Source organism: Coregonus clupeaformis, unplaced genomic scaffold (assembly GCF_020615455.1).
Source record: "Coregonus clupeaformis isolate EN_2021a unplaced genomic scaffold, ASM2061545v1 scaf0746, whole genome shotgun sequence".
In the NCBI taxonomy this organism is placed as follows: domain Eukaryota; kingdom Metazoa; phylum Chordata; class Actinopteri; order Salmoniformes; family Salmonidae; genus Coregonus; species Coregonus clupeaformis.
Genome location: NW_025534201.1, coordinates 1 through 72,089, shown reverse-complemented (window position 1 = coordinate 72,089; position 72,089 = coordinate 1). Strand labels below are relative to the sequence as shown.

General features: G+C 41.5%; 1 protein-coding gene and 1 pseudogene across 1 annotated transcript; both read right to left on the bottom strand.

Annotated features, from left to right (window-relative positions):
* Nucleotides 1–40,604: 40,604 nt before the first annotated feature.
* Nucleotides 40,605–62,764, bottom strand: LOC123485583 (vesicular glutamate transporter 2.1-like). Its single transcript, XM_045216589.1, has 12 exons — nt 62,568–62,764; nt 60,566–60,821; nt 59,899–60,017; nt 57,904–58,018; nt 54,098–54,185; nt 53,871–53,957; nt 53,099–53,241; nt 46,521–46,670; nt 46,210–46,342; nt 44,299–44,409; nt 42,746–42,873; nt 40,605–42,616 (listed from the first exon to the last, which is right to left on the bottom strand). The coding sequence occupies exons 1-12, from the start codon at nt 62,687–62,689 to the stop codon at nt 42,275–42,277; spliced, it is 1,794 nt and encodes a 597-aa protein (XP_045072524.1). The 5' UTR covers nt 62,690–62,764; the 3' UTR covers nt 40,605–42,274.
* Nucleotides 62,765–68,676: 5,912 nt separating this feature from the next.
* LOC123485584 lies at nt 68,677–70,844 on the bottom strand (annotated as a pseudogene).
* Between the last annotated feature and the right edge of the window lie 1,245 nt (nt 70,845–72,089).

The following is a 72,089-nucleotide window of genomic DNA, read 5'->3' as shown; positions in this document are numbered from 1 at the left end:
ATTCCTCTTTTAGTCGGGTGGTCTGTACTGTGTTTGTTATTGTTCGCAACGAAAAATTATGCTGGCATAAACTGTCCATTGTTTTGAATCCGCTGACTGATATCAAGCATTATCCCTGGGAAGGACTTTACAGCTTAAGCCTAAAACCTGCTCCTTGCGGCAGAGGACCAAGAGCACAAAATGGAAATGGCAGTGGTGGAACAGCAAGATAAAATACAGAACTGCGCTTTTGAAGAGCATATCTTTCAGCGCTTCTATGATTCAGTATGTACAAATGCATCTCTACGTAGATTCAGGTCATTGTTTGTATAAAGTAACTCTTGAATAAGAATGTTTTTTTTTCTGTTTGTTTCGAGGTAACAATGGCGATTTGGGTCTTCAGTGATGTTGTTTGCTGGAATAAATGGTATGCTTCATGATTAGAAGAATAAGAGTGATTGCAAGGTGCAGTAAGTACTGTTTGAGAGTAGCAGAGGCAGTTAAAGGCCCAGTGCAGTCAAACATGTGATTTGTCTGTGTTATATATTTCCACACTATGAGGTTGGAATAATACTGTGAAATTGTGAAAATTATGATAATGCCATTTTAGTGTAAGAGCTGTTTGATTAGTTTTCCCCTCCCCACTCAGACCACTCCCAGACAGTCTTAGCAAAATTCTTGCCTGAGAAATTGCTCTTTGCTAAGAAGCTATTTTTGTTTCTTTCTGACCATTTTAATTGATAACAATCACAGTAAGGTACTTAATTGTTACCTGGAAATGATTTGATATTGAAATATAAACGGCTGCTTTGGACCTTTAAGTAACAGTAAGTATTGTATGTTGAAGGACTGGGTTCAATGAAAAATTGTTTTAACCTTCTGGTAACACATTCAAACTTAGAAACAATGACAGACAGTAATTTATAGTTATAAGTGACAGGATTTGGCAGGAATTGAACAGCAGACAACAGTGTTGGACTTGCATTTAATGTATTCTGCCACAAAAACCTTCACATAGCACAATACATTGTAGCAAGTATCAATGCATGGAGTGATTTGGTTTGTGTGAATTGCTGTAAAATGCAGGTTTTTGCACAGCATAGATTCCCAAAGCTTCTGTTAAAGTTAATAATTGAATCCATGTCTTATTCAACAGAACATTTCTGTTACTATTCTTCTGTAAGTGAAAATGGGTGATGTTGAGATTTACATTGAGATAGCAGTAGGGCTGTGAAAAGTCATACTTAATGTTTACATCAGTAACACCACTGGGATGTTGTTTTTTCCAGTCTACCAATCCTTCTCTCCTCTCGTTTGAGGCAGGGGTGTCTGCTCTTGCCCATAGCTGTTCTCTGTATTCTTCCTCAGTAGGGGGGAAACTAGGAATCAGCTTAGGTCTCTTGGAGACAAGACCAAATATGTGGTATCTTGTAAGCAGACAACGTGATGTCCTGTTAAAAGCACCATCTGCATCACTTGAGCATGAAGTATCCTTATTGAGTCGACCACTTTCCTGCAAGTGGGCTGAATTAATTGAGGGAGCTCACCATTTCTTAATTTCAGTGCCACTTTTGCCCCAGGCAACAGGCAGTCTTACTGGCCCTTTGCAGTTTTCTGAGTCCCCTTTGCAATTCATAGAGACAAGGAGAGGTCAAAAGGCCCTCATTTGGGTAACATTGGATTAATGTACTCTGTAAGTGCACAGTTCTCACAGGACTTGAGAGGTATAATAATGATACAAGCACACTTGTGTATTACATAAAGGGTCTGGGATGAAACTCAGGCCATGTTGTGAGTTTGTTTGTGGCAGGTCTAGGTTCAGACAGGCTTTGGAGGCTAGCACTGCGCATGAATTAAGATGTAATTACAGGTAAGATGGAATTTATGTATTTTGTGAGTACAGAGTACTCAAGGAACACTGTTTTGTTACCTACATTTAAAAAAGCACACTCATTGTGACACTTTTTCAGCAGTGTTATGTGGTGAGGTGATGAGCTATAACCTTTCCAGTGAATTAGTATTTGACTGTAGATAAAAACATTGCCTCAAAGTGACTACAAAGTGAAACATCCAAACATTGTTACTACATGTAGCACCACCTCTGACTTGTGTATATTGGTGAGCTCATCCACAGTCTTCTCCTCCAGTTTATATCACCACATACAGTGAGGGAAAAAGTATTTGATCCCCTGCTGATTTTGTACGTTTGCCCACTGACAAAGACATGATCAGTCTATAATTTTAATGGTAGGTTTATTTGAACAGTGAGAGACAGAATAACAACAACAAAATCCAGAATAACGCATGTCAAAAATGTTATAAATTGATTTCCATTTATTGAGGGAAATAAGTATTTGATCCCCTCTCAATCAGAAAGATTTCTGGCTCCCAGGTGTCTTTTATACAGGTAACGAGCTGAGATTAGAAGCACTCTTAACGGGAGTGCTCCTAATCTCAGATTGTTAACTGTATAAAAGACACCTGTCCACAGAAGCAATCAATCAATCAGATTCCAAACTCTCCACCATGGCCAAGACCAAAGAGCTCTCCAAGGATGTCAGGGACAAGATTGTAGACCTACACAAGGCTGGAATGGGCTACAAGACCATCGCCAAGCAGCTTAGGTGAAAGGTGACAACAGTTGGTCCGATTATTCGCCAAATGGAAGAAACACAAAATCTCCTCGGCCTGGGCCTCCATGCAAGATCTCACCTCGTGGAGTTGCAATGATCATGAGAACGGTGAGAATCAGCCCAGAACTACACGGGAGGATCTTGTCAATGATCTCAAGGCAGCTGGGACCATAGTCACCAAGAAAACAATTGGTAACACACTACGGTCAGATGAGACCAAAATGGAGCTCTTTGGCATCAACTCAAATCGCCGTGTTTGGAGGAGGAGGAATGCTGCCTATGACCCCAAGAACACCATCCCCACCGTCAAACATGGAGGTGGAAACATTATGCTTTGGGGGTGTTTTTCTGCTAAGGGACAGGACACACCGCATCAAAGGGACGATGGACGGGGGCCATGTACCGCAAATCTTGGTGAGAACCTCCCTTCCTCAGCCAGGGCATTGAAAATGGGGTGGTGGATTCGTATTCCAGCATGACAATGACCCAAAACACACCGGCCAAGGCAACAAAGGAGTGGCTCAAGAAGAAGCACATTAAGGTCCTGGAGTGGCCTAGCCAATCTCCAGACCTTAATCCCATAGAAAATCTGTGGAGGGAGCTGAAGGTTCGAGTTGCCAAACGTCAGCCTCAAAACCTTAATGACTTAGAGAAGATCTGCAAAGAGGAGTGGGACAGAATCCCTCCTGAGATGTGTGCAAACCTGGTGGCCAACTACAAGAAACATCTGACCTCTGTGATTGCCAACAAGGGTTTTGCCACCAAGTAGTAAGTCATGGTTTGCAGAGGGGTCAAATACTTATTTCCCTCATTAAAATGCAAATCAATTTATAACATTTTTGACATGTGTTTTTCTGGATTTTGTTGTTGTTATTCTGTCTCTCACTGTTCAAATAAACCTACCATAAAAATTATAGACTGATCATTTCTTTGTCAGTGGGCAAACGTACAAAATCAGCAGGGGATCAAATACTTTCTTCCCTTACTGTAAGTACAGGTTTTGTCCCTTAGATCTCCAAACTGGCCAATGGTATTGAATGCATGGATAATTGGTACAAGAAACAGTACATGTATTGCAATTGCGTTGTTTGAATGATAATAAAGGTTTTGTTGCTAATTTGGTTGATAGAGAAAAACCTGGGTAGCATAGCAAGATTGCTGAAAAAGTTGTAAAATGGCCAAGTAAGAAAGAATGAGAGAAGGGATATGCACAATATACAACTTGTATGCAAAAGTGACAGCAAAATGCTTCTCTTATTGGGACTTCTAGTGTTTCATGAGGAACTGGAAAGTGTTCAATGTGAGCAATGTGGGACGCTGTGTACAAATGCCACAATTTCAAGTGGCACCTCTTGAAGTAGCACTGCTATGATTTTCTACAAGTCATTTATACTGGTTAAATCCACTGAGGATGGAGAAAGACGATAAAAATACATTATAGTCTCGCATGAGATCATTATGGTTAATTTATTTTAATGTATTCAAACTTGTGTCCATTTTTTAATCTAATTTATTTTACTGAAATAAAATGTAATTAATATACTATTCTGAAGACTGATGTACTGTATTATTAATGTATTTTAGATGTATAGTCATGTTATGTCATGACAGAAAACACTGAGCTTAGGTAAACCTCTCCCTGTGAACTGCCCATCTGGGCTTACAGTATTTCCCACTCATGGAGAGTATAATCAAATAGGCTATTATGGTTTTTGCAACCACTGCAGTAAAATTATGGTTGGACATATGGCACATTCAGAAAATGTTTTTTATTTTTCAGAGGAATTACATGATTTCACAATAAAAAAATAAAAACATTATCCATCTCAGTTTGCCTTTCATCAGTATGTAGCATATATTCATTCTCCAAACTAATACATCATTTATGAGGTTTTAAAAACAATCCCATGGATGTTGCTCTCATCTCTGTCAGTTAGTGAGCTGACAATGATTTACCTCCAAAATAAATGCTAGACTTAATTTAAGTGGACCTCAATGGATGAATTCCCTGTAATAATATTAGGCTGTGTTTAGACAGGCAGCGTCCAATTCTGATCTTTTTCCCACTAATGGGTCTTTTGACCAATCACAGATCTTTTCAGGTTAGATATTTTTAAGAGCTGGATCTGATTGGTCAAAAAGACCAATTAGTGAAGAAAGATAAGAATTGGCTGCCTGTCTAAACTACAGCCATAGAGGCTAAGAAACCCTGGTCTAAGTGTTGCTTGTACCATCTATTGCTTATGACACTTGCCACCTAGAGGAGAGTTGGGTCTTTTCTGGCTGTGTCTCAGTCATGTGTCTATTCCAGCAACGGAGGAAGAGTCAAGGCTGCGGGGTAGTAGGCTTCAACCATCAGACAACTGACTACAGATAAATTGATAGTTCACATGGGCACGAAAAAAGGCAAACATGAGATGTCATTACATGAGCATGGCATGATATTAAATCAGAGTACAAGACAAACATATTTCATAAATGATCCCTCTACTTCTATATCTTCTTCTCTCAGGGTACTATCAAAATATTTTATTGTACACTAAAATAATTCAGTGATAGAGAAATAGACTGGACAGTCTTGAGATGAGCCCTCATCCAATGTAGTAAAATACAATTATAAACACCATTACCTCTCAGCTATACTAGCCTTTTTCTGAATCAACTTTTTAAAGACTATGGGATAGGTTTTTTACAGGTAAGATAACTTTATCCAAACTAATCTTAAAATAACACCATACCGAGGTATTTTGTTGAATTCCTTTAGATGATAAAATATATACCTTTCTACATACAGTGGGGAAAAAAGTATTTAGTCAGCCACCAATTGTGCAAGTTCTCCCACTTAAAAAGATGAGAGAAGCCTGTAATTTTCATCATAGGTCACACAAAATCAACTATGACAGACAAATTGAGGAAAAAATTTCAGAAAATACATTGTAGGATTTTTAATGAATTTATTTGCTAATTATGGTGGAAAATAAGTATTTGGTCACCTACAAACAAGCAAGATTTCTGGCTCTCCAGACCTGTAACAACTTCTTTAAGAGGCTCCTCTGTCCTCCACTCGTTACCTGTATTAATGGCACCTGTTTGAACTTGTTATCAGTATAAAAGACACCTGTCCACAACCTCAAACAGTCACACTCCAAACTCCACTATGGCCAAGACCAAAGAGCTGTCAAAGGACACCAGAAACAAAATTGTAGACCTGCACCAGGCTGGGGAAGACTGAATCTGCACATAGGTAAGCAGCTTGGTTTGAAGAAATCAACTGTGGGAGCAATTATTAAGAAATGGAAGACATACAAGACCACTGATAATCTCCCTCGATCTGGGGCTCCACGCGCAAGATCTCACCCCCGTGGGGCTCAAAATGATCACAAGAACGGTGAGCAAAAAATCCCAGAACCACACAGGGGGACCTAGTGAATGACCTGCAGAGAGCTGGGACCAAAGTAACAAAGCCTACCATCAGTAACACACTCGCCGCCAGGGACTCAAATCCTGCAGTGCCAGACGTGTCCCCCTGCTTTAAGCCAGTACATGTCAGGCCCGTCTGGTTTGCTAGAGTGCATTTGGATGATCCAGAAGAGGATTGGGAGAATGTCATATGGTCAGCTGAAACCAAAATACTAACTTTTTGGTAAAAACTCAACTAAATCGTGTTTGGAGGACAAAGAATGCTGTGAGTTGCATTCAAAGAACACCATACCTACTGTGAAGCATGGGGTGGAAACATCATGCTTTGGGGCTGTTTTTATTCAAAGGACGACTGACTGCGATCCGTGTAAAGGAAAGAATGAGTGGGCCATGTATCGTGAGATTTTGAGTGAAACCTCCTTCCATCAGCAAGAGGCATTGAAGATGAAACGTTCAGCATGACAATGATCCCAAACACACCGCCGGGCAACGAAGGAGTGAGCTTAAGAAGCATTTCAAGGTCCTGGAGTGGCCTAGCCAGTCTCCAGATCTCAACCCCATAGGAAAATCTTTGGAGGAGTTGAAAGTCCTGTGTTGCCCAGCGACAGCCCCAAAACATCACTGCTCTAGAGGAGATCTGCATGGAGGAATGGGCCAAAATACCAGCAACAGTGTGTGAAAACCTTGTGAAGACTTACAGAAACGTTTGACCTGTGTCATTGCCAACAAAGGAGTATATAACAAAGTATTGAGAAACTTTTGTTATTGACCAAATACTTGGTTCTTCCACCATAATTTGCAAATAAATTCATTAAAATCCTACAATGTGATTTTCTGGATTTTGTTCTCATTTCCCTGTCTGTCATAGTTGACGTGTACCTATGATGAAAATTACGGCCTCTCATCTTTTTAAGTGGGAGAACTTGCACACATTGTGGCTGACTAAAGTACTTTTTTCCCCACTGTACATGTGAGCCTACTAAACCCAATTTACCAGAGATATACCTTTAGTCACTAGGCAATAGCTTTCATTCAAATACATCTCGAAAAAAAACATTGATATGCTCAGCATAACCAGGAAGCTTCCATTGCTAGGTTGTGGTGTCAGTTATCTGTTGGTGGTACATCGTTGAACGATTCATGTTTTTTTTTCTTGGCATGGTAGTGTGCACCCACCAACCATGTAGCTGTCTGATGACAGTGGTGAGAGGTCCTTCATGTTGGGGGACTTGCCTTTGGCCCGACAGGTCCTGACCGGGGTCACCGGTGGACTCGGCAGGGGGTCTGCCAGCTAGGTAACATCCCAAGGTCTCCCAGCCGCCTTGATGCGCACCATCACATGACGCTCATTCAGCATCTGCAGGGAAGAACAAGATTGAGGGGGATAGTCAGAGACAGAGACATTTGAGCAACTTTAACCAATTCAACCATATCACAACAAAAATACTTGTTTGTTGCTCATACATAGCTTGGGTTTTAAATCCCCTTCACCTGTGTCTGATTTCAAGTAGGCCAAGGCATAGTAACCTTGGAAAATGTTAACTTGATCCCCCTCCCCAGACTGAAACTGCTCTTTGAGCCAAGAGAAGATACCATTTCTAATCAAATACGTTTACCAGTTCCTTCTGCCTGTGTAACAGCCCTCATGAAAGTCAAATGATCTCTGAGCCATAGAAAGAGACAGCTTTGTCAAAATCTCATTAAGCCAAATGAAACACTGCCTCATGACGCCAGCTGAAGCACATGCAGTGGACTAATCCCAGACACATGCACGCATCCGGGTTACGCAGGCACGCAGACACTCACTCAGAGTACACAGCATTTGTAAATGGTAATTGGTGCTGAAGTCACCATGTACAGTGTTCCACTTAGAATACCCGTGATAGCAGGCAAACACTCTGAGAGATCAGCACTCTTTAAAACCAAGCCCTCAGACAACTACTGGCAAACACCTTCCTCTACACATCACCCGCTGGTCTAGTATGCAAACCTAGAACCTGCCATGGCAACAGCTCTCAAATAATACAGTCGGATTGTAAGAAAATGAAAGCAGCAAAATAGAGCCTGCTGTCTCTGTACAAAGCTGTAGCTCCACACAGACATCTAGGAATCCCAAGAGGCCTTGCCTGCGCCATCCGTCCTTCTGTCAACACCGGCCCACCTCCTTCCTTATCGCCCATAACCCCTTCATTATGGAGCCATCTAAGAATGTGATAATACAACCAGATTTACACTCCTGCTATACGCCTCCTGTCCTCCACTAACTGCATACTAATGGTGAGATGGATGATGGATGTGTAGTGAATTCACCCACACACAAGCACACCGTACACACAGACAATGCCTGGTAATCCCATTTACCAACCTAAGGAGCCCCTGAGACGTGATCTGCCTCAGCTGTCCACCGGCAGATTAAAATGTTATCGCTGACAGCGGGGTCAAGTTTGACATAACACACGAACACAAGGGTAAGAGAGAGGGAGTGGGAGGGGGAGCAGTGGAGGGAAACACCTATTTAGGTTTTTTCCCATTCATCAACTTAGGTTAGAGCTGTCCATACAAATGTGGGATACAAAAATACTGTAGGCTATAAGGATTTGTCTTTTTCAATAGTCTCCCTGAAGCTACCACATTTCAAGAGCTTTATGAGGGAAAATATATTATCTGGTTTACTGTATTTATTTAATTGCGATGTAGACAGAACACTAGTCAACTCAGAACACTAGTCAAAAATACGTTGCCCATGACCGCTATAACTCTCAAAACTAAAAATATTCACATAGTAAAATTATGCAGTAGACTTTCTCAGCAATTCTGCACAAACCCCCTGCGGCAGACATTTTCTTCTCTCTATATATAATCACATTCATTCTAACAGCCACTGCCCCCATTCACATGTGCCTTGACTACAGCCCCATAAGCTGACTGCTGGATTCCCCTGTGTCCTCCTTCCCTGGCAGCTCTATTGATTCTCTTTCCTCTCGTTTATTGTTGAAAGATTCATGAGAACGCTAATGAAGGAAGAGGCCTTCACCATCATCCACTAGGGGCCAGGCTTTCAGCCATTCCCTTCTGAGGAAATACTATTGTGATTGCATTGGTCATTACACTGAGAGGATGGAGTAATTGTATTGTATCATCTTATTTCGTGGGTATCATGACTTGGATAATGTATTCTACAAAAATAGAAAATTCAAAGTATCTCACTCTGGTGGGAGGATCTTGTCACGATGCAAAAAGGGCAGGGACTTCAATATAACCCTAACCACTGTCTCCTACCTATTCTTAAATGAAACAACTTTTTTTCCTTTTAGGTAATCCCATACGAACTTCAATGATTGCTTAATGGAGATATGTCTTCTTTTATAGCTGTCAGACCACTGGTAAAATATAAAGCAAACCAAACAAAGCTCCCTGTGTTCTGATGGAAATAGGAAGTCATGAAGTGAGATGTATTACGAGAGGTTTTAATTTCTCCCTTCTCTTCAGTGCCAGACAGACAGTTACCATCCCTGCTATAAAGCCTGGTGCTTAGTTGGGCTCAGGAGAAGAAAAGCCTTCCTTTCTTCAACAGCTGAGAATTCTGCATGGAACCCTGCAGGGCTAGCATACTGAAACATCTCCAGTGGAGAGAGGGGGTGTCATACCAGGCCAGGCTTCAATGAGCTGTCTGATTAAATCACACCACTAATGACTTGGTCTTAGTAATCAATAGATTCTGCTCTTTAAAAAGCCAAGCAAACATCACAGGACTCATACAGCCAGACAGACAGACAGACAGACAGGGGTTATCAGGGCCTGGTTAATTGGCCATTAATGGGCATCACTCCACACATACACACGGGTAACATCTTTACAGAGGAGTGGAATGGACTGTAGTCGCTCTATTCATACAGAGAAGAGAAGCGTGTTTTTTCAGTGATTGAGAGAAAGGACTGTGTACCCTGCAGGTAGTGCTGTACAGCAGCGGTCTTCAACCTTTTTCTTGCCCAGGGATCCCCCTCCTAGGCAACCAGCGACCCAGGGACCCCCATCATACAGTTAGTTGACATTAGAAAGAAAAATAAGATATCCTCTTTTCTGGTGTGGATGACAATAAAATGTATATATTTGTTCTTTTTTCACAATGCGATTTATTCTGTTGTTGCTAGCGATATTCGTAAACATTGAAATAATAAAATAAATGAATAATCACTTTTTTATTGTATTTATCTTTTTGCAGACCCCCTGCAGTACATGGGCCGTGGACCCCTGTTGAATACTCTCTGCTGTACAGTAATAACAGTTAGAATGGAGATGTTGGGCACACAGACAATCTAAAGTGAAAAAGGTAAGCTTAGCCTGGAAAAAGGTAATGTAGTCCATGTTGCTGTAATTAATTACATCTGTAATTAGCAGTTATGCTCAGGAAACCCCAGAAGACTAAAATATGCCAAAGTGTGTTTAGGGGGGGCATCCGGAATATCAGGAAAAATACAGAGCTTCAACAGACAAGCAGTTCACATGCAACCAAACCCCAGTCATATGACCTTGGTTGCCGAGAAACACTGAAGGATGAAAGAAAGGAAAACTACAATACCCTGACCATGAAACCTTCAGGGTAACGCATATTTCTCCATTTTGTAAATGTTTCATCCTAAACATACAGCCTCACTGAACTTGGCCATAAACCAACAACCTCCCCTTGGCTATCCAGCTTTTTATGACCTCCATTTTCTTTGATGTGGTGTAAGAGCATGTTTTCCCATGTTAGACATTTGACTATTTCTGAGAAACAGGTGTTCAGTGAGTCTAAGGCGGCCATTATATCTAAATGGGCAGTAAAAATAATGTGTCTGTTGCTCAGGGAAGAAAAATAGGAATGGAGTTGTAACTCAGCGTGTCAGCTTATTGACAAAGACAGCTAAATCACATCACCGTTAGTGAGTAACATATTCTAAGCCAATGGATTTCAATAAGATTAACTGAGCATTAAACGGTCTGCTGTTGGTGACCAATTGTCCCCAAAAGATGAGAAACAACATATCGGTTTGTTCTGTCTGCTCAGTGTGGACAGAAGGCAGACAATGCTACACTGTCAGTCAAGGCCATATAGGGAAAGCTTCCACTGAGGGACAATTGATACATTTCTGGTTCATTAAGCCCATAGAGTGCGACCCCATCCAATTGTTAGTAAATTTTCTGTGGAATTGAATAGTCCATTTCAGAATATATTAGACATGGAGCAACTAAAGGCAAAATACACATTTCACTCAATCAAGTATTACATTTTAATTTCACATTATAGCTAAAGATTTCACTTTTTGTTTAACAAAATAATATAGAATAACATATTTGTAAGACACATTCAATACATATTTATGACATATCAGGTAATACAAACCTGGGCTGTTTTAATAAGACTTTTTCCCATTAGAAGGTGTGAACTCAGTCTACCCTTGCCAAGCAACCCTGTATCCCATGCGACTTTGCCTGGAACAAGTCTTCTCTACAGAACCCCCACTTATTGCAGCTTAGTGCAGCAAACATGCCCTCATTGCTCAATATTCTGAATATATGTCAAATCAACATTCTTAAATATCACTTGATTAAAAACAACCACATAAGGAAATGTAAGGAATGTAATATGTTGGTAGTAAGTCAATACCAACTAATTAAATTCCTTATTTCCTTATGTGGTTGTTGGTTCTTAAATTAATGTTTTATGTCCGTACAGTATGTGTCCTATACATTATGTTGTCACTCACTGCTGTATAGCAAAATATAAATCTAATCTACTCTGTTTATTCCTTTGAGGAAGGGGTGTAGACATACCCTATTAGAGGACCTTCTCCCACACGGTAGCGGCTTTAGATGCTTCTCCTCAGGACTTGGTGGGGGCAGCTGCAGTGAGCCGTTCTTGATGATTTCCTCACTGAACACAAAACATCTCCTCAATAAGCAAGCAAAACAAACCTCCTCCTACCCTATTTTACGCATTATCAACGCTAAATGTTTGATAAACGCTTGGGGAGGAAGTCTCTGTGCTAGACTAGATCAATACTTAAGATCTTTCCTACGATACAGTCAGTGGGGCTAAATCCCTATTCTTGCATTTCTCATTTTGAGGTTAATTCATGGTTATTTTAGGCTATTTGAGTACCTACAATGTCATCCACAGTTCATGTGTTACATTTTTCGATGATTTGCTTGGATGATTGTGAGGGAGGGGGTGAGGGTTGGGATGGAATGACGGCAGTGATGGAGGATGTGAAGGAGGTGGTGGAGGGGGGACAGGGGTTTCTGTACGGCTCAGGGCTGAGATAGGATCTGTGGTTGGTGTTGTGGGAGGGTTCTGATGGAGGTTGTACGTGGTACGATGGGTTTGAGTGAGTATTTGTGGTTATGAGATGAGATGGAAGTTGGAGGAGTGGGTCTATTGCGTTGGACTGGGTGGTGGGGTTACAGAAGCAGGGGGTGCAGGGGGTGCAGGGGTGCAGGGGGGGTAGAGCACGGAGCAGCGGTAAGATTAAGGGAGACTTGTGGGTGGGGGGGGGGGGGAGAGGCCAGAGGTGATGATTGGGATAGAGACCCTGCCTCCTCCCTCTCTATCTCCCTCTCTATCTCCCTCTCCCTTCACCAACCCTGGGGACTCCACACCATCTAGGGGGCGAGTCGTGTACACCCTTTAACAGTTTAAGAAAGATTCCATGAACTGGGGAAAGTGTTTCTCCTATTAATCTATTCTCTTTATGTAAAAGCTGAGGACATGAGCGGAGGGCTGGGAAAATACACAACACAATACCAAGTCAGTTCAATCTCAATTCAGCTCAATACACTAACAGTCTCAATTCTCAGGGCATGACTCTACAAGTGTCGATCTTTCCACAGAGATGCTGGCCCATGTTACTGTAATGCTTCCCACGTTGTGTCAAAGTTGGCTGGATGTCCTTTGATTGTACCATTCTTGATCACACCAAACTGTTGGGCATGAAAAACCCAGCGCGTTGCAGTTCTTGACCCACAAACCAGTGCACCTGGCACCTACTACCATACCCCTTCAAAGGCACTTACATTTTTTGTTGTGCAAGTCTAATATTTGTGAGTAATATTACACAGTCATACAACTCACCTGCTACAATCCTTCCCAGCTCCTTGACCTCCCGAGGCTGTTTGTGGAGCACCTGCCCATAAACACACCCAAACATATGTAATGGCTAACAATACTGTCATATTAATTATAAACCTGATGACATAACAGATTAAATGTGTTTATCCCTTAACAACATAAGACTGTCAATTCACACACAAACCAACCTTCATCCTGCCCCAAGTATTTGAATATGAGGATTTACAACAAAAATTGAATAAAGATTAAACCAATGTGTTCACATTTCAGGATCCACAAACACCACACACATACTACCCATTAACAATGAGTGTCATTCCAGCTGCCAAAAAGATGCATGAAAGATAAAACAGACATTATCTTTGTGGAAAATGGAAACAAAGCAGAATTCTGAATTTTAATTCATCACTCAGGAGGGTTATCCTTTCTCCAGCGCCCAAGCTATCTTTGAAGCTGAACTCAAATCCCCTGCAGCCGCCAACCGTGTGTAAAAAGCGTGGGCATGCAGGCTGAACCCGGCACCTCAATGCCTGTAATCATCAGTAGTCTTCAAAGTTAGGATCTCAAAAGTGAGTTAAAATACTTATCAAAACAAAATCATATCTTGTTTCTTAACATGGCATTTCAATTCACAGGGGACAGAGGATGTGGTTTAGCTTTGGAGGAAAGGAATCATAATATACCATGTTGAAATTAACTTCTCTCAGTAGCTTAACCTGAAAGGGAAGCACCACAAAAACACAAAAAAACGGGGAAAGGTTATGGTATTATTACAAATGTGTCCATCGTTACCCTTTGATCTTTGAAATTGTCAATAATTTCCTTGTCATTCCTCTGTTCTTAAATCCATCAGGGAAAAGGGAGGAGAGAAAGCAGGAATATAAGTAACATATGCCACTAAATACACAGTATACCTTCTTACATGTAGTTGTATCATTGAATTACACAAAATATAATCAATTATTACTATTTCAGTATGAATGACTTTAAAATTCCTGTTCACATGTTTTTCATCGGCAGGGACTGACTGGTCAGAATTGAAGGAATGATATGGCGCTAAATACAGGGAAAGTCTTGGGGAACCTGTTTCAGTCTTCAGAATTTAACTGGGACGAGGTTCACTTCCAGCAGACAATACCTACGCATACTGCTAAAAGCAACACTTCGAGTAGTTTAAGGGGAAGGAGCTGGAGCAGTTTTGCCTTGAAGAATGGAAAAAAAATCCCAGTTCTAATTCAACTTATGACTTACCCCAAACTTGCAGCTGTAATTGCTGCAAAGGTGGCTCTACAAAGTATTGACTTTGGGGGGAGTGTATTTATGTCTCAAGTTTTCATTTTTTTGTCTTATTTGTTGTTTGTTTCACAATAAAAATTATTTTGCATCTTCAAAGTGGTAGGCATGTTGTGTAAATCCAAATTATACAAACCCCCAAAAATCCATTTTAATTCCATGTTGTAAGGCAACAAAATAGGAAAAAATCCCAAGGGGGGTGAATACTTTCCCAAGACACTGTAACTGCAAGGTCTCCCATGTTCCTCAGGTACTAAGACCTCGAAGAAACGAGGTAATGAGGAACATTATCCAAAACAGAGGAATCCATCACATAAATTATCTAATAAAATCCAATTTTATTTTCAGATCCCAATCAACTGTACTTCAGTAATCTTATCAACTTCATGCATTAAAAATTTTAAGAAATATTTACTAAATAATAAATAAACAATATAAATACAAATAATAATGAAAAAAAATAACATTAAATAATACTTAAGAGCAACAATAAAAATAACAAATACCTATATACAGTGAAAAAAAGTATTTAGTCAGCCACCAATTGTGCACAGTTCTCCCACTTAAAAAATAGAAGTCTTACTTTCATCATATACACGTCAACTATGACAGACAAAATAGAAAAAAAAATCCAAAAATCACATTGTAGGATTTTTAATGAATTTATTTGCAAATTATGGTGGAAAATAAGTATTTGGTCAATAACAAAGTTTCTCAATACTTTGTTATATCCCTTTGTTGGCAATACTCGGTCAAGCTTTTCTGTGAAGTCTTCACAAGGTTTTCACACACTGTTGCTGTATTTTGGCCCATTCCTCCTTTCAAATCTCCTCTGAGCAGTGATTTTTGGGTTTCCTGGCACATACTTTCAACTCCCTCCAAATTTTCTATGGGGTTTCTTGGCTATCCCCTCCACTTATGCTTCTTCACCACTCCTTTACGTGTGTTTATCTTGTCAGTGCTGAGGGTCCCACCATTTCATCTTCAATCCCCTTGCTGATGAGGAGGTTTTCACTCAAAATCCATCTGCCCCATTACATTCTTTCCTTTACAGATCATTCCTGTCCCTTTGCAGAAAAACCCCCAAAGCATGTTGTTTCCACCCCCATCCTTCAATAGGTATTGTTCTTTGATTCAACTCACATTCTTTGTCCTCACCGTTGAGTTTTTACCAAAAAGTTATATTTTGGTTTCATCTGACCATATACATTCTCCCAATCCTCTTCTGATCATCCAAATGCACTCTAGCAAACTTCAGGGCGGGCCTGGACATGTACTGGCTTAAGCTTGGGGGGACCACGTCTGTCTCTGCAGGATTTGAGTCCCTGGGCGTAGTGTGTTACTGATGTAGGCTTTGTTACTTTGGTCCCAGCTCTCTGCGGGTCATTCACTAGTCCCTTGTGGTTCTGGGATTTTTGCTCACCGTTCTTTGATCATTTTGACCCACGGGGTGAGATCTTCTAGCCCCGATGGGGGTTATCAGTGGTCTTGTATGTCTTCCATTTCCTAATAATTGCTCCCACAGTTGATTTCTTCAAACCAAGCTGCTTCACCTATTGCAGATTCAGTCTTCCCAGCCTGGTGCAGGTCTACAATTTTGTTTCTGGTGTCCTTTGACAGCTCTTTGGTCTTAGCCATAGTGGAGTTTGGAGTGTACTGTTTGAGGTTGTGGACAGGTGTCTTTTATACTGATAACAAGTTCAAACAGGTGCCATTCACTACAGGTACAGTGAGACAAGGAGCCTCTTAAAGAAGAAGTTACGGTCTGTAACCAGAAATCTTGCTTGTTTGTAGGTGACCAAATACTTATTTTCCACCATAATTTGCAAATAAATTCATTAAAAAATCCTACAATGTGATTTTCTGGAATTTTTCTCCTCAATTTGTCTGTCATAGTTGACGTGTACCTATGATAAAATTACAGCCTCTCTCATCTTTTTAGAAGTGGAAACTTTCATTGGTGGCTACTAAATACTTTTTTTTCCCCCACTGTACAGGGGCTACCGTACGAGTCATTGTGGGCACAGGTTATCGTTTTTATGTACATGTAGGTCGAGGTAAAGTACTATGCATAGATAATTAACAGAGAGTAGCAGCAGCGTATCATCCCTCTATTCAAGGTACAGAGTCAGCTAGCACTTTGACTGACCTGCTTTCCCATCTCCACTGATCCCACTTAACATCTATTCTCTTTCATTCCCCTTTAAACCATCTCACCCACTCGCTAAATCCCTCTACAGCTAGTGAGAAGCATACTAGTTCTCATAGTACATCACGATCAAACCAGGGAGTCAGTGGACAAGGACAGGTACACTGGAGTGTTTTCCCAAGTGGGGCCATGCTTCTAGAGGACAGAGGAGGACCGAATGGGGCAACAACACAGTCTTTCTACAGGGCACAGGCTACTAATCCAAACGCACAATAAATAAACTACTTCCAGAACTACTGCCAGAGTCTCCCATTCTCTGGGGGGGTATGATAGGTAGGTATGGATGAGAGTGGGATGGGATTTTCAACAACTCTCTGTAAGTCTCTGGCTCGCACATCCAGAGCACAAATTTATAACAGATTAGAATTGGCAGAATTTGTTAATAACTCTGTAGGGTCTGTTGCCAATTAGCCACACCATTTCAGTGTTCATGAGTTCATCTCGATTGACTCAGAGATTTATAATCACACTTACAGATTCTCTCTCAACAACAACAATTGATGACATTGGTTGTTTAAGGACGATTTGTGTCCTGTCAGTGACAGACGGAGGAGCAAACCAGTAGGCACTCACCCCCCAAACCATTCAGACTCAAACAGGTAGGTCTCATCCACACCAATCTTCCGACACCAGTAGAGGAAGTTCGCAGTGTTATCCCGGGCAAAAGAAAGAGCCAGAAGTAGCATCAGCTCGCCAATAATCACCCTGCGGATGAAGGGCTGGGAAAATATCAATATCAAATCATTTCTGGGTAACAATTAAGTACCTTACTTAATAGTTTTCCATATAAAAAAATCCAAAAAAATTCTTTTAAAATCGATTTCTCAAGCAAGAATTTTGCTAGGACTGTCTGGGAGTGGTTTAATGGGGAGGGAAAACTGCAAACTCTGTTATTGCCAAGAGGTTTGGAACTCTCTTTGATTTGCTCTATTAACTAATCTAACCTGGTGATGATACCAGGCAGCCAAAACTTCGATCGCACCAAAACGCTGTAATTTCAGGGTCTTTTCAAACACTCTTACACTAAAAGGGCATTATCATCATTTTCATATTTCACAGTATTATTCCAACCTCATAGTGTGAAAATATCTATAAAACACAAAAAATCACATTTTTATGCACTGCCTTTAACTAATTACTGCCTGTGATTCCTCAAGCCAAAACTCCACCCATGCAAAACCTCTGGTTGGAAGGTCCTGTGTATTGTATTTTCAACCACAACTATCAGGAAATAACACTGATCACATGTTTTTACTTGTTTGCAGTGTTAGTTTCATCAGCTTTTGAACAATATATATTTTCTATTTTCCCAGTCGTATCAGCACACTCTGAGAAGGGGTGAGGAACCATAGATGGTACTTCAACCAGAGACTCAGTGAAAAATGGTCTACTTTCAAGTGATGTTGGTTTCAAATTATTTAAAATTCAATCGTATCTTTAACTACCACTAAATACACCATTTTGTCCGTAAGTAAGTTAATGAAAACAGATATTCTTAATTGTATCATGTAATGTATGGTGTCTATGGTCATTATGTTTGTATGCTACTTGCCATTTCTGGCTTGATCATCCTCTCCTGTAGCTCCTGGGCCAGCTGGCACAGCAGAACTCCATTATCCAGCCTGTCCATCAGCTGTCAGCCTTGACCCCAGAGTCTGTGGTGAGAAATGTCAGTCACCAACACCATGCTAAGCAGGCCACAGAAAGGAGAGCCCTATACATCAAATAGTGGTACTGTATCATGGTGTGCTTTACATCTAATAATGTTTTATTTACTTATACCCTATTCATTTTACATGATAAGTACTATATAGTTGCTAACATTCTTATCATTAGCGTTATATATGTCATTACAGTGTTCTTGTCCTGTTCTACTCACTGCAATGACACAGATGTACTATATTGTTCTGGCATTATTCATGACTAATGATGAGGGTGTTGCTCGGAGTAATATTTGCATTTTTATTATCCATTTTAACTAAGCATTTTCCTTGTTAATTGATTTATTATTCATCGTTCTCATCAAACTTCCTGGTTGTAGATCCTAGAAAATACTTATGTGTGGCTTTTGTTGCAAATTAGCCCTATGTGTGAGTGGCGATATTGTCTATCATCTCCCGATCCAGACACACACAGGCTGTGACATGTTTCAGCCCTCCTGACTTCCTTCCAACAATATTGTTCCCCTGGAATCTTAACAGGGTTCCTTTCAGTGACCAGACATGCAGGGGTTATTTCAAGGATTTAAGTTAATGTGTCCTTTCCAGTTCAAACACCAACCAATAGCTAGGTCCCCATTATCAATATAAAAATATGATCCAATTTAATGTCATTCATAACAGTATGTCCTTCGGTACATTTTAAAAATACACCTTTTTTGATGTTCAGAAACTGCAAAAATAGGCCTGTTACACAATAATCTAGCTAACCCCAATGTATCATTGTCTTAGTCATAGCTTTTTTTAAAGTGTTTTAAAACCCCAACCCCAAGATGGTTACGTTGTTGCGGTGTTTTTAACAACATATCCATGTGAAGTCCCCTCAGACGTGTTGAGCCAGAGGCCAGGTCCTCTCTCATGGGCAGCAGGTGGCCTCGTGGCGGCTGGGACCATTTGTTACTTGTGGGCTCTCCAGGCCAGGCCCATCGTGGCGGTGTTTGGACTGGGGGGGCAACATATTCCGGAGCCCAGTGAGGTGTATTGACTGTATTGGTCGTCCTCTCTTTCCACCAGACTGTTCATGGTTCCCTCCTCTTTTGCCAGCAGGACAGGGGGAAAAGAAGCTGTTAATGTTGTAGTTCATTCATATTTTTTAACATTTTTATAAACACTTTTCTAGATTTGAACTTTTAATATGTCTTTAATGGAGGGGTTGGAGCGCTTATTTGGGGTGAGGCATTTCTATCTGTAAATCAGTTCTTTGTCAGAGTGGCGTCTACCTGTCTATCACCCTCTGTACGTAGGTTTTCCTGGGGTTTCAATATTTTCTGTACATTTCTATTTGTATCGTCAGACACCATTCTGTTTAAAGTTTTAGATAGCCTACTACAGCAAGAGTTCAACGCCCCTCAATCAGCTCTGTCCTCTAGTTCAGTTGACAGTAAATCTAATGGTGTGGAACTCCCTCATTACACTAACCCTGGGAGCCCTCCACACCTTCCTCCCAGAGCAGGGGGCCAGGACAGGGGCATCCAGCTGAGACAGGTGCCAAGAGGTGGGCCAGGACGGGGGGGCCTATGAGATCATCAGCAGAGCACAGTAGGAGGACTGTCCCAGACTCCCATAGCGGAAAGGTTTGGAGTTGGTGGAGACCGGTCAGGGAGGTTTTGGCACAGTAAAACTTCGTAATGGTCTTCAGTGTGAAGCCAAAAGCATGGATGTTCCACATACCACGACCTACTAACCCACATAACACTATGACCTGTATTCACAAACATACAAAATACATTACTGACACAAGAGATCACACAGAGGGCCCACATACACACAAATCTTCTCACAAACATGAACACACATGCACCAACCTTAAAACATCCAACACACAAACATTTGTCATAACTGTTAGTGCAACTGATGCCAGGAAAATATTTAATAGACCAACATCTAAAGCCAAGAGCGAATCCCCTGGCACTATTCTATGCCTAATTTCTCCTCTTTCCAGACAAGTGTTCATCATAAAGGCCAACTCCATGCAGAGACATGCTTCAGCTTCCCGTAATCCCCACAGTTAATCTGCAGGGGTAAGAAAACAACACGCACTGGGGTTGCAGGGAAGGATCGAAGAAAATATACTGGTCAACTTCAACAAACGCTAGAGTGGAGTATTACCATAAGATGACTGGCTTCTATGGCATGTACCTTTTAACGTCAGATGTGCCGTTCATTTCAATTGCCAAGAAAATGTGAGTTCTGTTTAAAGTCACAGACTATTGGAAGGTAAAACAAACTGACTGCTGACAGGGACGTAACCCCCACAGACCCCATCACTCTAATTGTACTGAAAATAGCCTTTGTTGATTAGATGCACATGTTCACACGTATAATTTCAAAGGTAATGTCCTATTGTCTTCAAATATTGACCAAGGAGCTGTCATGCTGTCACATAGGCACCCACATGAAGAAATACTACAGTACTTACTATAGAATTCTACAGTAAACTGAAGTATACTGTATACTATACTACACACTGTAGTATCCCTCGATCGATCATGTGTAGTACTTACTATAGAATGTTGTAGTATACTATAGAATACTATAGTAAATACTACGGTATTTTCCGCAATAAAACACTGTAGTAAATACTACAGTAATGTCTGCAAAAACACTACAGTCCGCAAAACACTACACTTTTTAAACTATAGTAAATACTACAGTATTTAATTTGCATATACCATGCCCATTCCTTCCCCATATCACAATGTGTGCCATCCATAAGTAGAAACCTACATGACAAGTATAGACCATATACTGTAAGTTATAGAAAAAGAGCAGAAGCGCTGAACTATTCAAGCTTGTACGTCATACCCAATAAGACTCAAGGCTGTAATCGCTGCCAAAGGTGCTTCAACAAAGTACTGAGTAAAGGGTCTGAATACTTATGTAAATGTGATATTTCGTTTTTTTATTTTTATAAATTTGCTAACATTTCTAAAAACCTGTTTTCACTTTGTCATTTTGGGGTATTGTGTGTAGATTGATGAGGAAAAAAACAATTTAATCAATTTTAGAATAAAGCTTACGTGTCTCCCGAGTGGCGCAGTGGTCTAAGGCACTGCATCGCAGTGCTAGCTGTGCCACTAGAGATCCTGGTTCAAATCCAGGCTCTGTCGTGGCCGGCCCACCGGGAGACCCATGGGGCGGCGCACAATTGGCCCACGTCGTCCAGGGTAGGGGAGGGAATGGCCGGCAGGGATGTGCTCAGTTGGTTGAGCATGGTGTTTGCAATGCCAGGGTTGTGGTTTGATTCCCAAGGGGGCCAGTATGTAAAAATAATGTATGCACTCACAAACTGTAAATCGCTCTGGATAACGTCTCTATTGTAAATGCATTAACAAACTGTGGGTCAAGGTCATACTTTCCGAATGCACTATACTATAAGTTAACTGTAAATACTACAGTATACTATAGTAAACACTACAGTGAATCATCTTTAAAGTTCGCAAAAACACTACAGTGAATACCATAGTATGCTATAGTATTTTTTCAAGTTGGCAGAAAGGCCTACATGGTTTACGCAACACAAGCCCCAGGTTAAGGGAGACACCTGGGAGATGTGTGGAATCCAGACAGGTAGGAAGGAGGAGGATAGCTGCTACTAGCTATGTAGTCCATTTGCTAGTGAAAGCAGGTAGATGGCGTAGCAAGCACACAACCTACAGCAACAGTAGTAGGTCAATGTACCAACAAAACCCTTAACCATGGACAGATCAGATTGATGATCTTGTAGACTCACGGTCCCTCTATGTTCGTCTTAGTGACCTTAGTAGGGTGGCTTTGTAAATGCACCATACAGGCGTAGGTGAGTAGGCGGAGGCCTGTCTGCCATGTATGTGGTTGTTTTTCAGGCTGACCGCCCCGGGCCTGGGAGCCTCACGCTCTAACAGAACATACAGGTGCCACATTCACACCTCTACTACAGGACAATCCAGGGCTGGGGAAAGAGGGCACAGGTCGCTGGCCTACCTTTTAGACACAAGGGGTCTTTATACTCAAGTCCAAAAATACATGCACACATACTGTATGTACACCCACACACACATGCACACGTACACAGACACCCACACATGCAACCATACTGTACACAAGTATACACAGACACACACAAGCCCATACCTGCATTGATATTATGTAGGTCTCCACCACTTCATTTATCTAGCCCTACCTAAAATCTCTTTAGCTAGCACAAGATTTCCTTCATTTACATTTTGGAGCCTGTTACTGTTCTGCTTATTCATTGACTGTGTCTTACTGAGAGGAACAACCTCACAGGGCAACAAAACTACCCATTAGGGGGAAAAGTTTAGAATTCTACTGGTAATATCAAACTTAAGAATGTGTGTAGTACGTTCCTGTATTGCAAAAGCGGGCCATTCAAATATGTGAGCATTCATTGAAATTGCCAAGACTGATTGATGGTCTGCTTCCATTTGCCCTAGCTGGCCCTAACCTGGGCTCTCTCCTGGGGATGGGTCTGATGGCTCTGATGTCTCACATCTGGCACCGGTAAACAAGTGTCCTTTCAACAGGCTGAGAGAATGTTTTCATCTGGATATTATAGTACCTCCTTTCAAGCTTCAAGAGTTTGAGCAGAAAAGACCTCAAACTGACAACTGCTTGTCCTGACACAAAGTCAATTGCCAACGGCAGTGTGTGTCACTGTGTTGTGGTACGTACTTAGAGAGGCCCTTTTCTAAACAGCAATGACTGTCAAGTGGAACTAATTGACCACCAAACAGCCAGCAGGCTTTTTGTGGCAACTATGAACAAATATCTATAGATGCTTTCAGAGACTTCCCCTGATCTAAATATCAGTTTTCCAACCGATTCAGAGAAGAACAAGATGGGCAATCTCAAGTTGATGTCCAACAGCATTGCTGGAAGCTACACCATTCTAAAGCAGCATTTGAACAGAGATCTGGTGTCCCCAAGTATTGAGTCTCAGATCGAAACAGCTTAACTGGGGTAATACAACCCTACTGAACACTGATATTCAAAGGGTTGGTTGGAGGGTAGGTAGGCTACATCTTGCTGGGCTCCAGCCCCCGTGCATGGCTCTCCCTCAGCTGGTTCCAGACTAAATAAACCTCAGACCGGCAGATAGGATTGTAAGGTCAATTGCCCATCACTGTTTATGCACCTTGAACAATGGGGCTTTGCTCTAGAATTCCACTGGGAAAAAAAACAAGAAAAAAATAACTTGCCCACTAAAATCAAACAGAAAAAATATGCTTTTTTGCATGTATAACATAAACAGTGACCACGGCTCAAGCTGTTCATTGAGTGAATATTGGCCCAAACATTGCCCTCTGGTTACCAGATATACCTCAATATTTGTAAGTCGCTCTGGATAAGAGCGTCTGCTAAATGACGTAAATGTAAATGTAATATGACTATTTTCAGGGCCCCTGTTGGAAGTTGGTCGATGGTTGGCTAACAAAGTCTTTGAGGGGGATACCCTTATCTGATATGTGCACTTAGATCAATTCTAGTAAATGTGAGACGTTTTTCTTTATGAAGTATAATTTTAAGCACATACATACTTATTTCGTTCAAATTAATTAATGTTAACGTTTGGCAAAGCAGCTGTCATTTAGCATTTTTTACTTAGGATTTATCACATACAACGAATGCTACCGCTTGAAATAATAATTATTTCACTGATATTTCAATGATAAACGAATGCCTTTTGTAAAATACATTCATTTTATCTGTAGCTTCACTTTTCACATCACAAGTCACAAAGTCAACAACTTGTTTTTCTAGTAGGCCTAGAATGACAATTAGTGGAGATAGTGGTCAAACTAAACAAAAAAAACACAGGCTATTCATTAATCATGTACAGCCACCACCATCCTCATCAATGACCTTCATTATTAAATATTAATAATATCTTATTCAACTTTTTGCATAGAAATAATACATTATAAAGAAAATACTTACAGGGTCAATGAGTAAGTAAAACTGTTCAATAAGTTCCTCCAGTAATAATCAACAAAGAGACTGTGTGTGTCAGCACAACAGCACCAAACATCCCTTCCAGGTTATCCTCTCGGGTCTGCTATATGGAAAATGTACAATAAGAGTGTAAGGCTACCTCCACTACTCAATGAAACACCCCTGTGCGCCTTGTGAAAGCTGCTGGTGTCATCTTACAAGTTGTAGGTGTTCGAAATACCGCTGTCAACGACGTTGTGACAAGGATAAGAAGTTATTCATTTGTCGAGGTCCAATTTCAAAACTTTTCACGCCTGTTTTGTTTGATGACTCCACCTTATTGCTAGCCTACATGGAATGGATGTCGCGCCAAAAATCTAAAGACACGAGGTGACACGTCTGAATTTCAAGATACTGCCTGCACATAGTAGTCATAAAGACCACCCACACAAGTAACCCCTGCACGTTTTAATAGCAGATGGAGATTATTAAAGTCTCTGCGGGAAACTTGCTGGTGGAGGACTGATAAAACAGTGGTGCTGAGTACTCAAAGCAACAATGTTCACTACTCACCATGAGACAGGGAACATCAGCGATGACTAATGTAGGAGTTGTAAAGCATTTATAGTGGATTCCAGGTACAACATAATAGGAATTTGCGCTGTGACTAATTCAAGTCTGCCTTTTCTCTAAGGTCTATGTCAATATGGGTAGCAGCTCAGCTACCCAAGTGAAGAGGAAATTCAACAACTTTTGGACAGTGGAAATTGATTTAAAAATATATATATATTGTCAAAAATAAACCAATGTGTTTCGTCCCTTTCCAGTTTTACCTATGGGTTTTACAGATTAATGGTGCCTTTTAAATATTAGTAAATGGCCTTGTAGGGATTCAGGGACATAGCCGCTGGTTGTAGGGGTGCTGAGGGTGCTGCAGCACCCTTGATAAATCACAATGTAAAACACTCCTGTCAAAAAAAATGTCAACACCCTCACCCCAAAACATCTTTCCATGTTCATGTTCAGGGACCAATCACAATAGGAATAAACAAATAACGTTTTTTAAATATATATATCGTAAGCCTCAATCTGTAAAAACCCTGATGGCAAAACTAGTTGGTTTTACTTAAAGAGAAAATAAAGAAGCATTTTTGTCATCTTCCACTGTCCTCCAAGAGTTGCTGAATTTCCTCTTCACTTCACTTTGCTTGGCTGGAGAGGCCGAGGTACGGCAGTGGGTAGAGCTTTTAAGTCGACTTGACATGGTGGCAAATTCAAGATACAAGAACCATTTGAACAGTTTACTATTACAGTGGATGAAGGAGCGGAAAGTGCGTGGAGATGTAGAAATGGACAGGGAAGAAGAGGGAAGGAGCTGAGTGTAGAGGGAAGCTGAGTGTAGAGGAAGCTAAGTGTGAGGGTGGTGTAGGGGAAGCTAAGTGTAGAGGGAAGCTAAGTGTAGACGGAAGCTGAGTGTAGAGGGAAGCTGAGTGTAGAGGGAAGCTGAGTGTAGAGGGAAGCTAAGTGTAGAGGGAAGCTAAGTGTAGAGGGAAGCTGAGTGCAGAGGGAAGCTGAGTGTAGAGGGAAGCTGAGTGTAGAGGGAAGCTAAGTGTAGAGGGAAGCTAAGTGTAGAGGGAAGCTAAGTGTAGAGGGAAGCTGAGTGTAGAGGGAAGCTGAGTGTAGAGGGAAGCTAAGTGTAGAGGGAAGCTGAGTGTAGAGGGAAGGTAAGTGTAGAGGGAAGTTGAGTGTAGAGGGAAGCTAAGTGTAGAGGGAAGCTGAGTGTAGAGGGAAGGTAAGTGTAGAGGGAAGTTGAGTGTAGAGGGAAGCTGAGTGTAGAGGGAAGCTGAGTGTAGAGGGAAGCTGGGTGTAGAGGGAGGCTGAGTGTAGAGGGAAGCTAAGTGTAGAGGGAAGCTAAGTGTAGAGGGAAGCTAAGTGTAGAGGGAAGCTGAGTGTAGATGGAAGCTGAGTGTAGAGGGAAGCTGAGTGTAGAGGGAAGATAAGTGTAGAGGGAAGCTGAGTGTAGAGGGAAGCTAAGTGTAGAGGGAAGCTGAGTGTAGAGGGAAGCTGAGTGTAGAGGGAAGCTAAGTGTAGAGGGAAGCTAAGTGTATAGGGAAGCTAAGTGTGAGGAAGTTGAGTGTAGAGGGAAGCTGAGTGTAGAGGGAAGCTTGAGTGTAGAGGGAAGCTGAGTGTGAGGGATTAAGTGTAGAGGAAGCTGAGTGTAGAGGTGCTAAGGTGTGAGGGAAGCTGAGTGTGGGAAGCTGAGTGTAGAGGGAAGCTAAGTGTAGAGGGAAGCTAAGTGTAGAGGGAAGATAAGTGTAGAGGGAAGCTGAGTGTAGAGGGAAGTGGTGTGGTGAGGAAGATTGGCTCACAAATGTGACCTGATGAGAGTGAGGATGAATTTCCTGCGGTGGCAGGTGCAAGGAAAACCGCAGAGTTCGGGCCTCATCCCGATGATGACAAAGATGATTCTGGCCCAGTAGGAGTGAGATTCTTTGGAGAGAATGGATCCTTGCCTTCTGGCTGATCCATATGTGGTGTCAGGATGTGTGGAGAAGAGGGTGGGGACTGTTGAATTGCTGAAGGTATCTGGAAGTGGACTTGTGATGATTTTTTGTGTCTTCCATCCAGATGGAGCAGGCGCTAAGCACCACGCGCCTCGGGACAAGACCTGTGACTTGGTTTGCTCTCCGGAGCAGGGTGCCGTTGAAAGGAGTGATAACTGGAGTGGCGTTATGTGTTGAAATTGACCGGCCTCAAACTCCAGTACAGTGGGTGACGGTGTAAGCACCTATCAAGTTAGTTGCGATCCGCCAATACAAATTTAAAGAAGAAGAAGAACAAGGCAGTGTTCCCTACACCAGCTACCCTGGAAAGTTTAAAAGGTAGCGAAAAGGGCGGCTTTTGACATTAGTTTGAGATATAACATACAGAACGTTTTGAAAAGGTGTGTATGGAGACATAATTAGTAAGCTATTTTCTAAACCATAAGTGTCAGGTAGGTAGGCAACTACAAGGCCAAAACCCTAAAATAATATAGCTCTACTTTTCAACAGTTTTAGCAGTAGAGGGCACTGTTTATCATTGATAACCATCAAGTAGGATGAGATCTATCATATGTCCATAATTCTCAACCAGTTAAGCAGAGCATAGGCTACAGCATTGCATAGATTACTGTACTAATCCACTCAGTTTACACATCATAATAAAGCAAACAGTCTTGACAGTATAGTTCTTGATTTATCTTGCAGGTCTGTCTGTAGCCTAAGACAATTATGGAGTGTACCCACTGTATGCTAGCCCATTACAAACCATTCTCCCAGTATTCCCACCTCCCTGTTTCCTGACGACATCAGCTGGTAAACCAGCTATATTACATCCTCTCTCCCGCCCCTGTACCAGGCTCATTAATATCTAGTTTATTGGTGCTGAAGCAGAGGGGAGGGGGTGCAGACGTAATTGCACTTTTGGCAAAGAGAGGGAGGGGTGGGGGGATACAGCTTAAGGGCAGCTATCCATCAAGTGTGCGCTGAGGCGCTGACATGTTAACCCCTGTGAGGAGGAGGGTGCGGTCCCAGGTGGGGTTGATCCACCACTCCTTCCCAGGGGACAGGTCTCTTGTGCCCATAAAGCCCACCAGACACACCCCTTTCCAGTTGCCACCAGCCCATGCCCTAATTTGCACTGGTTAACATTCAGCCCATCAGACTCCTGTATATGTGTGTGCTTGTTAATGAGAGAGAGAGAGAGAGAGAGAGAGAGAGAGAGAGAGAGAGAGAGAGAGAGAGAGAGAGAGAGAGAGAGAGAGAGAGAGAGAGGAAACATATTTACATAAACAAATATTTGTCTGAAAGATTGCTTTGAGAGAGATTTGAAGAAGCTGACCTCATGATGGACAGATTGAAGTTGGGACTCGTCTCATGTGACCTGAGGAATCAATCTGTGTGTGTGTGTGTTGGCCATGCTGCCAGTGTGTTAAAGGCATGTTAAACCCATTTAACAATGACTCAGAAGCACCAACAGAGTTCATTAACAGTAGAGCGTCTGGAACTCAGCCTAGATTTCAACAGGAAGGCTGCTGTTGTTCTTTCAGTGTACTGCTATGTACAGTATTATACAGTAGAAAATATGTACTATAATACACCTTTTTATATATAACAGCGTGTTTTCATTGTGGATTCCAACATGTGTTTTGCGAAATGTCCTATGTGAAAGTACATTTTAATTTTGCAGTAGAAATTTTACTACAGTATTTCTGCTTCAGATGTACTGTTAGAGGAGAATTTATTGGAAGTGAAACTACCCTGTTAAAAACATAAGCACATGGTTCTCTGTTTTTACAATGGCTGAGGGTGAACAGAGATTGCTTAAAAAACAATGCTTCAGATACAGGACATGGATCAGTGAGCAGGACCCTGACAGATGGCATCACATGTTGCCAAGACAACCAGAACCATTAGTGTCTCCCCAAATATGGTGTAGGGGGGTGATGGAAATCCAGGAAACCCTGTGCTGTGCATCACTCAAATTGGTCCCCAGGGTCAAGAGAACCCATGCACCATCAGATGGGTTCACACGTATTGAGTATAGACCAATGTTTCATCACTCTGTGAAATTAGAATGGACAGATCTCTTTTTCAGGGGGATATGCTGCGCTCAAGTAATTACATTTTTGCCATAGAAGTTAAATGTGCAATGTTTTAATAATCATGCATTGTTGTTTGAGCATCTAGTTCCAGATCACCCAGTGTAGGATGACTGAGAGAGCATGTCCTGGACCCTTGAACTTGTTAGTAATGTTTCACACACTAAACACTGAACACAATCAGTGGAAAAACATTGCCATATTAAATGCCAGTCAGAAAGTATTTTCTACAATGTCTGCCTTTGTTAGAAAAAATGAAGAAGTACTTTATTATTTTTCACTCTGGCTGTCAAAGGAACTTATTCATTTTTAATCAGCTTGCTGTCCTCTTCTTAATTAACCAGAGCTTTGGAAAATTAAATCAAACTCGAGGACAGCAAAGGAGTGGGTGTGAGACGTTCATAAAAATGTCTAATGGATAACGTGTCAGTCCTGCCAGACAAATGAACCTGATATTACTGGAGCCTGGGCTGCCAGGGCAGCAGGTCAGTAGCTGCAGGGTACAGTTGTAAAGTAATTACACTGGCTGTCTGCTTTGTCACAGTAACTACTGTGGCAGCCTTGGACTGGAAATTACAAATATTTCAATAGGGATCGGAATTTGACAAACTAAACTATCCAATGGCATTATTTTGGTGATTGAGTCATTGTGTTCTGCAGAAATATAACAATATTCTTCTCTATAGCATCTGTAATATATTTTAGATACAGTATACAGTATAGGTTCATGATCCTGCAGTGTTTGAACCAGCCGCCAGGGGGAGATATAGCTACTTACTTAGTAGACCGCTCAACATACTAGCCAAGAAAAAGGGAGGAGAAATGTCTAGAGGGACAGCAAATTATATCCTGTGTAGAATACAAACAGTTCTGCAAGGATTGTCCATTCCTGCCAAAAGTGGATGTATTGAAATATATTGGTGAATCATTTTAAGTAAGTTAGTACTGAATTACTTTTCTCTCAGTTCTTTCAAATACATTTATCCATTGTGGCTTTCAAGTTCCAGCCTCACCCCACATAGCATTATAATGACTTCATTATAATGGACTATTAAATTGTATGACATTATAATACAACCAACACATCAAATTCAAGTGACATTTCAGCTATTCCCTTTTCAGTATATTCTTCATCCGAAATTAACCAATCTTTCAGCAAAATAATACAAGAAAAACAAGATTATTGAACCAACCTCTGCATGACTGTTGGTCTCCAGCACCAAGGTTACTCAACAAAAGCTTTACTCCTCCACACTGTGCATTCGTTCATTCATTCAGACATTGGCTGCTCCATGAGCCATTGTATTCTCCATAAACCTGTTCTCTCTGTCACTGGGATGCCGATCACTCGGTTTTAACAAGATTATCCTGAGAGCGTGGAAGCAATGGAGTGCCACTGAAATGTAATTATCATGTGATGGAGTGCTTGTGATGGCTATATTATCACTCCTCAGTCTCTTAACCCCTGTCATCAGGTGAGGGATTAGACACCTGGTCCCTGTGTTATGACCGATGGTGGAAGCCTGTTTAAACATGTTGGAGGATACCTGGTCATGATGAGCAAACAACCACAGGCTCCAGGGAAGGTCCCAGCTAAGCTTCCTCAGGACAGGTGTCTGTGTGCATGTGCATATGGTTGCAACTTGTCCTCTTATCTGCATTCACGCCACTTGGCCTGAGCAGAGAAAGGAAAGCATGATTTCAGCTGTGCCTGTGGTTTCAACACTCTCTGTCGCTGTTGCAGTCTTCCTGCTCTCACTCTCTCACTCTCTCTCTCACTCTCATTCTCTCTCTCTCCTCGACCCCACAATCTCAGAGTATCTCATGACAACCGGATTTCTCCCTTCTGCCTGTTTCCTTTTCCACAAGTGTGTGGTCTCCATGACAACCTAGCTCAGCTTTGGAAAGATGGACAAAAGGTGTATAGAAAAAGAGAACTAGACAAGGACACACAAATATTATACATGCACACATACACACTTAGTCATGTACTGGACGTGTACTGCCATAGCTAATACAGACACACTCAGGTATACTGCAGTCAGGAGTTCTGTTGAGCATCCCAACACATAGGGACACAGACCCTCACTGAGTCTCACTGAGTCAGGGTTTGTGTTTAAAACTAGACTCCCTCACAAGGTAGAGATAGACGTGTAGCGTTGTGGTGCTTTACAGACACCGGCACATATTCACTTGGTTTTACAACAAACTAGCACTGACTGCTCTGCATCTTCCCAGTCCCCTTTTGTCCACCCTTATTATGTGCTTCATTTGCTGTCCTTAGTCAATGGGGAGGGGGCTGATAGTACTGCACATACTGTACTGTAGGCACCCACTCTCACAGAGGTACCTAGGTCTGTGGTGACATCACAGCCTCAGTATATGTGGCCAATGGGAGTGCACGCCACTCTCCCCGTTGTCTCTCATATACTACATGTATGCTGTGCCACAGCCATCTGTTCCACTACATTTCTCACTACTAATTTCCGTTATTCTCAATATGTGTCATATCATTTACTATGTTTCTCTGTCTCTCTCTCTCTCTCTCTCTCTCTCTCTCTCTCTCTCTCTCTCTCTCTCTCTCTCTCTCTCTCTCTCTCTCTCTCTCGCTCTCTCTCTCTCTCTCTCTCTCTCTCTCTCTCTCTCTCTCTCTCACTCACTCACTCAATCACTTTCTCACTCACTCACTCTCTCACTCATTCAGTCACTCACTCACTCATTCACTCTCTCCCTCTCTTCCTCTCTCTTTCCCTCTCCTCCTGCCATCTCTCCGTCTGTTGTCTGTGGTCCCCTGTGTTCCTGGCTCCCAGACGGCCTATTGGTTGGCTAGACTCCAGGGGTCATGTGACATGGCGTCGTGCCACAGCCAGCCACACACGACACAACTCACTTTCATGAGGGAGCTGCATCAATGCTCAGGGAGCAGTCAGACGGACTAAACAGGCTTTTCCTAACCACACCTCCTCCTTCCTCCTTACTTCCTGCTCTTTCTCCCTCTTCCTCTCCCATCCATCCTTCTTCCCCCTCCTTGCTCCCCACTCCTCCCTCCTTCCTGTCTCTCCTTCCTCCACACTCCTCCCTACTTCCCTAAATCTCCCCCTTCCATCATAATTTTCTCTCTAAACAGCACAAACATGTCTGCCAATACCCGTTCAGGGGACATAATTTTCTCTGCAACAGTAACAAGACAGTTAAGCATTAGGTCTGTGAGAACAGCGTGCATGTTTATTTGAAGGAGGGGAGTGGCATTATGTAATCAATTTGCGAGGGCACTTTGAAGAGCTTGTGCACCAAGCTGTTAAAGCAACATCAACTGTGCCAGAGTGTTCATAATGTCACTGAAAGCTAAATGACGAAAGACTGTCAAGCATTCTTGTCAGGCCTATCTGCAGAACAGTTTTCCTTTCATAGTCACATTCTGTCTGTGGGCAGTGGGCACTTTTATTTGCAATTGAAGGCCTGTGCTTGACTGACTTGCTGAAGCCTTCGAGACCAAAGAAAATACTTTTAAAAGACTGTTTTCACAGCTGACACACCAACCATGCAGTGCTGACTTTCAATTTGAGAGAGAGAAATGGAGAAAGAGACAGAGAGAGAGAGCAGGATGTCTCTGAGGGGAGGCGTGTGGATTGACAGCCTCAGCCAGTGTGGGCATTCATCCTGTGTGATGTGTGGTCAAGGCAGTGTGAAAAGAGCATCATTAAAATCAGTTTATGTATTTATTCAGGTGTCTGGGTACATTGGAAGAGCACAGTCTAGTAATGGAGGAGTTTCTTTGATAAGTACGCCAGCTCACTGTCCGTGCCAGGCTGTTTGCGGTCGAGCTGCAGGGAAGGGCCTATTGGTGTGCATGCCTGTGGGTAGGCGGTGTGCGTGTGTGTGTGTGTGTGTGTGTGTATGTGTGTGTGTGTGTGCGTGCGTGCATGCCTGTGGGTAGGCAGGTGTGTGTGTGCGTGTGTGCTTGTGTGTGTGTGTGTGCGTATGCATGTGTGTGTGTGTGCATGTGTGTGTGTATGAGCGTGTGTGTGTATGAGCGTGTGTGAGAAAGAGAGCTAGATAATGTCCGGTTGCAGTGTGACTAATTTAATATCATGTAAGACCTAGCAGCTCTGCAGTGTCTGAGTCACCATGCAGTGACAAACAGATAGAGGGGGGAGAGGGGGGTGGGGGGGCAGATGAACAGGGAATGGATATAATGAGAGAAATACAGCGACAGTGGTCATACGTTATCATATTATATCGATCTGACTCATTTTGACTCTCATCGTGACCCTTTTCTGATTTTCTCACCCACTCTACACATTGTGCTCTGACACCTTTATCTAGCAAGCTCTGTGCTGATTTCTATAGTCCTGTCTTGGTGTCAAGACGCTATATTGTGGGATTTTCTTGCACATGTCTTTGTCTATGAGAGAATCAGACTGCACTTCTTTCTCTCTTCAGTAAATGTCAAGGCACTGTCCCTTGTGTGCCTCCCCTTGTATGTGTTCATTTTCTATGGTTTGTTCCCTCTCACTCATAACAAGGTGTCTGCTCTCACACCTTCCGCTCTTAAAGGGACAGTACGCCCCAGCGGTGAACACCATGCTCATTAAAGCAGGACAGAGAAAAAGGAAAGCGAGGGAAAGATTAAAGTGAGTTGAAAACTGAGGACAGAGGAAGAGAGACAAACAAAATCGAATATAAATCCAGAAGAAATGAATGAAAATTGATCAGAAAGCTCACGGAATAGCCCAGTGAAAATTGGAACGCACCGAAACGCTCATATTAAAAATGCAAGAAAGATGGAATCATGAAGCTGAAAAGACAGAAGACAATTAAAATCATTTGGCAGCACATAGTGTATCTGCCAGGAGGAAAGAGCTATCCATCTGGTTATCTGAGTGGCTGTAACATTGATAGGATGGTAGGCCAATTGGTGTGTGTGTATAATCTTACAATGAGTGAAATTACAGGGTTGTTGAAGCCCCCATTCACTGTGTTTAAAGATAAATTACAGGGTCAGTGACGTGAAGAATGAGCAGTGTTCAAAAGAGGACCTCCTGCACTTACATAGACATACACACAACATTGGAAATCATCACTCAGTCAAGTTTGTGGATACAATATCAAACCGTATAATAGAACCCATATACTGTAGAGCCCATTCAGTCCCTAAGTACTACATTGTGCTCCATCCTAACACTGAACAAGATGGGAGACTGTGATACTGTCACTCCTCTTCCTTCTCTGAGATCCCTCCATCTGATGTGTCACCTCACTGTGACTAATGAAATCAGATAGAGAGGTGTGATGACAACATTAAATCAATAAAGCATAGTGGGAGAAAGTGGCGGAAGGGACTAGGGTAGGCGGAGGGGACCAGGGACAGGGACAAGGAGGAGGGCAGTGTTTGTGAGTGTGGGTGGTTGTGTTGGTTGGTTGACAAGTGAGTGGAAAACATTTGTTTGAAAGGAAGAGAAGGTCATTCTATGTGGCCCTGTAAAACTAGTTGACTTATAATGCTGGTGATGTGTAACACAAGTCACAGACAGTCTTGTTTTGTGTTTGTCATGGTAAAATATGGCAGTTTGTAAAATGTCAATAACATTGTGATGCTTTCTTCATTTCATATAAAATATCCTTAAACTAGCTGAGGTTTTTGAAGACCTTTAGTGGATAGAGTGAGTTATGGTGGGGGCAGATGTTTGTGATTGAATCCAATATGCAACCTTTCCCCATGTAGTGTTATTAGAAAGCCTCCTAAAGCCTCCTTCAGCCACTCCTCTCACTTTTTAATGAGATTTGCAGTGTGCCTGCCTGTGTTACCCAACTGCGCTGCCATCGGTGACAGCCAAGAGGACAAAGGGAGGCCTAATGCTAGGGGTTCAGGAGAGGCCCCCCTACCCTCGCGACCCTCCACCCCTCCCTACCTCCCATCTGGTGAAGAGCTACTGAGAGGCTGAGAGGCATGCAGGGCTGAATGAGAAGCCCTTGGCAGTAGACCCCCCCCATACACACGTGCCTAAGCTCCATTAATTGAACCCCCCCTTCCCGTGTCTCAGTCTTTCTACTCTGTCTACTTCTCCTGTCATTCTCCATCCCCTACACACAGCAGTTTTTTCCCTTTCATTCCTCAGTTGGCTTTTTTTGGCAGGTTTGTGACAGTGGAGCTGTCCAGTGCTGAAACAGATCATTATGCCATCTCCATCACCCAGAAACTTTGCTGCTTTTCTGACATGCATTGGTTGTACATGCAGGTTGTTGTCTTTCATCCTCTCTTCTGTAACATGCTACCACATGGTCATTCCCTTGGCATGAATAATGCAAGGCTGAATGAAGCAGTTCCCTTCTATAGATTTTCAATGCTTTTCAGATGTTATCCTAGAAAACCCTTTTCTGTTTCTAACCTGTCACGATCGTCATAATGAGTGGACCAAGGCGCAGCGTGATATGCGTACATCTCTTTAATAGTGTACTTAGCAACACGATACAAATAACAAAACAACAAAACGAAACGTGAAGTCCTCGGTCATACACAAACCTACACGGAACAAGATCCCACGAATCACAAGTGCACAAAAGGCTGCCTAAGTATGGTTCCCAATCAGAGACAACAAGCAACAGCTGATTCTCGTTGCCTCTGATTGAGAACCACCCCGGCCAACATAGAAACACATAACCTAGAACAGAACATAGGAAACGAAACATAGACACTACACAAAGAAACTAACACCCTGGCTCAACATACAAGAGTCCCCAGAGCCAGGGCGTGACATAACCATGTGATGCATCCTCTCCTTTTTATTTAGTGGTACATTTTGATGTGATTTTATTTATAGGTCAGGATCATCTCTCACACTGAAAAACATCCCCAAACCCATATTCCCAAACCTGCTGTGCCTCATTCTGAAAAATGAATTATTCTACCACTGAACCAGTGTCCTTGAATCCTCTTATGAGGACATAGTGCGAAATATTAATTCTCACTTTTACCTTTCCTCTTGAAAAACATTTCCCTTCTCTTCCCTTCTATGTTCTCTTCTATCCTGTAAAAATCTCCTTTGATGCTACTCTAGATGCAGGGCTGCACTACAAACACTGGCATATCCTTTGAAGACTGCATTCACTGACATTCTGAAAACAGTATGAGAGACAGTATTGTGTGCAACAATATTACTAATGGAAAACTACGTACAGAGGTCAGTTCTTTGAGCAGGGAGAGGAAAGCACCTGTCCATCTGTGAGCGTGCGTGAGTGTGTGTGTGTGTGTGCGGGCATGTGTTTGTTTGTTTTGATGCTTGTGGGCAGACAGGTATTGTTTATATGTGTGTGTTTGTGTGATATTAGGCAGGTATTGTACAGCGTGATCTGAGAGGGAGCCAGACGAAGCGAAGAGCGTACGTCTTCAGCCCTCTAACCATTATCGTGCCACGCCCCAGAGACTTCCCCTCGGCTTCATACCTGTGACGCACATCTCATATCTCACACAGATGAGGTGGGGCCAACACCTACCAGCTGGGGTGATGCAATTCAGCAACACGTGCCAATCCCCTCCACTCTCTATCACGTTGCCAGAGCCAGAGGCGGGTTCTCACCCAGCCAATCCAGGCCTCTCCCCTGCCAAATATGCATCCTGCCTTACTATGATCATTCATGCAACACTGTGAAAAAGTCACGTGGCCCTTCATGACTGAAGATGGCTGGGGAGAGGACATGCGATATGCTAGAGGAAACCGGGACATTACACTAATAAGATTCTACATTCTATTGTTCCAGTCTGGAATCCAAACGACAGAGTTCATTCAATTAAAAATCATTTGCTAGCTTCGTGTTTTATTGCACCAATGTAATGAAACCTCCAAATGATAGATGAGATCTGTAGCAGTGGTCTATTGGAGAGGGTGTCTGTGTGGGTTGGACTGTTCATGGCGCTTTACTACTGACAGTTCATTCATTCATTCATTCATTCATTCATTCATTCATTCATTCATTCAGTGTTTTATGCACAGAGGTGCTGAAATGCATGATAGCTGTGCTTCTCTTTATCCTCTCTGGAGTTGTTGTGTCCTGGGACAATGATTTCAGTAGCTCCTCCCTGTATCATGGAGGCTGTATGTGGAGAACAGGGTGTTATTTATGAAGCCCAGAGGGTCTCATAGGCTCCAGTGCTGCCCCAGTCATCAAAGAGTGATTTTGGCTTCACATAGCCTCCCCACACGGTCCCCATGGGCCCCTGTATCACCTGCCCCCAACCCACAGATGAGCAGTCATCTTTAAACCACTGAGCATATGGACGTACACTCTCTTATGTAGCTACACCCTCTGATATGCACTAACACCACACACACACACACACACACACACACACACACACACACACACACACACACACACACACACACACTTGCATAATGCATACATGTAAATTTACACACCACGTACACACACACACAAACACACCCACACAGACACTTCCATTTTGCTCTCTTGCCTTAATAATCATATAGGACAGAATAGGGATAGACAGTGTAGGTATAATAGATGGATTGATGGTCACACGGAGGGTTATGGGTCAGTTCCCCTGTTTGCTATGAGATGAGAACCGTGACCGTTCTGGCTGGTTGGCTGGGAGAAAATATAATTTAAGGGGCTGGTGACACATTTATCGAGCCTGTCAAATTAACGAAAGCAATGGGCTGAGCCAGGACATGGCTCATGGTGTAATTGCAGGGTATCTGTGTCTACACGCTCCCTCCCCCTTGATTGTTTATCCTCTGCTGATCCAGAAGGTGCCATCAATCACCAAAGGAGCTCCGCCCCCATGGCTTCTGCAAACATCCTGCTGTTTAGCAGAGAAACCAGGAAATATGCCACCAAAAAACAGACATCACTAGTGTTGAAATACTCTCTAGTCCTGTTCCTGTGTACTGGTACCTTTCATCGGGTGTTAAATGCTATTGAGCAGCAGCTGAAGATATATTTGATTTAAAGGTAGCAGTTTGGTTTTCTCCAAGGCACCAGTCAACAGTTGACAATGTGACAAAACTACGTATTGACAGCTGCCGAACTGTAGGGCTATTCTATTTGGAATTAGTTTATCTACTAAATGGAAACAAAGCCAGGACAATAGCGGAATGTTAACACATAGTTTTACCTTTGTTGAGTTTAGGGGAAGGGGCATGTAATGAATTAATCACAGTTAATAAAGTTGAATTGGGAGTTAGTCATCTCTTCAGTTGTAAATGAGTTGGTGAGTAGAAGGTAGCTAATTCAATTGGCATGACAGGGTGACAGGATTCTCTGTTAATGCACAGGCACATGCTGAGACAAAGGGAAGTCTAACAGAGACAGTAACCTTTCAGTTTCTGCCAATATTGATTTGAACTGAAGGTCATCTTTTTACTGACTGCTGGTATCAATTAGCAGTGAATGCAAGAGGAAAAGCCCTCAACAATTCATCTGTGCCTTCTAAGCAACCATGCTTAGCAATCACGCTGGTCTTCAAAGCAACCTTTTAACAATCATTCGATCTATCAATTTAACAATCTGTAAAAAATATATATAAAAACTTGGTGTACCAGTTTAGTGATGAATGTTACGAATGAGGAAATATGTCCTGGACCTGTTTCATAAAGAGTGTGGTGGGTCTCCCACCACGAGGGGGGCTTCAGTCCCAAGGGTCACTCTGAATCGAGCAGTTCCTCCAAATAGCCCTATAAGTGCTGCTCCTCCCTCCCATCTCCATTAAGAGGTTAGAACAGTCAATAGTACGAGGGACTGGTCCATTGATTTCACTGCAAGTCAAAGAAGGAGAATAGAGAGGGAGGAAGGAAGGGTCCTATAGTGGAGAGGGGTCACCATGTCCTGTAAGCTTTGTGCAACACAGACTCTGGTCATATGCAGACATCATGCAAGGTATACCATAAAGCAAATTCTCTTGGAGAGAGGGCTCTCTGGAGCAAGCATGTAACTCTGAAGGACCATTGTATCGATGTTAGTAGTCAGACACATTAAGCACTTTCCCCTTTGGAATCCTAAATACAGCAGTTGGACTTAAAGCCGGGCTTCTTCATCTGCCTATACAGACATTACTGATTGAGCTGTACGATTGTGGATGTGTTCACACAAATACATACACATACAAGTTATGTTTTGTTCATTAGTTTTTTTATAAAATGGATATATAGAGCATTTCATTTAGACATCAACAAATCTCTCCATTGACACAGCAAAATAAGCCATAGAATCACACTGTAACTTCACTCAGAGGCACAAAACAGGAAGAAGGTACCGTTACTTCATGTTATACATCTGCCATTTTTGTAAATGTTAGATCACCTTTACAGACAATCTTCACGTCATTGAATATTGCAACAATGGAAGGGGGTTAGGTAGTTAGAGACAGATGGTTGAAGGGGCACTAGGGGTCCAGCCACTGACAGAACACACATCAATCAAACCAACAGGGTTTAGAGAGAGAGAAAAAACTGAACAATAGCACACCCTCCAAAACGACCACTGGAAACTGTACAGAACAACAACGGATGCGCAGACACCAACAGGAGTGGAACCATAGAGATATGGAGAAGGACATCATCCATGTCTCAGGAATGGCCCAGGGTATCATTCTCTTCTGGTGAGCAGTCCCCTCACAAACTCCTTGCATTATCAGCATGTCAAAGAGCTGTGTGGAGGACTCTAACTACATAGATTTTATATTTTTACAAGTACTTGTGTTTGTTCTTTTCTATATTTGATATCACAAAAAACACGACTTAAAACGTAAAAGAAACACTCTAGTTACATATGCTAGTGTTTTACATTTTTCAATGGTTGACAACAACTGTTACCATGGATTTATTGCTTTGTACACTGAGTATGGTTAGCGCCACCTGGAGAGGCCTACAGAGGCCTTCACTGCAATGTCCAGCAATTCCCTTAATATATAGCCCTCCTGTTCAAACCCAGCTCGACACGTTACCTTTGGTTAATTGTGCAAAGAAATTGACACATTAGTAACAGTTTGAGAGACAAAATACATTTTGTGAAAGAAATAAAAAAGTAAGAACATTCAGACTACGGCTTTGTTCCATGCATAAATACATTTCCATAAATACATTGTGAAGTGCTGACTTTAGGTCTCCACAGACAGACAGTGAAAAGCAGGTTTAGGTCCCTGACACGCTACTGAAACCAATGATGTATATAAACCCTGGATTGCTGATGCTATGTATTGGCCAATGAGAGGCTTTGAAGCCACCGGTCGGCCATATTGGCACTCCTCAGTAGGAGCAGTCCTCCATAGGAATGAATGGAATTCTACAGTATTTCAATTAAATGTTTTGAGGCCAAAATTACATTTATTTAAGTATTCTTTGTTGATGTAGCAGGGACAGTAATGTTAGAACTTTCTAAAAATTATATTTTTAAGGAAAATGTTTTTATATATATATATATATGTATATATATATATATAATTATTATTTTTATGTTTAGCTCACATAATATAATTTAAAAGTATGCATGAAGATTTCTGTAATAGAATAAACGTGGCAAAAACAAATGTAGACATAAAAAAATGCATTTCTATAGCTTCCAAAATATGTTCTTTACAACGGTGGGGGAGTGCCAAGATGGAGGCGCGGTGGCTTCTAAACAGAGCCCCGTCAGTCATCTAGTGTATATATAAATCATTGACTGGAACCCAGTATCTCTACACTGGTCATTCCCACTCTTTACACACTGGCTAAATCATGTCTTGCTGCTCTTTTGATTGTCTACCTACTCTTTTAGGAATGGTAAACGTTCAATGTGACATACATTATTCAGTAATGCTCTAATGTTTTTAAAAGTAGACGTAATATGAATCTCACTCACCAACTGGCTAATTGTCCTCCTGGACTAGCAAGGTATAGTTTTCTTTAACAACATTGTCTGTCTGGATCACTATCCCAGTCTTAAAATGTTCCCTTTTCATTAGCAAAACATATCTCCTGCTGACTCAATCCATTTGGACTGTCTGTACATATACTGATTGGCTACTTCTGGATCGGCTGGCTGGTCTTTCTCTAGTCTAAATGCTAGCCTGAATTGTCTTTCTCTGCATTGCACAGGCCCTTGATAGTGCCGGGCAGCATGCCGGCAAAATGGTACTTCTCCTGGAAAATATGGCAATTTCTTTATATTGTCCATGTGCTCTTATACATCATAGTTCTATTTCTTTAGTCACCATAGACAAACATTACCTTTAAACAACAACAAATCTCATTGAAATGCCTTGAAATGACTTGAATTGACCAGACAATAAAACGGACATAATGATCATAAGTATTACATAACTGAGTTATGAACGTTTGTAACCTCCAATCCTACACTTTTAACAACTGATGTAACATTGTTATAGGCATGAAATCGAGAGCTTGGGACTACAAGGTTCTATCTGCAAAAAGATGATTCTGAGATAATTGGCTTCAAAGTTCCAAACCCTCAATGGTTTGAATGGTGTCAGCAACTTTTGAACTCAACAACATGAATTGGGGTATTTAGAGTACTATATAGGTAGAGAACATTGAACAGAATAAGGCTATGACAATAACTCAATTTGACAAAAATGCAGATAGAACCATATAGTCCCAAGCTCTCGAATTGGTACTGTAAACACATGAGCAACGCTTCATCATTTTTTTCTTTCATGCATCTTAACAGACTTTTACATCAGCTGGTGAAAGTGTTATGTCGTTCTTCAAAACGTTATTGTATCTTTATGCCTCTTTGTGTTAAAGACACAGTTTTACAAACACATAATAATAACAAAATAAAATGATATTGTGCATTAAAAGGACACACTACTTTCAGTGCATTCAGAAGAGATACTGTACAACCTAAGACATACAGTCTCATTCCTGGTTAAGACCCCTTTTTACACTGCAATGGCTGGCTCATGAGGAGTTGTAATAAGAACCAGTTAGGCATGATGATCCAGGAAGCCAGCTAAATCTTGTCTGATCGTACATAACAGGCTTCTACAGAATGAAGAAGCTCAGATTGATGAGGTGGAAATGGTTCACACTTACACACAATTGCACTCCAAATAAATATATCTATAATTTCTATGCATATTACATTTACAAATAGATCTGCCAATTTGATATGTGTTATATCTCTATAGTATTTTTTTATTTGTACAATAAAATTATATTTTGAAGTAATTTTATCTTTTGAAATAATGACTTGAATTTGTGCAAACATACAACAATGGATTGTTATCTTTTTTGTTTGGTTTTTGACTCGTTTCGTCTAAACTGGTAAACACTACAAAATAAGTCTACCATGTGATGGTCAGTGTGTCTGCTGTCTCTAGGAGTAGTCCTGGTCCTGCCTGTAGCCGTACGGCCCTCCCTCTGCCTCTTCCTGGACAAACTCCTCCTTCTTATCCCAACCATCGGCCCAGCCCCCGTTCTGCGTAGTGGCACCGTACGTTTTGGCCGGACCGCCACCCAGGGCACCGTAACTCTGGGTGATGTCGCCCGTCTCCTCTGCCAGCTCATCCTCATCGATGAAGCCACACTTCTCGTCGCTGGTCAGCTCTGGGTCGGCCCACGGCTGCTTCTCTCCAGAGGCAAAGATGCCATAGAAGATGACTCCCCCATAGTGAACCAGAGCAGCGATGAGGAACACCCACTGCCACTCTTCTCGAGTCTGCATGGGGACAGATGGAATATAAAGTGTTTTATACAAAGTCACAGAGATTTGTAATTCTATCTGATAATGAATCTACGTTTAACCATAATGTTTTATGGACTTTCCAAGGGTAACAGAATGTCTTACCTTGTTTTTTGTCATGGCACCTACGATCAATGGGCATACCATGCCAGACAGGGTGCCCACACCGTTGGATATGCCCATAAGGATACTGGCATAGCGTGGAGCAATGTCTAAGTGATTGACGTTGAATCCTGATGGAAGGAACGATCAGAATGAAATACAAGGTTTTAAGTGTGAAGTTACTCTCTATAAGACAGATCTCTAAGACAACAATTGATTAGCACTTGATTAAATAAAATCAAGGGGTTATAGTTCTTGTGGTTTAACTATTTTCGCTATAACTTAGACCTCGATTCAATCAGTTTGAGCGTAAACCCGCTTTGGCCGACATCCGCATAGCGACTGTTGTTGGAGGTGTAACTGCGGTGTGAACTGACAAATAAGTGAGTGGCTGCTTTAGTGTCACAAACCACCCCCTTCCTTATTATCCCCACCGTGTTAGAAGTTCAACACAGTGATAGAAAGTGTAGGCTTCTAATGCATGTTTCCATGTTCATTTGGATGGGGGATTCATAGCCTATCAGTCTAATCGAGGTGTAGACAATAGATCATCACGCATTTGAGTGTTTGAACTTGTAACGCAGCTGCATGAACTTCTAATTATAAAGTCATATTATAAAGTCGGTTGGTTTCGTACTTGCATCCAATGGCAGTGTCCACGATAAGCTAATGCAAGGAGCCGCTTGTGGATTTGACAGTTCTAACGCAGTTCTACCTCCGACACCGCCAAAACAACTGCTATGTGGGTGTCGGCTAATGCAGATCTGATAGAATCTAGCCCTTAAGGTCTCTAGAGCTTTTGCTCATTCTTGGTAGGTATTAAAAACTACCATTAGTAATTACCTTTTCTCTTTAATTAAGAACATGTGTCCCTTAATGGAGTACTAGTATGTGGATGTATCAAAACTACTGAAATATCCTAAACATAATATAAATGTAATGGAAATGAAATTGCGATGAAAAACAAAGCACCATGCAGCCATCTTGTTGCAAAGGGAGTAGCTAGCCAGCCAATCTCCTCCCCCACACTGAGTGTCCTCTGTAGCTGCACACAGCCAGCCTGTATGGCAGCTCCTCCGGGACTTGCGCTGAATTATTAAATACTCCAGGAGAAAGCCCAAGAAAAATGAGTAGTAGTAAAACCAAGGTCTGCCTTGGAGCCACAAGCATCAGCTGGAATAGATGCTTGAGGAATGTGAGAAATCGTACTTGTTCCCTTTGTAGCTGGATATTACTGATTGCAAGTCCTTAACCACACTGCTAACCCTAATGCCTAACCCAAACCTTAAATTAATTCCAAAAAGCTAAGTTTTGTTTACTTGAATTTTGACTTTGCAGCTGGCCCATCTAGAGAAAATCGCTCAGTTCTGCCTCCATGGCAAGATTCATGACAATAAACGTCAACCTGCAATAAATAGTGGCCATTCTAGACAGAATCTACAGTGTAGTTTGGAGATTTGTTCTCTTTCTACACAGAGTAAGGGAGGAGTCTCCTACAAGCAGCTGTGATCTATACTGGCAGACTCTCTGATACCATGTATTTAACAGGCACTGACCTGATATTGCAAATCCACTGAAGCCCACAGCAAGGACCAGGAAGGAAATGGCCACCGCTTTGGTGTGGGAAAATCCCACTACCAGCAGCAACGTAGCCTCCATGCCAAACCCTGCAGAGACAGACAGTCACACACATGCTACAGTAACCCAGGGTCTATGGGCAATCACAGTTGCAATTTAATTACAGAAGTCACAAATACACAGTCAGTCCCAAACAGAATTGTTTTGCTACAGTCATTGTATCACGATCATACAGATTGTGTAAAAACATTATTATTCTATCAAACACATTTGGATATACAGTTGAAGTCGGAAGTTTACATACACTTAGGTTGGAGTCATTAAAACTTGTTTTTCAACCACTCCACAAATGTCTTGTTAACAAACTATAGTTTTGGCAAGTCGGTTAGGACATCTACTTTGTGCATGACACAAGTAATTTTTCCAACAATTGTTTACAGACAGATTATTTGACTGATTATTTGACTGTATCACAGTGGGTCAGAAGTTTAAACAGCTTGGAAAATACCAGAAAACGATGTAATGGCTTTAGAAGCTTCTGATAGGCTAATTGACATCATTTGAGTCAATTGGAGGTGTACCTGTGGATGTATTTCCAGGCCTACCTTCAAACACAGTGCCTCTTTGCTCGACATCATGGGAAAATCAAAAGAAATCTGCCAAGACCTCAGAAAAAAAATTGTAGACCTACACAAGTCTGGTTCATCCTTGGGAGCAATTTCCAAACACCTGAAGGTACCACGTTCATCTGTACAAACAATAGTATGCAAGTATAAACACCATGGGACCACGCAGCAGTCATACCGCTCAGGAAGGAGACGCCTTCTGTCTCCTAGAGATGAACGTACTTTGGTGCGAAAAGTGCAAAGCAATCCCAGAACAACAGCAAAGGACCTTCTGAAGATGCTGGAGGAAACAGGTACAAAAGTATCTATATCCACAGTAAAATGAGTCCTATATCGACATAACCTGAAAGGCCGCTCAGCAAGGAAGAAGCCACTGCTTCAAAACCGCCATAGAAATGCCAGACTACGGTTTGCAACTGCACATGGGGACAAGGATCATACTTTTTGGAGAAATGTCCTCTGGTCTGATTAAACAAAAATATAACTGTTTGGCCATAATGACCATCGTTATGTTTGGAGGAAAAGGGGGTTGGCTTGCAAGCCGAAGAACACCATCCCAACCGTGAAGCACGGGGGTGGCAGCATCATGCTGCGGGTCTGCTTTGCTGCAGGAGGGTCTGGTGCACTTCACAAAATAGATGGCATCATGAGGAAGGAAAATTATGTGGATATATTGAAGCAACATCTCAAGACATCAGTCAGGAAGTTAAAGCTTGGTCGCAAATGGGTCTTCCAAATGGACAATGACCCCAAGCATACTTCCAAAGTTGTGGCAAAATGGCTTAAGGAAAACAAAGTAAAGGTATTGGAGTGGCCATCACAAAGCCCTGACCTCAATCCTTTAGAAAATGTGTGGGCAGAACTGAAAAAGCGTGTGCGAGCAAGGAGGCCTACAAACCTGACTCATTTACACCAGCTCTGTCAGGAGGAATGGGCCAAAATTCACCCAACTTATTGTGGGAAGCTTAAGCAATTTAAAGGCAATGGTACCAAATACTAATTGAGTGTATGCAAACTTCTGATCCACTGGGAATGTGATGAAAGAAATAAAAGCTGAAATGAATCATTCTCTCTACTATTATTCTGACATTTCACATTCTTAAAATAAAGTGGTAATCCTAACTGACCTAAGACAGGGCATTTTTACTAGGATTAAATGTCAGGAATTGTGAAAAACTGAGTTTAAATGTATTTGGCTAAGGTGTATGTAAACCTCCGACTTCAACTGTAATTGTGCATGATGTGCTGAAGGGGCTCTCTCACCTCCACAGTTCATGATCTTCCTGACTGTAGTGGTAGACAGAATGTTCCTGCTGCGTAGGTAGTCAGCCAACTGCCCTCCGATGGGCACAATGATTGTCATCACCAAGTGGGGCAGGGCAGACACCATGCCAACCTGAGGACAGGAACAGTTGCAATCAACATCAACATAGAGTTATTAAAAGGTATTTAAGTCAGTTAGAGCCTAGCACAACATTTTCACACATCCCTCACCTAGGCCTTGAGTACCATACCCCAGCAACCCTGTTTGTTTAGGCTGGTGCCCTATCCTGGGAACGCTCCACTGGTCTCACCTTGCTTATCTCAAACCCAAACACCTCCTCGAAGTAAGCCGGCTGACTGATAAGCAGTAGGTAGAAGGTCCAGCTTCTGCAGAAGTTGGCCACGATGATTGCATAGACAGGCATGGAGGTGAAGAACTTTTTCCAGGGGGTCTTAAATTTCTACGATGGAGCAAAAGTGAGGAAAATACATGAGTTACCGGTGAAAGGGTAGCAGTGGTGAGAAAGAGAGAAACACAACATGCATGCAGTCTATAGAGAGTGCCTGTCCGCATATTCTGCAAGATTGATTGTATATTTGAAACAATTTAAAAGTAGGCTAAATTCTACAGCCCACACTTCTATGCAAAATATGAATTGTTGTTCAATATTTAGTTTATCAATAGATTATTGGGTTTTGGAAAGTATTCAGACTCCTTGACTTTTTCCACATTTTGTTACGTTACATCCTTATTCTAAAATGGATTAAAAAGTTTTTTAATGACAAAGCAAAAACAGGTTTTTAGACATTTTTGCAAATATATTACAAATAAAAAAACAGAAATATTACATTTAAATAAGTATTCAGACCCTTCACTCAGTACTTTGTTGAAGCATCTTTGGCAGCGATTACAGCCTCAAGTCTTCTTGGGTATGACGCTACATGCTTGGCACACATGCATTTGGGGAGTTTCTCCCATTCTTCTCTGCAGATCCTCTCAAGCTCTGTCAGGTTGGATTGGGAGCGTCACTGCACAGCTATTTTCAGGTCTCTCCAAAGATTTGATCTGGTTCAAGTCTGGGCTCTGGCTGGGCCAATCAAGGACATTCAGAGACTTGTCCCGAAGCCACTCCTGTGTTGTCTTGGCTGTGTGCTTAGGGTCGTTGTCCTGTTGGAAGGTGAACCTTCGCTCCAGTCTGAGGTCCTGAGCGTTCTGGTGCAGGTTTTCATCAAGGATCTCTCTGTACTTTGCTCCGTTCATCTTTCCCTCGATCCTGACTAGTCTCCCAGTCCCTGCCGCTGAAAAACATCCCCACAGCATGATGCTACCACCACCATGCTTCACCGTAGGGATGGTCCCAGTTTTCCTCCAGACGTCACGCTTGGCATTCAGGCCAAAGAGTTCAATCTTGGTTTCATCAGGCCAGATAATCTTGTTTCTCATGGTCTGAGAGTCTTCAGGTGCCTTTTGGCAAACTCCAAGCGGGCTGTCATGTGCCTTTTACTGAGGAGTGGCTTCAGTCTGGCCATTCTACCATAAAGGCTTGATTGGTGGAGTGCTGCAGAGATGATTGTCCTTCTGGAAGGTTCTCCCATCTCTACAAAGAAACTCTGGAGCTCTGTCAGAGTGATCATTGGGTTCATGGTCACCTCCCTGACCAAGGCCTTTCTCCCCGATTGCTCAGTTTGGCTGGGCGGCCAGCTCTAGGAAGAGTCTTGGTGGTTCCAAACTTCTTCCATTTAAGAATGATGGAGGCCACTCTGTTCTTGGGGACTTTCAATGCTGCAGACATGTTTTGGTACCCTTCCCCAGATCGGTGCCTCGACACAATCCTGTCTCAGAACTCTCTGGACAATTCCTTCAACCTCATGGCTTTGTTTTTGCTCTGACAGGCACTGTCAACTGTGGGACCTTATATAGACAGGTGTGTGCCATTCCAAATCATGTCCAATCAATTGAATTGACCACAGGTACACTCCTATCAAGTTGTATAAACATCTCAAGGATGATCAATGGAAACAGGATGCACCTGAGCTCAATTTCGAGTCTCATAGCAAAGGGTCTGAATACTTATGTAAATAAGGTATTTCCGTTTTTTATTTGTAATACATGTGCACAAATTTCCTGTTTTCATTTTGTCATTATAGGTTATTATGTGTAGATTAATAAGGATTTGTTTTTGTAATCAATTTTAGAATAAGGCTGTAACGTAACAAAATTTGGAAAAGTCAAGGCGTCTGAATGCTTTCCAAGATTAAATAGGCTATGATGTTACACTCCTATCACACAGCAATACTGTAGCCTACCCATACTATCAAATATTTTACATAAGGCCTCCCGAGTGGCGCAGCGGTCTAAGGCACTGCAGTGCTTGAGGCGTCACTACAGATCCGGGTTCGATCCCGGGCTGTGTCACAGCCGGCCGCGACCGGGAGAACCCATGAGGTGATGCACAATTGGCCCAGCGTCGTCCGGGTTAGGGGAGGGTTTGGCTGGCCGGGATGTCCTTGTCCCATCGCGCTCTAGTACTCCTGTGGCGGGCAAGGTGCATGCACGCTGACGCGGTCACCAGTTGTACGATGTTTCTCCGACACATTGGTGTGGCTGGCTTCCGGATTAAGCGAGCAGTGTGTCAAGAAGCAGTGGCTCTCGACCTCTACCGAGTCTGTACGGGAGTTGCAGTGATGGGACAAGACTGTAACTACCAATTGGGGTAAAAAATATATACAGTAAAGAAAATGGCTGCTGTCAAAATTATCACATTTTATTGATATTGATATTGAAAAGAAGTGTGTGTAATTATTAATTATCTTTTTTTGTGAGTTTGATATTCAAATTGTTTCTAGTAAGTGAATTTCTCAGGAATAGTTAAGTGAGTTGTAATATTTTTTTTATAAATAAGAGCTTATCAAGAAATGTAGTGGACACCCAGATGCAACTATGTTTTCCCCATTTTTTCATATTTACATCCTAATGACCACTACAGAGGACAATTTCACACTTACAATAAAATATAAATAACCATATTAAAAAATATATATACAGTGGGGAGAACAAGTATTTGATACACTGCCGATTTTGCAGGTTTTCCTACTTACAAAGCATGTAGAGGTCTGTAATTTTTATCATAGGTACACTTCAACTGTGAGAGACGGAATCTAAAACAAAAATCCAGAAAATCACATTGTATGATTTTTAAGTAATTAATTTGCATTTTATTGCATGACATAAGTATTTGATCACCTACCAACCAGTAAGAATTCCGGCTCTCACAGACCTGTTAGTTTTTCTTTAAGAAGCCCTCCTGTTCTCCACTCATTACCTGTACTAACTGCACCTGTTTGAACTTGTTACCTGTATAAAAGACACCTGTCCACACACTCAATCAAACAGACTCCAACCTCTCCACAATGGCCAAGACCAGAGAGCTGTGTAAGGACATCAGGGATAAAATTGTAGACCTGCACAAGGCTGGGATGGGCTACAGGACAAAAGGCAAGCAGCTTGGTGAGAAGGCAACAACTGTTGGCGCAATTATTAGAAAATGGAAGAAGTTCAAGATGACGGTCAATCACCCTCGGTCTGGGGCTCCATGCAAGATCTCACCTCGTGGGGCATCAATGATCATGAGGAAGGTGAGGGATCAGCCCAGAACTACACGGCAGGACCTGGTCAATGACCTGAAGAGAGCTGGGACCACAGTCTCAAAGAAAACCATTAGTAACACACTACGCCATCATGGATTAAAATCCTGCAGCGCACGCAAGGTCCCCCTGCTCAAGCCAGCGCATGTCCAGGCCTGTCTGAAGTTTTCCAATGACCATCTAGATGATCCAGAGGAGGAATGGGAGAAGGTCATGTGGTCTGATGAGACAAAAATAGAGCTTTTTGGTCTAAACTCCACTCGCCGTGTTTGGAGGAAGAAGAAGGATGAGTACAACCCCAAGAACACCATCCCAACCGTGAAGCATGGAGGTGGAAACATCATTCTTTGGGGATGCTTTTCTGCAAAGGGGACAGGACGACTGCACCGTATTGAGGGGAGGATGGATGGGGCCATGTATCGCGAGATCTTGGCCAACAACCTCCTTCCCTCAGTAAGAGCATTGAAGATGGGTCGTGGCTGGGTCTTCCAGCATGACAACGACCCGAAACACACAGCCAGGGCAACTAAGGAGTGGCTCCGTAAGAAGCATCTCAAGGTTCTGGAGTGGCCTAGCCAGTCTCCAGACCTGAACCCAATAGAAAATCTTTGGAGGGAGCTGAAAGTCCGTATTGCCCAGCGACAGCCTCGAAACCTGAAGGATCTGGAGAAGGTCTGTATGGAGGAGTGGGCCAAAATCCATGCAGCAGTGTGTGCAAACCTGATCAAGACCTACAAGAAACGTATGATCTCTGTAATTGCAAACAAAGTACCAAATATTAAGTTCTGCTTTTCTGATGTATCAAATACTTATGTCATGCAATAAAATGCAAATTAATTACTTAAAAATCATACAATGTGATTTTCTGGATTTTTGTTTTAGATTCCGCCTCTCACAGTTGAAGTGTACCTATGATAAAAATTACAGACCTCTACATGCTTTGTAAGTAGGAAAACCTGCAAAATCGGCAGTGTGTCAAATACTTGTTCTCCCCACTGTATATTTTTTTTCACCCCAAACACTTGTTATGTTATGTAAAAAAGAAAATAGGAGGCTAATGTAACGTAACATACCATTGTAAATAGTGTCAGTGTCAGAGATTGCCCTGAGACCATGTTGTGGACTTCAATGTAAAATATCAACTTTCGACTATATATTATAAACCGTGATGCCTATGGGATTACAAAACTTGAAATATATACAGTGCATTCGAAAAGTATTCAGACCCCTTCCCTTTTTCCACATTTTGTTACGTTACAGCCTTATTCTAAAATTGATTAAATTATTTTTTCCCTCATCAATCTACACAGAATAGCCCATAATTTTTTGCAAATGTATACAAAATAAAAAACAGAAATACCTTATTTACATAAGTATTCAGACCCTTTGCTATGAGACTTGAAATTGAGCTCAGGTGCATCCTGTTTCCATGATTTGGAAAGGCACACACCTGTCTATATAAGGTCCCACAGTTGACAGTGCATGTCAGAGCAAAAACCAAGCCATGAGGTCGAAGGAATTGTCCGGAGAGCTCCGAGACAGGATTGTGTTGAGGCACAGATCTGAGGAAGGGTACCAAAAAATGTCTGCAGCATTGAAGGTTCCAAAGAACACAGTGGCCTCCATCATTCTTAAATGGAAGATGTTTGGAACCACCAAGACTCTTCCTAGAGCTGGCCGCCCGGCCAAACTGAGAAATCAGGGGAGAAGGGCCTTGGTCAGGTAGGTGACCAAAAACCCAATGGTCACTCTGACAGAGCTCCAGAGTTCCTCTGTGGAGATGGGAGAACCTTCCAGAAGGACAACCATCTCTGCAGCACTCCACCATTCAGGCCTTTATGGTAGAGTGGCCAGACGGAAGTCACTCCTCAGTAAAAGGCACCATCCCTACGGTGAAGCATGGTGGTGGTAGCATCATGCTGTGGGGGTGTTTTTCAGCATCAGGGACTGGGAGACTAGTCAGGATAGAGGGAAAGATGAACAGAGCAAAGTACAGAGAGATCCTTATTGAAAACCTACTCCAGAGCGCTCAGGACCTCAGACTGGAGCGAAGGTTCACCTTCCAACAGGACAACAACCCTAAGCACACAGCCAAGACAAAGCAGGAGTGGCTTCGGGACAAGTCTCTGAATGTCCTTGAGTGGCCCGGCCAGAGCTCGGACTTGAACCCGATCGAACATCTCTGGAGAGACCTGAAAATAGCTGTGCAGCTACGCTCCCCATCCAACCTGACAGCGCTTGAGAGGATCTGCAGAGAAGAATGGGAGAAACTCCCCAAATACAGGTTTACCAAGCTTGTAGCATCATACTCAAGAAGACTCAAGGCTGTAATCGCTGCCAAAAGTGGTTCAACAAAGTACTGAGTAAAGGGTCTGAATACTTATGTAAATGTGATATTTCAATTTTTAATTTGTAATAAATGTGCAAAGAAATATAGAAATCTGTTTTTGCTTTGTCATTATGGGGTATTGTGTGTAGATTGATGAGGAAAAAATCGAATTTCATCCATTTTAGATTAAGGCTGTAACGTAAAAAAATGTGGAAAAAGTCAAGGTCTGAATACATTCCGAATGCACTGTATAGCCTATCTTTTTGCTAGGCTACTAAGTCCAATTAAATGAGAGATGCGCATGGTAATTTGTTGTATGGCTACTTCAGGAATATGAACCCATCACGGCCAGACAAGGTGAGGAATTTATTCTGCAATGGATATGAAAATAAAATAAATAGGAAACTGATTCCTATGTCTATATGTTAGATTAAACAAATAAAACACATAGATTTTCACTCCACTAGCAGAGATGTGCATACACATGGTCTAAAGTTTGCAGGGAGGTGAGCACATTCTCACAAGTTAGATTTGTATTAATGTCAACTTTTTGGGTGTGAAACTGGCGCATGCGCATTTAGGGGTATATTTTGTACTTACTAGCGGTTCATACATGAGGCCTCAGGCGAGCAGAGATCAAAACACGCCTAAGTAGAAAGTGGGGTATAGCACCATCTCCCAATTTAATATCATAGGAATCGATTTCAGGAGAAGTGGACTTTGAAGACTTTGAGAACTCTGTTCTAATATCACTCAGAAAACATATTGGCCTACTATAAAACTTTGTCAAATTTTCACACTGACTTTGATTATTTCACTGAAACAGAGAAGCAGGGCATGAGGTTAGTTGAGTGAAAGTTGTTTGAAACCCTTCAAACAACTTTTATTCAACCAACCTCAAGCCCTGTCCCTCACCTCAGCAGGGCCCATGAGCTTGGCACTCTCCCCGATGCTCTCCTCTATGTAGACACGTTCCTCCTGGGTGATGGTAGGGTGCACAGCAGGACTTTCATACGACACCAGGATCCAGAACATATACCAGAAGATCCCAAAGCACCCTGCACAGTGATATTGAGATTGTTACACAGGATAAATAAAATATGGGTTGTGGATTATGTAACTATTCCAGTCATTAGGGGTCCAAGCACAAAGCTACAGAAACCCTATTATAAATGTGTATTAATCGTGTCATTGTTGTATGTGGACATGTGAAAAGCTTAGATTGGCCTATATGAAAACATGAAATTCTTAACAGGCAGCCTGATCTTTCAGAAATCCCCCAAAGACTAAACCCCAGACAGAAAGGCCAAATTCATCTAGTCCAGGGAGAGATGGAAAATTATTGGAGAACAGACACACCAAAACATTGGGGACAAATCAATGGTCTGGAGGTCTGAAAGCATCAGCAACTAGCTTTAAAATCTCCTGAAGATGATGTACTATACTCAACATATTTTCAAATAGGTTGTTGGTTAAAATGTGATGAAGATTAAAAAAAAAAAAAAAAAAGATTGGAAGCTATATAAAAAGAAAGAAAGAAGTTGAAAACTCTATATATGCTCCCAACAATTGAATCGGTAAACCTAACCAACGTTTTGGCACGCAGTGCCTTCTTCAGGATGGGTGTGTATCAGCTCATGCTTTTTACATTTGGAAGCTATAACATCAGCATGGAACTCTATCATACCATAGAGATAGAATACAGAGGACCAGCCTGAGTACTGCACCAGGATCCCTGCTAGAGGCATGGCTATGACAGCACCAGCATAGGAACCTGCAAGAGGAAATGGTAGAGAGGGGTAAGAGAAGAAGGAAAAAGGACATCTAAATAGTCAGCAGTACAACTACTGTACCTCTTGCTTCACTACCATAGTGTGACAGGTAAGATAAGATACTATTGAAAATAGTATTTACCACAGAAGGAGGTGGTAGCCAGGCGACTCCTCTCCAGAGGGGGAGCCCACTTACTCCAGATCCCATGGCAGGCTGGGTAGGTCACTCCCTGGGTAGGTCACACACACCACAGAACCATGAGCAACTAAGAGTAGGTAACTGGTTTAAACTAAATAATACTGCTGCTATTATTATGAAGTTATAATTAATAAGATGGCCAGAAAATTCTGATGATCCTGCTCCTTATGGCAATAGCAATGGATTCTAGCGACACTGCTTAACACTTAGTTTTTAGCATTTTATTAGGATCCCCATTAGCTACTGCTAAAGCAGCAGCTACTCTTCCTGGGGTAAACACAAAACATAAAACATGACATAATACATGTACACAAGTACATCACAAGGACAGAACTACATACATTTTAAGTATACACGCTTTCTTACATTTATGCCTTCATAATCATGTGATTCATAGACACTATTGAATGCAAGTGCAAAACACGAAAATGGAAATGCAATAACAAGGAGGTGCATTGCAAATAGGCTGACACTTTTCGTTAAATTCCCCTGATGTGAATATAGCAACCTTGTTCTGCTAAATTCCCTTGACGTGAATAAAGCTACCTTGTTTCTATAGTTACCACCCTTAATAATGGATATCCTGGGGTAAAGCTGAGCATAGACATTTTACAGTTACAACACACAATGGGTTAAAACATCTAATTAAAAAATAAGAATATATGTTTTATTTGTCACATGTAACTGCAGTGAAATGTGTTGTTTTACAGGGTCATAGTAGTACGGCGCCCCTGGAGCAAATTAGGGTTAAGTGCCTTGCACAAGGGCACATCGACACCTTGTCAGCGCAGATATTCGAACCAGCGACCTATCGGTTACTGGCCCAACACTGTAATCGTTAGGCTACCTTTCCTGGGATAACATGTCATCTCTTAAACTAGTAAGCCTTTTGTTACAGTTACCACCCGCTATGGGTTTCATTAGGTAAAATACAACATTTATGAACATGAAATAACCATGCACTGGGCACAAACATCAATTCAACATCTAGTCCACGTTGGTTCAAATTACATGGAAACAATGTTGATTCAACCAGTGTGTGCCCAGTGGGCAGGCCTTAAATCTTGAGCCTTATTACAGTCTATCGCCCTTAACGAGTTAGCTGAGATACAGTGTAATGTGTTACTGTACCCACTATGGGTTTCATTAAGTAAATGCAACATTCATTTGTCATCTTAACCTTGTCTTCTAATCTTTCTTCACATGTCCTTCAAATACTTCCCCCATTTTGGCTCAACTGATTAATACATATAAAACATTTAAATAAAAAACACGAGGTTGCACAGAACCATTTTAAAGACTAAATGTAGGAAACTGTGTGATACAAATAGATGGTTTCAAACATAGATTGTCACAGAATAATGGGACAAATTGTAAACATAAGACATACTAATAATAGATTGGCCTACACTGAGCTGACAATCACTTGAGGAGATCCTACTAGATATGAGCTGGCATGGTTGTAAATCAAATATGATCACAAACAAAAACCAACATTCTCTCTTCATTGCCTTTTTGATTAACATTAATAAGAGACGCAGTGCGCTGAGCTAACTGATGAGCCTCTCATAACACTGACAATGCTGCTGCCATTAAATGTTAATTAGCTGCTAATTGGAACAGAGTGTGCTATTGGAAAATGCAATCTGCATGGACATGCTAGGAGGAGATTTCTCCTAGCTATCCACTGAACTGATCTGAGATCACTATACAGTGTATGGATCACTTTTAGGTCCTCCTGTATGCACATGGAATGTATACCACTCCCAACTTAATTCATTGTGCACAATTTACTGAATATATCCAAAACACTGAAGCCTTTCCTTACAGAGACAAAAACAAGACATAACCAGATTAGCCTTTGTCACCTGATGGCTCATTCAAATCAAGAGACAGATGTGGGCACTGGGCACAGACGTGAATTCAACGTCTATTCCACGTTGGTTCAACGTAATTTCATTGAAATGACGTGGAAACAACGTTGATTCAACCAATGTGTACCCAGTTGGGAGCTACTGGCCCAGTTTCACCTCAGCCATCAATGCCAAACACGTAGATGTGCTGTTGTTATTGAATTACACCATTCATTATCACAAGACATTCATCTGAACCCTATGTCTATCACTCACAGCCAACGCAGCCTATAGCCAATTATTTTAAGATAATTATTGCATTGAAAGTAGTTAGTAATGAGTCAGGGCTGTGAGCATAAATACACATTTCCATTCTCTGCAAGATAATGGACAATAAAGTATTATTCTAAAATTCCATCTATGGTGTTCAAAATGGTTCTCAATGGTTGGCTCTGCTGCCAGGATGGTGTGTCGGTTTAGCTGGATGTATTGTAGCCTGCCCTTCAGTATCAACACGGCATCATGTTTTACTATACAAGGCAGCAGCTGCCAACATCTCATGTTTCACTATGCCTACTGGACAGTGGATTTATGAGCTGCTGATGTATCAGTACATTGTCTTTGGGAATCTGATTCTGGCTAGACCAGCATTTTCTTAACTGTGGTGTTACTACCAGAGAGCAGAGCAGATATGTTTCAACAATTGTATTGATTTATTCTGATCCCTATTAGCTTTTGCCGAAGCAGCAGCTATTCTTCCTGGGGTCCACACAAAAACATAAAACATGACAAGTAACAACCCACCGGGCACACACTGGTTGAATCAACGTTGTTTCCACGTCATTTCAATTAAATCACGTTGAACCAATGTGGAATAGATGTTGAATTGACGTCTGTGCCCAGTGGGAAAACACTGATACACTGATAGACAAGAACAGGCACACAAATGTAAAATACAACGATATACAAACAATACAACTAAATAATAATGAACCTTGTTAGAGTGTGTGTGTGTGTGTGTGTGTGTGTGTGTGTGTGTGTGTGTGTGTGTGTGTGTGTGTGTGTGTGTGTGTGTGTGTGTGTGTGTGTGTGTGTGTGTGTGTGTTTGTGTGTGTCATTTCACAGTCCCTACTGTGCCATGAGATGTTGTTTTATCCATTTATTTAAAGGTAATTTTGGTGTTTGCTTGAGTAATTGGAGGTGGAAGGGATTATGGCTCTGGATAATACTGTGCATTGCCTTCAATTCGTTTATGACTTGGGGACTGTGAAGAGACCCCTGGTGGCATGTCTTGTGGGGTATGTATGGGTGTCTGAGCTGTATGTTATTTGATTATGCAGACAATCTGGAATTTTCATCGCCGTAATATTTCTCATAAAAACTAGAAGACAAGCAGTTAATCTCTTGTCAACTGTCAACTAGGAAAGACTGGCATGCATGTTGTTGATGTTAGTTGTGTATGTGCAGTTAAGGGCAAGGTGTGCTGCTCTGTTTTGAGCCAGCTGCAGCTTTGCTAGGTCTTTCTTTGCTGCACTTGACCATATTACTGGACAGTAATCAAGATGGGGCAACTAGGACAGTTAATTTTTGTGTCAAAAAAGCAGAACATCTTTTTATAACAGACATAGAGGAGAGGACTCTCCCACAACAAATAACCAGCTGCAGATCAATACAACAGTCTCACATTTCCCCAGGGTGCATTCTGGCTGTTGTACTGACTCTATTCCATTGCCTCTGATATACTGTAGCCTAATCATAATCGAAATGCCACAAAGGAAAACTGGCTATTTTCGAAAACGGTGCTATTGACAGGATAGGCCTACGCAGTTTCTATTACAATTTGCATATCAAAAGAGCTCTCCAGAAATGTGACTTTTTAATTAAAGAAGCCCTTACCTCCACCAGCCCTTGCAATATCCTCACAAAGATGACCAGTCCATAATGCGTCCGCGCCGCAGAGGGGATTAACATATTGAGCGTCGAGGTAAGGAAAATGGCTAGACCGAAAACCCTAAAAGAAATAGAAATATAAAAACATGCATATATAGTATGTCGTAGGCCTATAGATAATTTTCATAAACAATGTATCCAGTAGGCCTAGCGATTTATTTAAGGTTTATTCATGTTTTGCCCAATTTATTATTCAAAGCGGGAAACAGAAATAGCATAGGCCTAGGCCTCTCATTGACTTCATGTTTAATTTATTAATCGCTGATTTTTTTATGGCCATTCCAGTTATATTCAGCAGGGATCCATCGAACATATCACAGTCCACACTCGGTTACTGGCTTACTATCAAAAATTGACTTAGTCCTATTCGAATAGGCTATTCAATATAATTTCTCTATCCCTTTTTCTAACGGTTATATAAGGCCTATATTCGGCCGGTTGGTTTTATTCTTCTAATCAAATTGCCAATCTTACGTCCAAAATATATATAATTTTTCTTGCATAATTACAATATTTAAGAATAGGATTTTTTTCATGTCAAGCATTAGCTAGTGCACCGTTAACTTTTCTATTTAGGTTAGATAACAATAATTAAATTGGAGAAAGAAATTAAAGCGTGATGACAGGGAGTGCCGACAGCAGACTGCATTGGTTTGAGCGCAGCTGAGCCAGTGGAGGCAATCCCTAATGAATAACGCGAACCATGGTTTTTTAAATTTTTGTCACGTTTTGTACACACCCCGAGACCCCGCCCCTCCCACAGGCACGCGGGGGGCAACTTCTAATCCGATTGAGGCAACTCTCTGGCACGAGACAGGTTGATTCGATTACATCTCAATGTCAATCAAGAAAGCATATAGACATGTTATACATTATACAAATGGAATATATCTTACATATTTAAATAGCCTGCTCAACAAATAATAATATTGTATATACTCAACAAAACATTTTATGTTGCTAAATTGATTGTTTTTCTTCATGTCTATTAAGGGTATGAATTGCGATCAGCAAATGATTATGGATACTACTATTATGAACAGTGGACCAAATATCCACTAAAATATATAGTCATTAAACCTAGATTTCCTATTATAATATCCTATATTTAAATGCTGCTCAGGTCTCATGTAGGCTAGGCCTAAACCTTATTTATAAGCCATGTTTAGTGTGCACCTTGCATATGAGCGTGAGTAAGCCTTTGGCGACGAGGACCGGGCTGGTCGCCATGCCCCAGAATGCAGCAAATTAGACACGGCTCCCCCGAGGACCTCATTAACAGGTGGCAGAAAGCCCTGTGGACCGGAGCTACACGGTCAAATCTCAATGGCCCTGCCAACGTCGGCGACTGAGCGGCTCCCTCCCCAAATTAATTCCCCATTAATGGCCTTCTCCATTGCAGTCACAGTGTCACACTGGTTACTAGGCCTACCTACTGTCTGTTAAACCTTGGCTCGCCAATATAGGCCTGTAAATCCTCCCATTCATTCACAATGAAGTCCGAATTGTTGTAAAGATTTGAAACGTCCAAGTAAACGGCCAAATGTAGCCTATCCTTGTGGGATGCCATTGTGTCTGCAACATTTTCATACCATTAAAATATAGATTTTGTTTGAAAATTCGTTTATCACATAATTTATTCTGACGGGAAGAGGTGTGATAATAACAAGATGAAAACCGAGAATATATCCAGGCTTCAGTAGCCTGCATCCACATCATCATCACCACAGTTTATCGGAACAAACATATTGGTTACATCTCTTTATGACTAAAATAAATCAGACCTATTTTCATTTTTTTCTTGAGGGTCGTTCATTTCATGGTGATACATTTTAGTAATCAATTGAATAATAACGAATAAATCCCATTGGAGACTGTGAGAAGGAAAGCGAACTTTGTAAAAAAATATATACATATATATATGAATGTAGGCCTGCCTACCTGTTAGCTGCCAGTCTCGAGCATATGTACCCTCCCGGGATCTGCGTCACTATATAGCCCCAGAAAAACGAACCATGGATCATACCGACTGTCTCTGGGTCCCAGTTGAACTTTGCTTTCTTTCCAGTGAAATTTGAACAAAGACAATAAAATAAACCATTAAAAATCGACGAAACATCAAAATAAATCCTCTTCACATTCATAATTCCATTGTAATTCAATATAATAATTCGCAAAACGTATAATACCATATAATAACCTTAATAACCAAAGTCTACGGCTCTCATATCATAACAGGAAATAGGGATATAGTGAGTAGCAGAAATGTGAGCTTTAATCATTACTATCATATACCGGTACACCATTTCGATGTGTAGGATACACAGGCTAAATGCTGTGTTATTATGGGATACAGTAGTTTAGTTTGGTTGTGGCATACCTATTATGGCTGCACTGAAAAAGCATGGAGCAAAATTAATCTCGCTATCAAACCCATACATTAAGGGTAATGTTCCTTTGCTTATTCTTTCTTTGCAATATAAGGTCAGGTCAAATGTGAGAATATTAAGAGATCTCCAACATCTGGACTATTTTTAGGGCCGACAAATTATGGAGCAGGAGGGCGGTGACACGATGTTGACGTCAGTAAAGTGTGCACCACACACACCTCTGTGATGATGATCTTCCCATCTTTGTGTATCGTACTGTTGTTGACCATGCCCACGATGGCCACGCCCAAATTGCATCGGATGCCGAAGGAGATACAGAAGCCTAGACCGCTCATGATGGCGATGATGTATCGGCGGGGCAGCCCAAAACACGTGCAGTCGCACAGGGGTGCTTTCTTCTCCTGGGCCTCAGAGGGCCTGCCATCCTCTGTTAGTTCGATAACTTCACCAGTTCCCTGTCGCTTCTCCATCACCCTGCAAACAGCCAGATAAAAAATAAAATAAAATGTCATCCAATTTCCTCGGTTGATCAGCCTCAAATTAATAGATTAGCCTACGTTTGATATTTGATTGTTATGTATAATAAAGGCATTTAGTTTAGCAGAAATTCAGGCCTGTAATTATGTTAAATGATAGACCTACAGGCCTACATATCATAGCCTGTAGCCTTCAAAATATGGCCTGCATCATGTCCAATAATAGTATTTAAAATGTAGACGTTTTAGTAAATAAGGAAGGAGACTAAATCTTCTTCGGATAGCGTACTAAAATATCATTTTATTAGGTTATCTAGGTCTACATTAAATATCTTTGCCTATTCAATCCGCTGTTTTATGAGAATAGTGTATTCGCCCCAACGACTGGGGGCGCTATTTGATTAATCATAACCAACACGATTCAGAACATGACAACTAACATGATCTAGAAAATATTTTAGATTTTTTCATTACACGAAAAGTCTACTTTAGCAAGGTAATTGAACATCTATTAATAGAAAATAGCGCTGTATGTTAGCGGAACCAGGTTCAATTTAATCAAATGCCAAAACAAAGCATCGTACACTGGAGCACGAAGCAACTGAAGATGTGTCCACCGCATTGCAGCAACCGCTCACCTTCACCTCATTTGCATTCACGGATTGGGCAGTTGCTCATCTCTCCAGGCAAACATTCATGCAGCGGTTTCAAATGTATTTATGGCCATATGTACAATTAATTCGTTTATCAAAAATAAGCCCAAATAAAGCTTAGGCTCCAGTTCCAGTATTAGGCCTTTACCTAAAATGTTTTATGTGAAATTGGCACAAGGACAAAATGACAAGGAACTCTCTATCTTATTCACAACTGCACTATAACAGTGAAGATAGCTAATTAAGCACTCCTGTTTAGAATATACATTTGGAATATCAAAACTACTGCCCATAATGTGTCATTATAGAATTACATTAAGGTGATCATTTCGTTATGCCCAACGAAAAATACATATTTTTTACGCAATAACATGTAACTGTTATTTCATCCGGCCTATCGAAGGAAGCAACAATGAATCGAAAAAATAATATCCAAACCAAAACGAAATATATTAATTTAGAGCTTCAACAATACATTGATTGACAGTAGGCTACAACTACAAGCATCAGAATAGATGTCTGAATGAAGCCCTTGCCACTTAGCAAGAAAAATCAGTTAGACGTTTAGGCTACTAGTAATAAATCGATACCCATCCCGTAAATAACGAAAGAGATACCCTCACACAACTACAGGAGGTTTTCAGTAAAATATTTAAAATATTACAGGGACCCGGTCACAAGCCAATTCCAAACGAAGATAACACTCCGTGGATTTTATCTAATAGCATACATCCTAGGCTAGTTCACGGCAAATGCATTTCACAGCTATCTGTTTAATGCATAAATGTATTATTGACTTTTTCCACATGCATCAAGGTCCTTCCTGCGCTTTCACGAGGTTATGCAGAATTGCAGAATTTTCTCACTACGTCTATTAGAGGCGTGACCATGACTGCAAGCTGTTTGAGATAAAAGTAACACACTTCTCGGCATGGGATAGGAACGTACAGTACAGTAGTAGTCTACTACCATTACACCACCATATTACACCACCATATTGTAGGCCTATCACTTGAAAATACAGAAATAATAACCAGCCCCATGTTTAAACATGAATTAACCTGCATATAAAACTACATTTTAACACCTACTTGTACATCTGCCCCAGGGTCTTCGCCCCAAATTCCTTCATTCCCTCTTTGGCTCTCATCTTGACGGACTCCATATCCAAATGTGATGTTTTTCTCAAATATGTATACTGTTTAAGCTTCATGTTACGGTGCAATGTGACCGAACAAACCCGTTGAGCAAGCGATGTATCTGATTATTTGAAAAGAAAAGCAGACAAGATCTGCAGCCTATCACAGGTCGATCGCTGTAAAAACGCCTACATATGAGAGAAATCAGATGAGCTCTGATTCCCATTCAGCATTATAAACTCATCGTTCGCCTCGGGTACAAGTGCATGCAATGCCATCGCGATGAAAATCAACAGATCATTCTAAAGCGAACGAAAGAGAAAAACGTTAGAAGCGTCTACGGTGATAACCATATCATTTAAAACAAAAAACAACCAGTAGAAGCGGGAACTAGCGGTGTGTGGAGTTGCTTCTGTAAACCACAGAGCTGGGCGCACGCGTCTCATGTGGAGAGCGCCAGCTTTTCTGACGTCGCGAGAACCTCTGGCTGTTCAGCATCAAGGTCAGCGACAGCCTCTTGCACACTATCTGCGCGTGGTGCACGCAGCATCTCCATCAGATCACCAGAGCAATGTTCAATATAGCCTACTGTCCTGAAAGCTATTGTTTACACTGTAGTCGACTGTTTTAGGGAGTGGTTCAGGCTGGAATAAGAAAGGACGGTTAGATGGTTTGATTGCATTTGGAAATCATAACCCTACAAAGTGTGAGGGCTATGCATGGTGACATACACACGCAAGTCAGTTTCAGTTTTACAACTTTTCCCAATATTTGTTTTTATATCAGGCATGAAGCTACATGTTGCTACATAAAAGACTGTCTTAGCCTCCGGAGGAGCGGTGCTAAGTGGAAACCAGATGAGGTGGATTCCCATCGAATGAGCTCTCGTGAAAACAGTAATCCATCAATAATTTAGGCATCCCCCCACATACACTTTCACCCACCTCTCTCTGCTTGCTTACACACACACACACACACACACACACACACACACACACACACACACACACACACACACACACACACACACACACACACACACACACACACACAATATACACACACAAACACACACATATACACACACACACACACACACACACACACACACATACACACACACACACACACACATTACTGTAACTATAGCATCAAAGGGTAGAAGGGTATAATATGAAGGCTACTCCATGCGTATTCATTGGAGCAATCTTGCAAATAAGTCAAAAAACTATTAATCCACGTTTTCACTATTCTTCTTGAGACTTGCTGTTCCACCACAATTCATTCTGAAGTTGGGTCATTGTGAAATAATAAAATGCGAGAGCCAGACACCTTTGAGAGACACATGGAGATTCTGAAAAAAGATGGCAACTACTTTATGCTAATACAGTATAAATGGATTGAGGCACTGACGCCATCTGGCGGGCATTTAAGCGTAATTCTGTCAGGTTTTTTGCATTAGGCCAGTGAGACATCCTCGAAGTACGGTCCATTTTACATGCAGTACTGGCTGCGATGAGATCGTGATGATCAGTGGAGGAAAAAGTACCCAATTGTCATACTTGAGTAAAAAAGTAAAGATACCTTAATATAAAATGATTCAAGTAAAAGTGAGTCACCCAGTAAAATACTACTTGAGTAAAAGTCTAAAAGTATTTGGTTTTAAATATCCTTAAGTATCAAAAATAAATGTAATTGCTAAAATATACTTAAGTATCAAAAGTAAAATTAAAAAGTATGGATAATTTAAAATTCCTTATATTAAGCAAACCAGACGGCACAATTTTATTTTTTATTTATGGATAGCTAGGGGTACACTCCAACATTCAGACATAATTTACAAACGAACAGTGGTGGAAAAAAGTACCCAAAAGTCATACTTGAGTAAAAGTATAGATACCTTAATAGAAAGTAAAAAGTGAAAGTCACCCAGTAAAATACTACTTGAGTAGAAGTCTAAAAGTATTCGGTTCTAAATATACTTAAGTATCAAAGTAAAAGTAAAAGTAAAAGTATGAAACATTTCAAAATCCTTATATTAAGCAAAGCCAGACAGCACCATTTTCTTGTTGAAAAAAATTTACGGATAACCAGGGTACACTCCAACACTCAGACATCATTTACAAAAAGATGCATTTGTGTTTGATGAGTCCGCCAGATCAGAGGCAGCAGGGATGAACACGTGTTCTCTTGATAAGTCCATGAATTGGACCATTTTCCTGTCCTGCTACGTATTCAAAATGTAACGAGTACTTTTTGGGTGTCAGGGAAGCCGAATGTATGGAGTAAAAAGTATAATATTTTCTTTAGGAATGTAGCGAAGTAAAGTAAAAGTAGTCAAAAAAATATATATAGTAAAGTAAAGTACAGATACCGTCCCAAAAAACTGCACTTATTAGTACTTTAAGTATTGCTTTACTTAAGTACTTTACACCACTGGTGATGATAAACTTTATTAAAAAAAAAAAACATGATATTGACTGTTCTTTGTCAAAGATTTGAAGTATTTCTCATATGAATAGGCTGCTTTTGTCATGCCTGAATTATTCTACTTTCTATACATGGTTTGTTTGACAATGTTTTTGAAGAACTGTAAATAAATGTGAATTTGAGATTGCTTAGTTATACAGTAATTGTAGAGTGCACACATTTAGAATCCTAAAATATTTTATTTTATTACATTATCAAAATGTTGTTTAAAGGTCAATGGCCTTTCATGTGCAAAACAAGCAAGACCACAACATATTTAGACAACACAGACTATGATATTAAAGAATATGAGTTGTGAAACATCATTTGGAATAGAACAATAGAAAGTTATTGTTTTTGAAGAACATCCCAAAAAGTAAACATAGACATTTAAGGTATTGGTCTACTGGTCATGTACTATGGCTTGCACTCTGCAGCAAGAAGGACATGAGGAGTCAAGAGTCTCCCAAGGGATTTTGTCTGCTATGGCTGAGAGTGGTGTTAGTCAAGCACTGGAATATTGACAAGCCTGAGATAGAGATCTAGCATATGACTTTGAAGTTGAAGGTATACCAAGTAAAATTGTCCAAGGGTATAGTTTCCACCCATCAGCATGAGAGGCTATTAACATTTACAAAACAGATTAGCTCAAAACAGATTAACCTAGAAAAAAGCCTACAAATAAAATCTGATCAATAAATTACAGAATTAACTGCATTATAAGACCTAATCTTACATTGAGTAAACTATATTTTACAAATGCTTAATCTGTACAGCAATCTAAATAATAAAGTGAAGTTTGTTTACTGAAATTAATGTGAAAACTACTGTACATATCCCAACATTCTTCATGTGTATACAGGCTGTGATAAAATAGTGAGAATTGATTGCTGAAAGGGGACAGTTCACCCAAGTTCTTAAATTATGCATGTTTCCTTACCTTGAATGTCTATGGGACACAAGATTCTGATGCATACTCTGAGTCTACTTATACTGTATAGCTAACACCTCTGTTTGCACAAGTCACATTACAGTAACTTGAAATCGATTCAATAAGCTGCAGTCCCTTTTTGAAGTTGAATAACAATTGCTTTGAAACATGTAATCTAAAGTCAACACCTTTCCAATATGATACCATCCAGACATGTTGGAATGATTGACATAAAACACTGATAATGTAGTGGAGTTTTCTGTCTGAAAGACTCATTTGCTAAATAAAATCAGTCCCATATAAGTGTTCCTGTGACTAAAACAAAATTAAAAAGAGAAGGCCTCCCATTGTGCTACTGAATACAGACACAGAGTGTAGACAGAAAAAGCTGATAGGAATGAGCAACTTAACTTAAGTGAGTAATGACTAACAGGGCTGAGGAATCTGATTTTCCTGCTTACAAAGGAGTTTGATAAGTGTCAACATAAAGAGCAGATAGATACATGTCCGAGTAACACAGGCAAAAACACATTTTGGTCCCACCCCAGAAGAAATCACACATACAGTTGCATATCTCGGCCATAAATCTAAACAAGAAAGAGAGAATGCGACCCCAAAAAACAGGGCTAATATTTTGTCTGGTATGACTAATATGCCACTCAAAACATTTCAAACTGAGTGTAGATTATATCCATTGGAAAAGCTCTAACAGACACAACACATATATACAGTAGATGTATGGGTGCATTACCCTCTTACCATTACAGTATCTCTATCTATCATTACCCAGCTGGGAGAAACTGTTTTAAAGACTGTCAAAATGCTGTTTGTCCTGTGTTTATATCAATGTGTACAACAGCTGATGCAAACTAACATTCGAAAAGTGTGAAAAAATGTGATCAGTGTTATTTCCTAATAGTTGCTGGTTGAACATACAATCTACACAGGACTTTTTAATCATCAGGTTTGCATGGACGGAAGTTTCAGCTTTCCATGGTGACATCACCATGTTGTAAATTGTTGATAGACCAATAATAAAGAGAGTTCCAAACCTCTCTGCCAATAACAGCTAGTTTTCCGTTTCCCACTCCCCCACTCAGACCACTCCTAGACAGTCCTAGAAAAATTCTTGCTTGAGAAAATATTGTTTGGCAAAAAAGCAATTTTAGCACATTTTTATGGAAATAAATTGCGGTAAGGTACTTAATTTGTTACCCAGAAATGATTTGATATTAATAATTACAAACGGCTGCATTGGGCCTTTCATTTACAGTTTTTACATCGACTCGAATGAAAATATCTCAAATACATGACAGTAATTAAATGAAAACACATCACATTTAATGTAGCCCAGCCTACAGCCAAATTGAAGCAGATAACATGCCAACATTTGAAGGCAAATCAATTAGATTTTATATGTTACCTATCAAACATGCATATTTCTTTGAAGGTAATTAATTACATAGCTGCTGGTAAAAAGCCATGGGATATCTTTTGAGGCGAGTCTTTGCTGGACATATGTTAGTAACATATTATGATATTGTGGATAAGGTGAACATTAGATTAAAATTTTTCAAGAAGCTGTATATTGTCTGGTACAATTATTATTTTATATATATATTATTTAACCTTTATTTAACTAGGCCCAAGTCAGTTAAGAACAAATTTTATTTACAATGACGCCTACCAAAAGGCAAAAGGCCTCCTGTGGGAGATAGGGCTGGGATAAAAAAATAAAAATAAAATACAAAAACGCACATCACGACAAGAGAGACACCACAACACTACATAAAGAGAGAGACCTAAGACAACAACATAGCATGGCATCAACACATGACAACAACATGCTAGCAACACAACATGGCAGCAGCACACAACATGGTAACAGCACAAAACATGGTACAAACATTATTGGACACAGACAACAGCACAAAGGTAAGCAGGTAGAGACAACAATACATCACGCAAGCAGCTACAACTGTCAGTAAGAGTGTCCATGATGGAGTCTTTTGAATGAAGAGATGGAGAAAACACTGTCCACTTTGAGTGTGTTTGTGCAGCTTGTTCCAGTCGCTAGCTGCAGCGAACTGAAAAGAAGAGCGACCCAGGGATGTGTGTGCTTTGGGGACCCAACAGAATGTGACTGGCAGAACGGGTTGTTGTATGTGGAGGATGAGGGCTGCAGTAGGTATCTCCAGATAGGGGGAGTGAGGGCCTAAGAGGGTTTTCTAAATAAATACAATACTCAATAGCATTTAACTTTGAACACTTAACAAGTTGGCACATACTTTTGATTCCATAATATCCTATCACAATCAACACTGGCAGTGAATGATTGATTCACTTACAAGAAACATAATTTCACAGAGCACATTAATCAAGCTGAACAATAGGAGATTGCATTGCAACAGCATTGGAGGCTGAGAAAAGGTGACGAGATGTGGTCATCGATCAAATTATTCCGTCCCTGCCTCCAATGCAAGTCCTAATAGCGAAAAGGTTGAAATCTGCTAGCTGCTCATTAGAGAATTAACAAACAACAAAACAAAACAAAAGAGAAAGTTGATAGGATTGCCCCACTGACAGAAGCCCTTTCTGTATTTATGTTTTACCATCAGTGGAGGAGAGTTACTGATTGGGGGCCTACAGGCACTCAGATAACTACGTCATGTTTGTCGGTGGCAGTGCAGACCTCAGGTTTGGTTCAATGATAAAACTCTGACTCAGCTGGATCTTGAGCTTCTCAACCTCGTAGCTGTGCAGGTATTCCTGGATGAGGTAACGTTCCCGTTTGATCCGAGCCTTCACCTCGGACCGGCACATCCGGGATCAGCCAGGCCACAAAGAACTTCACCACAAACACCACGTGCTGATGGGAAAGGAAGAGGGTTTTACAGAGCATACCATTATCACACACTCACCTTATGAAGTACAGATGATAACATGTTGAAAGACAGTATTAAGCAAAAGACTGTGGCTCTGGTGCATACTGTATGTAATGTAGAGAGCACCTGCTGGTTTAGAAGGGAGAGATGTGCTGTGTTTTGATAGACATATTTTGGATGGCTTACCTCCATGATAATGATGAAGGCCAGTTTGGCTGCCAGGATGTGCCAGAACTGCATAGTTTGGGAGTACTGCCTCTGGTGGCCTGGAGGGTAGCGGTAAGCACATACGAGACAACATATAGGGCCAATGTCAGGACACAGCAACTACATTCAATACTGCTAAACCCCGGCATTGACCTGTGCAGTCCTCGGTAAACATCTGGATGAATACAATCAGGCTCCATAGTCAAGACTTCAAGTGAAGTCAAGACAAGGGTGTAGAAGAATGGCATGTGAGTAAGCCTGGCATTGCGTCTCTACCCACCTGCAGGTGGTGATGAAGGAGCTGTTGAACCAGGCGAGGTATACGCCCCATCCCCGGGCCGTACTGAGGAGAGGGATCTGGGAGATGTCATACACTGACAGGCTGCTGTTGATGTAGCCACTCATGGTGGCTTCAGAGCCAGGGTGGTAGGCATACAGGTAGACCAGGCGGGGGATCATGTCTGAAGTAAAGGCCATGATGAATGCCTGGGGAGATGAGAGAGCATGAGATGGGATCAGAGACACATTTAACTATTTATTTATGTATTCTGATTATACAGTATATATGAATGATAAAATGGGCCTGTTCAACAGTAAAGACATAGATTTGAACACTTGATAACAACAATGTGGCTACAGCTTAATAACAACAATGATGCAACCAGCTTTACTCCTACTCACATTGGTGACAACGGACAAGATGGCCACCACATTGAGGATCTCCTGCCAGGCTCCGATGTTGTGTGGCCTTGGCGCCACAGGCCGCGGAACTGGGTGGTGAACTTCCAGGCGTCCACTCCTGACCTCCAGGATGTTGTTACAGAGGGCCAGCAGGGGGGCCAGGGGGAAAGAGGCCACAAACAGAGTGGATGAAGAAACTGATTACTGCATTGAGTAGGAGGGAAAGAGAGAAAGAGAGCATGTTGATGAACAGACCTACACAGTCTCCTGTCTATGTGGGAAGAGAGTGAAGTGGGTTAGGGGCCTTCTTACCCATCTCCAGGTACTCATAGAAAGGCCCAGCTGGCTGAAGTTCTCAGGTCGATGGTCCTGCTCCCAGCGGCTGTACTGGTTTTTCCGGGCCTTCCTGCTACACCACCAGGTTCCTCAGCAGCCTGACAGGATACAACATAGATCGAGGAGAAAATTGAACTCCTGAGGAGGGCACGATGGTACAATTTATTTCATACTGTGTCAATAGACATCTTTAACAAGTTCAAGCTGGTTCACACCCCATGGTGGATTACATATGCAACTTTGAAAGGTGATCGAGGGTACATTTCGATGTCTATCAGAAGTTGGTGAGAGGTCAGTGTAACTCAGGGCAGTAAGCCTCCTGGATGTTCCCACACAGCTGCTTCCCTGTCATGATCACCAGCTGGGTGGTCAGCTCAATCAGACCAGCCTCCTGGAATTCACTGGGACAAGTTGCAGTGGGTGTTTAACAGTTAGGTTTGACATCAAAACATAAATACTGTAAATTCATTCTTCAAAAGTGAGTTGCATATAGTAGAATGATGTGTTTGATATGCTGTATGCTTGTCAAAAAGCTCACCTCTCGTTCCTCAGCCTGCTGTATTTGCCAAACATGTAAGTGTATTGCCTGGGTAACCCACAAATTTGCCCTTGAAGAAGGCCAACGTAGAAACATATGAGGAATATTGATTTAACAAACTGGAAGAGAAACATCTTCATTGTCAACTTGTTTTCCATGCTCCAGATGTGTCTTGGGAATTTCTGTTGGATCAAGTAGTAGGAGGTCAGAGGCAGACCTAATGACCAGGTGCAACGTAGTTCTGAGGTATCAGTGAATATTTATAGTAGAGAAAATGTGAAAAATGAGTAGTATGACTTGGGGTAAACATCACTTTAACTCAGTGCCATCTGTGTTTCTTTCTGCCATTTCCTGCTCCCTCCTGAGATAATCATCACCCAATCGATCTTCATCCTCCTCACTTTATATCAGTATCAATTTGGCCACTCGCTCATAGAAGAAGTTGAGATCCTGTTGATGATGTTGATAAAGGAGCGGTGACAGAGGTAGCAAGCTGCGGGGTGATGACATTAGATGATCTTTTATAAACTTCCTTCATATCTATTGAAGGCTGCATACACAGCCAGCTTAACTATCACCCCTATTTTCCACAATCGTTATCTGTGGAGAATACCAAATCCCACATGCACATCCAGTATACTGCACAATGGCGCGAACAAATGCTTGCAGACACACAGAATTTGTGTAGTATGTTAGCTCACCCAAACAGATTAATGGCCCCTGAGAGGCAACACCACACTTTTTGGGGAGGGGTAGGTATAGCTCCATTTCCTGCACAGTAACCCCGAAAGCCCAGTCAGTACTTTGTTTTGAATACTTTAGAATTTTCACAGTATTACAAGTATATTATTAACTTTACACCTGGTGATCCGGTTGAGTCTCTGTCATTATGGTCTCAAACTCCGGGCGGATCTGATCTTCCTCCTCAAATCCACAGGTCCCATCATGTTAACTGGGCCTGCACATACGCACCCCAGAACTCCAGGAACAGTGCTGCAGAACCGACAGGCAGTTGGCCCAGTCGTAAAACTCTAGCAGTAACAGTCTGTCTCCCTCACAGGGAATGTACTGTAATTGTCCAACAGGTTAAATAGAGCAACAACAGAGTGACAACACTTACCCACAGAATAAACATAGCAAAAAACACGTCCCTCGTTGCTCAAGCAGATGGGATTGCTGGCGCCAGGAACACAGCACAGGGATGAGCTCCTAACCACCCAGACAAAATACATGCTGTGCTTTGGCCACAGCAAATCTTGCACACTCAGCATGGGAGATCTCACTGGCTTTGATTGACAGGCTGGTTTAAACAATATAAAGAATAAGCTAGTCATGCATAATGTTTGCACGGCCATTATTTTTTAAGTGTGAGGAGCCATCAAAATTAGATGTAATGGCTAATCATCCAAAGGGTTATGATTTGCATT

Bases quoted from the DNA above. Each gene is read 5' to 3' on its own strand.
- LOC123485583 (XM_045216589.1), bottom strand. From the start codon at position 62,689: ATGAAGCTTAAACAGTATACATATTTGAGAAAAACATCACATTTGGAT. The intron at 60,822-62,567 runs GTAGGTGTTAAA...GGCTGTTTGCAG, and splicing joins ACCCTGGGGCAGATGTACAA to GGTGATGGAGAAGCGACAGG. The intron at 46,343-46,520 runs GTGAGACCAGTG...TCCTGTCCTCAG, and splicing joins TTGGGTTTGAGATAAGCAAG to GTTGGCATGGTGTCTGCCCT.